The 72,089-nt window shown below is 31.7% G+C and overlaps 3 protein-coding genes, 2 long non-coding RNA genes and 1 other non-coding gene across 6 annotated transcripts; 3 read left to right on the plus strand and 3 right to left on the minus strand.

Moving 5' to 3' along the window:
* Positions 1-8,182: 8,182 nt before the first annotated feature.
* Positions 8,183-12,306, minus strand: LOC115719601 (26S proteasome regulatory subunit 6B homolog). The gene is made up of 6 exons (XM_030648699.2): positions 11,704-12,306; positions 10,618-10,848; positions 10,085-10,243; positions 9,740-9,892; positions 9,137-9,220; positions 8,183-8,638 (listed from the first exon to the last, which is right to left on the minus strand). The coding sequence occupies exons 1-6, from the start codon at positions 12,196-12,198 to the stop codon at positions 8,504-8,506; spliced, it is 1,257 nt and encodes a 418-aa protein (XP_030504559.1). The 5' UTR covers positions 12,199-12,306; the 3' UTR covers positions 8,183-8,503.
* A 12,877-nt stretch (positions 12,307-25,183) lies between these two features.
* On the minus strand, positions 25,184-26,461 carry LOC133032925 (uncharacterized). Its single transcript, XR_009685471.1, has 2 exons — positions 26,265-26,461; positions 25,184-25,682 (listed from the first exon to the last, which is right to left on the minus strand). It is a non-coding gene; the product is annotated as an uncharacterized LOC133032925 (long non-coding RNA).
* Positions 26,462-27,164: 703 nt separating this feature from the next.
* Positions 27,165-28,976, plus strand: LOC133032996 (sm-like protein LSM36B). The gene is made up of 4 exons (XM_061107491.1): positions 27,165-27,314; positions 28,015-28,157; positions 28,510-28,623; positions 28,731-28,976. The coding sequence occupies exons 2-4, from the start codon at positions 28,043-28,045 to the stop codon at positions 28,775-28,777; spliced, it is 276 nt and encodes a 91-aa protein (XP_060963474.1). The 5' UTR covers positions 27,165-27,314; positions 28,015-28,042; the 3' UTR covers positions 28,778-28,976.
* Positions 28,977-31,496: 2,520 nt separating this feature from the next.
* On the minus strand, positions 31,497-33,675 carry LOC133032908 (elongation factor 1-beta 2-like). The gene is made up of 6 exons (XM_061107376.1): positions 33,347-33,675; positions 33,123-33,239; positions 32,932-32,998; positions 32,234-32,354; positions 32,014-32,127; positions 31,497-31,845 (listed from the first exon to the last, which is right to left on the minus strand). The coding sequence occupies exons 1-6, from the start codon at positions 33,430-33,432 to the stop codon at positions 31,682-31,684; spliced, it is 669 nt and encodes a 222-aa protein (XP_060963359.1). The 5' UTR covers positions 33,433-33,675; the 3' UTR covers positions 31,497-31,681.
* Positions 33,676-47,797: 14,122 nt separating this feature from the next.
* On the plus strand, positions 47,798-47,904 carry LOC115721637 (small nucleolar RNA R71). The gene has a single exon (XR_004012644.1). It is a non-coding gene; the product is annotated as a small nucleolar RNA R71 (small nucleolar RNA).
* Positions 47,905-49,721: 1,817 nt separating this feature from the next.
* LOC133032935 (uncharacterized) lies at positions 49,722-52,736 on the plus strand. Its single transcript, XR_009685472.1, has 3 exons — positions 49,722-50,557; positions 51,439-51,480; positions 51,964-52,736. It is a non-coding gene; the product is annotated as an uncharacterized LOC133032935 (long non-coding RNA).
* The last annotated feature ends 19,353 nt before the right edge of the window (positions 52,737-72,089 follow it).

The raw sequence follows: 72,089 nt of genomic DNA on the forward strand, positions 1-72,089 counted from the left end.
AAAAATATAAGATCAAGTAACACATAATAGTTTAAGATTACTTACAATAAGGGTAGTGGAATAATATAAGCCCTTCCGTTCAGTAGTCTAGCCATTGCTCCTTTTTGTTGTAGAGTATCACCAAGTATTGAACTCGAATCTTCTTTTCCTTTAATTAGCAACATGTAACATTCTACACGATCTTCCACAAAGGTCTGAGTGCCATCTTGAATAGTGTGGGCTGACACTCAACTTACTTAGAAATCTAATTGGCTAAAATCAATGAGAAAAGAGAGAAGAAGAATTTGAAATCCAAGATGCATGAGGATTCTGAATCTAGATTTAAGGAATTCATTATGATTAGAATATTGATAATTATGTTTATGTTTGTAATCAACTCTCTATGTGTTTTTTATCTTGTAATTTTTCGTTTATTTCTAGAATGTGTAATTTTACTGCCCACAATGTGGCTAAAGGGCCTTCACCCAGAACATTACAAGTTTCGTAGAGCTATCCTCAATACCTAGAACTATCATTTGTAATGACCGCGAGGTCTAATCTTATTTATATATAACGCTTTGGTTTCAAAAAAAAAAAAATGGAAGAGAAGAGAAGAGAAAAATGAACCAATGTTATTATTCTATTTGTCTCTCTGCCTTTATATAGGCACACACTATGTTGAGATTAAAATGTTTATTTAACTAAAATAATAAGATAGGTTGTTTTAGGTGGCTAAAATTGAATCTCACTCAAAACCTAATTCAAATTACCTTAAATTTAATTACTTTCGTATCATATGTAATTAAATAAAAATCATTATGTTATTATTAATTAATAATATAATATAATTATATATATCAAAAACAATTCGTACATAATAACGAATTTATATTTATTATATTATAATTATATATAATCTTGATTAATTAATTTAAATAAATAAAAAATTAAACATATTATATATTACATTTAAATCTATATTTAATTTTTAATAATTATAAACAAATATAAATTAAAATTTTAAATATAGCAACTTATTAATTTGACATCAATTTCTCACAATCTATATATAAATATAAAGGAATGCACAAAGCATTCTAGGTGGCATCTTATATGAAGTTTCTTTCTAATTCTTTGTTATCTTCATTTTTCACTTTTATTTAATTTTTAAATTACTTTTGCATTCAATTACATCATAATAATTTATAAATTAGTAATAATAACAATAATAACTTAATTAAGTTTGTAAAAGAGAAATTATGTGTCCAATTAATATCAATAAGTATTATAAAAATCAAAGGTCATTCAAAATAATTTATACTAATAGAATGATAATTAAATACAACACCTATTATATTTATATTTGTATTAACCGAATAAGTAAAAATACAATTAATTACCAAAAATAAAAAAAAATAAGCTAACAATAATATAATAATCCTTTCAAAAAGTCAAAATAATAATAATAATTTTTCAGAAAAAATTCACTATATAGTTGTGATATTTTTTTAATTCTATTTTTTTATTTTATTAGTTATTTAAATTTATATCTATTTAAATATTTAAATAAAAAATATCCATATTTAAAATTTTGTAATTGATAAGAATTATGATGAATTTTAAAAAGAATTTAACAAAATAAGCTAACAATAATATAATAATCCTTTCAAAAAGTCAAAATAATAATAATAATTTTTCAGAAAAAATTCACTATATAGTTGTGATATTTTTTTAATTCTATTTTTTCATTTTATTAGTTATTTAAATTTATATCTATTTAAATATTTAAATAAAAAATATCCATATTTAAAATTTTGTAACTGATAAGAATTATGATGAATTTTAAAAAGAATTTAACAACATATTTTATTATTATATATTTATTACCTATTATTATTAATATATATATATATAATTGTAATAGTATACATAATTAAATATTCAATTACAAATCCTTTGAAAATAAAATATATATATTCAATTATAAAAGAAAATTATATAAGGATTCTAATACCACAAATTTATGTTTACGCATAATAATAATAGTAATATTAGTAATTATAATTATATATATATAAAAATTAAAAAACATTAACTAATCAATTATACACAATATATATCAAGTAGAGACTCTTCCACTTTACTTTGATTATTACAATTCCTCAAAGTCTTTTCATTTTCCTACCTACCTTTCAAGTTTTTTTTCTTTCTACATAACATCTCACACTCATGCAATAGTTTCTCTATAAATATAATTCATTCTCTACTTGATCTCCTCACACTCTTCTCTCTCTCTCCCTTTCAATCTTTTAAAACTTTTTTTTTTGTGTTTTCTATTTTCATTTTCAAAAACAATGGGAGGAAAAAATTAAAATGTCATGGCTATGGAGAAGAAATCATCATCAACATTATCATCTCAATCACAAAGACAATGTCTATGAAGAAGAAGTTTAACAATAGTAATAATAATCATAGCGAAGAAAAATATGTGTGTGTATCGAGTGTATTTATAGAAATTTAGTATTGATCATCATGTTTTTAGTTTATATTAGTCATGCCATTGTTTTAAGAAATCGACCTCTTACTTGTATGTATATATATTTAAACAAAATTTCATTCACAAATAAGGGAATCTTCAACAAAAAATTAGAAGAGTTTTCAAGCTAAATTGTTAGGCTATCATGTATGTGTGACTTTATTCTATGTGTAATTTTTATATTGTATAATTATGTTTTCTTCTTTTTCTTTTAAAGAAAAAAGTGTAATTGTATGTTAAGTTGGATGTTTAATTACTATTATTATAATTAAAATAATATATATGATGTATTACATTTTAAATTTAAAAAATATAATTAAAATTACATATTATTCTAAAAATCATCATATTCTTAATTATTTAATTATTGTACATTTTTTTATTATTTTTAAATTAAATTTCTTATAATAATCATAATTATGTAATAATAATGTAATTGATTTATTAATTCATATACATCTTTTCATCTACTTTTACATTTTTATATAATTCATAAATAACTTATAATATATATGATATATTGTTATATAAATAAATAGCATTTTTTTTACTTTTTCCCTAAGTAACTTATTTCAACATAATAAATGTATACATACCATTAACTTATTTCAACTTTCAAAACAACACAAATTTAAGCAAACTTATATCAACTATCTTTCATTTTGATTTAACAATTATATATAAATATATATTATTAAAATTAAAATAAAATAAAAATAATATATACCATCAAATCATTTCTTATTAATAAAATTAATAGTGTCTTTTTAACTTTTTATAACTTACACTATTATTATTATTATTATTATTATTATTATTATTATTATTATTATTATTATTATTATTTCTTTTAGTGAAATATAATAATAATAATAATAATAATCTCATAATTGATTCTTCATTATTTAGTCTTTTATAAACAAACTAATTATTTGTATTGTGTATAAAAAAAATCCTTTAAGTTTTTTAACAAATAAAAAATAGATTTTTTTATTTTAAATTATTAATTTTAATTCAATATATATAATATTATTACATATATAAAATAATAAAAAATTATTCTATTTTTCATTTAGAAATAATTGAATAATAGCAAAAGAATAATTTATAATATTTTATTTATTTAATAAAAATATTAACAATTACTTAATATATGAATTTTTAAAATAATAAAATAATCATAAATTAAATTTTATTTTTCAATAATTATAACAATCGCATGAGACAGAATATGTTTATAACTATCTCGCAAGTGCTCAACTAATTTCATACGATACTTATAAAATTTTAATTACTACAAAACAGTAAGACAAATAAATTATAGAAATAATTAGTCGCATGAATCATAATTTTCTTTTCATCATTACAATTTAAGGTAAAAATTTCACATCTACATAATTTATTAAAATAAATTCCCTTACAAAACATTTCATATAGAAAAATTCTATCACTAATATTTTTTATATAAAATCCTCATTTTTTAATTTTAGAAAATATATAATATTGTGATAGCCCATTTTACAGTTGTCATCCTACATTCAATTTTGTAGAAAAAGCATTTCACTGACACCACAAAATAAAATGTTAAAACTTTTATAAATAGTATGTTAAGAAAAACGTTTAAACAATAATTCAAAAATAACTACATCATCAGTCACAAGCTTGCATTATTAAATTCAAAGACTGTTTTCTTTTTCTTTTATTTTATTATAAAAATACATGTTATTTCTTTTGTTAATTCCACTATTTAATATTTATCACAAATTTGTTATATTTTCGTGTATTATAAAAATAACAATTTTTTATTTCAATAGTATTACTTTATTTATAACGTACACATAAAAATATTATATTTTAGATTATATCATTAAATAAATAAAAAAAATTATAAAATATTTACAAAAGTTGAACAATACCGCGCAAAGCGCGGCTTAGTTCTCTAGTTAACAATAAAGCATATATCTCTCATATATTTTCAATTTAGCTCAAATTAGTAAAAAAAATTTAAAATTTGACATAGTCAATTTTTAAATTCTAATTGATTTATTAAATCAATTAATTAAGTCTACAAGATGATATTATCCCACACAATATGAGATTATGAGGACCATGGGCCTATATAATCAAGCTCCCAATAAGTAGATCTGAAATTTACTTATTAATTCCTCCTGACTTCACTATAGATTTGAAATTGCACTCTTGATTACATAGAACGCTATGTATACCAAATATAAATACGTTATGATTATTTATTGTTACAATCTCAATAGTCATTGATCCTATATGGACGGTTCATATCTAGTAAGGACAAATTTACTATTTCACCCTCTAATATATTTTATCCTTAAAATAATTAGCTCTTTGTAAATGATATTTGGGAAAACTAATATAATTATCGAAACGAGTGTTCTATCATTTATCTCGTTTAGCCAAGCTCTAAGAAAATTATCGCTTCACTTCTAAATAGTTATAGAAGTTATAGATTCTATATCTATGATTAACGTTGTCACTCAATTGCATTACCGAATTTCCAAGATGTAAGTATGGGCTATTCCTACGAGTAAACTGGTAACGAACAAGTCAAAGAACCAGTATAGTACAATTAAGTTAGAACTTAACCATCTCAGGATTGCGATCAATTGACCTAAGATCAACTAAGTGATATTAACTTAGAATTAGATATAACAGTAAGTTTATAATATCTTTTCCATTTCTACGGTACAATATCAATCCAATCTGATGTATAGTTGATACATCCGATCCAAGTTTGCTTTGCTAATGCCCTAGAAAAGACATTCTACTTACCCAAGTATAAGCAAACTATATTGTTGATTATCTCATTAGTGTAAATCTAGTTTACTGAATAATCGTGGGACTAAATAGTTTGAAGTATATTATCATGATTATTTTCCACCGTGAAGACAATACTATAATCATGAATAATAATATGTTTTGGATTTAACTCAATTTATATACTAAACATGTAATCATGAATTTGACTTGTGAACCAATCAATATAAAATAATTCCTGATCTTTTATTAATAGTAAATTAGATTATATTGAAATGGGTTTTATTTAGGGCATAAAAACCCAACAGTTATAACATAGAGCTAAAAGAAATAGCGATGACCCATCATACTATGGTAGTTATAGCCGAGGCTAACAATGAAGAAGAGATTGAAGATCTAGACCCAAGGCTCATTGATGAACAATCACAACTTGGGCCAGTGGAGGAGTTAGAGGAGGTGGTATTAGATCCCATCAACCCTACCAAAAATAAAAAATGGTAAAGGGTTGGGGGAAGAATTAAAGTAGCAATTAATTTGTTTTTTAATGGAAATCCAGGATCAATTTGCCTGGAGCTATCCTAACCATGTCGGGATTGACTCGAATGTCATTTGCCACCACCTCAACATAGATCCTAACTATCCACCAAGACAACAAAAGAGACGTCTTCTTGATCCTGAGACACGGAATGCTCTAAAGGAAGAGGTCGACAAATTATTGACTAACAACTTCATTAGAGAGACATTTTATCTAGTCTGGATTTCAAATCTAGTTTTGGTCCCAAAACTGATTGGCACGTGGAGAACTTATATAGACTTCTCTGACCTAAATAAAGAATGTCCAAAGGATTATTTTCCTTTGCTCAGAATTGATCAGCTCGCTGATGCCACGGCAGGGCATGAACTATGTCATTTATGGACGAATATTTTGGATATAACTAGATAAAAATGTATGTCCCAAATCAAGAACACACGAGCTTTATGAATAACACGGGGCTTTATTGTTATAAAATCATGCCATTTGGACTAAAGAATGCAGGAGCTACATACTAGCGTCTCTACATGAAAACATAAAATTTATAGGGGTGTCAGACATTCCCACCCCAAAATATGATATAACATCTTCAAACATGCTAAATCCTATATGTATTAGGGACGAGCTGAAAAGGTGCGACTGTGAGGTAGTTACAAAAATCTTTGAAATATTTATTTAAGGGGAGGATGGCCCCAGCTCTAATGTGTTCGACACTTTAAGTGCATATTTTAGGGGAGGATGGCCCTAGCTCTGATCTAGGTTTTTCTTGCTAGCTTGATTTCATGAAGAGATAAGAGATCAATATGATTATTTAGTTTATGCCAATGACATCTGGAAGGCAGTGCATAATAAGTACAATGCCACTCATGACATATTGGCTTATGAGAGAAATGCTCATTCTAATAAGATGAACATTTTGACAAAGTTACGAAGCTGGAGAAGAAGGTAAAAATGATTTACTCACACCCCGTTGATAAACAATAGTGGATTGAATAGTTCTTGACCAATGACATTATTTTTCTCTTTCGTGTAGATTTGTGAATAGATGACAGTATGTATCTTCACGGACATGTCTATTTCACCGAGCCTCTCTTTGAGACAATGCCCAGATCGTTACGCCTTTCGTGTGGGACGAAACTTACCCGACAAGGAATTTCGCTACCTTAGGGTGGGTGTAGGGTGGACTATTTCAAAGTGGACTCCCCATTCATTAGATAGAGAAGATCACCAAGATTTCGTGATCCACTGTAACAAAAATGGAGAAAATATTTCCTTTTAATTGGCGACTATAAAAAAAAATCTAAAAATGTTATGAAATTTATATTAACTGCATTTAGTATAAGTTCAAGACACATAAGAGCTCTAACTAGCCATAGTCTTTTTTTAGCTTAGCCTGACACAATGCATACACCTCACAAGGGAATCCATTTAGGCTTAGGGAAGATTAGACTTTGCAGAAAAGGAATGTGCCTTGGATAATCCACATCTCAAGGTCAAGTGCTGATGAGCACATTGAACTATCCATGTGCTTAGAGCCCTCACAACCCAAGAACAACGTAATTATCAGGGGCGCGCTCTACCACTAAGCTAATAGCCCGTCGTGCGGGCCTCCCACTGGGGGCCCAGTATGCCAAAAGCGAGAGAAACCCCATCCCACTAAGATACCCCTAGAGAGGGATAGGGCTAGGCAGAGCGAAAAAGGTTTTCTATGAGATGGAAAATGAAAACTATTAGTCCACAGGAGGTTTGTGAATAAGTGATTGTCTGCTAAAGGAGTATCCATCTTTCTGCTAAAACGAAAGAATTAAAAAACGAAGAGAAAAAATAAGAAAAACGCATAAAAAGAGTTGAAGTCCGGGATAACATTGTAGTTGTTCAAATAATAAGAAGTCTTGTTTAGTAATCCTTTCATTCCAACTTAAAGTGTAATATTTATATATTAAACTAGGTATATATAAACTAAAAATATATGTTAGGAGAAGAAGAAGGGAAGGGGGCAAGGTGCATTTACAATTTAGGTTAAGTCTCTTTTTCTTTTTCATTTTTTTTTATTTTAATTTATTAACTATTTTAGGAAAATTAAATTAAAATTGTAAATACATGTACACCTTGTCACAACTAACAAAATATAGTATTAAAACAGAGAAATTTAAAATAACCACTTGAGGCTAGCTCAAGTGGCTATAGGAGGGTGTGTGTGTGTTGGAAGTCTTGGGTTCGAGTCCCAGATTATGCAATGTAATATATAAACGCCTAAATAAAAAAAAACAGAGAAATTTAAAACGCAATGTTTAGTATTTAATCCGTAAAAAAAATATAGTAGTTACTATTTAAGTATGCCCTTCTTTTAAGAAAAGGTTGGGTACAATTTAAATTGATTTAAAGAACATTTCAATCAAAATAATATGTAATATACTAATATTACATTAAATAAAGTGCAAACGTTTTCTCTAAAAAAAAATAAAGTGCAAACGTACAAATTGGTTAAAATCTCATCGACCAAACGAATAGAGCTGATCAAACAAACAAAAAGCACATTAAAAAGAAAAACAGCTAGAGAAGAGAATAAAAATCATTGATTTCTACAATTCCCATTTTCTAAGTTTTAACATTAAAAGGAAATAAAATACAAAAAAAAAAAAAAAGTAATAGTATTTCTCCTCTCCTCACTTGTAAAATTCAAAGTCAGTGTCAGGTTTCTTCACGTTGGTTCGATATCCCTTCTCAAAATCTTTAGGAAGAATCACATAACGATTTTTGCGAACTGCATGCATTCCTGCTTCTTGACATATAGCAGTAATCTGTACAAATCCATTGAAGAGTGTTACCAAATTGCAGTAATAAAATAATATACATTTAGGCAATGGATTTTGTCCCCTTTTATGTAAAGGGGACATTGCACAAACTTTGTTTTTATGTAAGTTTAACATGCTCCAGACTTTTTTTTTTTTTTTTTGATAAGTAACATGCTCCAGACTTAATATGATGTATTTTGGATTTTCTAATGATTAACAACCATCCAACCATTTATTAATGCATGGTGGACAAAATCTGCTCCCTATATACATTTAAAGTCATGTGATTTTCCTTGTTCACAGGTACCCAGAAAACTCCCCCAAAACATTCTTATTAGAAACTATAACAATAACATGGCTGTTGAGTTGAGTCAAAGTGAATGAATTATATGAAAATGATAAGTTGCTAAATGCACATAATTTGGTGAAATGTTATCTCTTTTTAGTAGAAAAATACAACAAATCCGCAGTAATAATAATAAAAAAGAAAGCATGTTGACTGACCTCAGCAGCACTAATTTTATCTGGCCGAGAGACATAGTCCTCTAGATCCACCTCATCACTCAAATTCATTTTAGCAGTGCAAACCTGGCACATTAAACAAATCAGAATGAAGACCTTTCAAATTTCAACATCCAATTGCTTGCACTAGGTCTCCCATAATCAGAACAGAGTAAAAAATTGGGTTAAACTTAAGTAAACAATAACCACACTATTATTTCAAACATTGGCCTGCAGATATTTATGCCCGAATTCAACATACAAAGATTTCAATCGATGGATATGGATTGAGAGAGAGAGGGAGAGCCAAAAAAAAACCATTATAGCAGGAATTATCAGCAGAAGTATTACCAATACTAAGCTAGAGACTTACGTTCCATGTAAAAAAGATCAAATATGACTTCTATTGTCAAACAAAAAGGTCAGGGAAAAATTAGCCAGACCACATAATGCAGAGTGTGAAGGTATAAGGATCAAGGTATGTTATGTAGAACAAGAATTTTAGAAGCCAAAGGTGAAGGTGAAATTAATTGTTTAACGATCAAGAAATAAACATCAAAATATTACATTTTCGTCATTTATTGTAGTCATATGCTCAAAACTCACCTGAAAAACAAGTCTCTTTTGCCTCCTATCAGGCAAAGGAAATTCAATCTTCCGGTCAAGTCGTCCAGGACGCAGAAGTGCAGGATCCAATGTATCAGCTCTGTTTGTAGCCATGATAACCTTCACATTCACTGTTTGATCAAATCCATCCATCTGAAAATAACTTAGTTGTTAATAAGAGTTGAGAGGCAGGGTTCGAAGTAAAAGAAGTTGTTTCAACTCCAAAATTAGATCCTAAAATACGAAAAAGTATAGCCTTGCCTTTGCACATTACAAGACTAGAGATGACAAATTTAGTGATCGAAATTAATACTTTTCAACAAATAGATATATCTTCCAGTCTACCTGATTGAGAAGCTCCATGAGTATACGCTGAACTTCTCTATCAGCTCCAGTTTGAGCATCAAACCTAGCAGTCGCTATAGCATCTACTTCATCAATAAAAATAATTGCTGGAGCATTCTCTTTGGCAAGACGGAAGACATCACGAACCATGCGAGGACCCTGAACAAAAAAAATACGGGAAAGTAGTACCTTTATTAGTACAGTATCTGTAATTTACGATGAAAAATATGAAGATAAAGCAGTAGTACCGTACTAGCAATCTAATCCTAGTGTATTATTATTCCCTAATCCTAATTTCTAAGTACCCAATCCTGCAACAACAAAAAGATTAAAAAACCTATAAAAATTCATGAGGTTTTATATTTAATACCCATATCCATTTCTAACACCACTGTCATAACTCAAACAATACGTATGACCAACACATTTATTTCTTTGAAAATAATGATAAAAACATGTTCTCGAACATTAAAAAGGTAATGAAGAGGCAACTCAAAAATGTTGAAAACAAGATCCAAGTATATACACCATACCTCACCCAAATACTTCTGGACAAACTCTGAACCAACAACTCTGATGAAGGCAGCAGTGGTGTGATTAGCAACAGCCTTGGCCAACATAGTTTTACCCGTACCAGGGGGGCCGTAGAGCAAAACACCACGGGGAGGATCTATACCAATTTGTTTGTAGAGCTCATGGTGAGTAAGCGGTAGTTCCACTGCTTCACGGATTTCTTGCTTCTGAATATCACATCCACCAATATCCTAGCGCACCCAACAAAAAAAAAACCTCAGCATCATTCAAACAGTAATGAGACCAAATGTCTTAAGGGAAGGTAGCAAAAGATAAATAAATGATACGTAGAAATAAAATGGCACTCATAAAATGAAAGTAAAATGCAATGGAGATATATCCTTCATCAATAACAAATTCAATTAGAAATAAACTCATCACTAATTCATGAATGTGCCTTTTCATAATCAATTATCATATAACAATCAGTTCACTGCATATCCCATCTGAGCAGAAATAATAGTAATAACATCATACAAGGTGCACAATCGAACAAAAAGAACATCCCAAGAAATGCCCGAAATAATGAATTTTGGTCTAGAAATCAAATTTTGGATTCCTAAAAACTAAGTGAGAATAAGAATCTTTGAACTAATTTAGAAATCCAAAATTCAGATCACCGCTAATTTCAACAAGCTAGGGGCTCACTAGGACATGACCTTTTTTCTTTCTAAATCCATATTACAACTAAATCATGAGGAGCTCGGGAGAAAGAGCTTGGTGATAAATATATATATACACATATATATATATATGCCTTGAAATCCATTGTAATAAAATGGAATTCAATTTCCCCCAACTTGGATTGCCACTAACATCAAAAATAAAATCTTTAAACTAATTGTACTTTAGAAATGATATTGTCGTTAAAACGCTTGAAACAAATGATAGCAAAATTATGGTACGGTGCACGAATTTGAAAACCCTAAATTTGAATATCTTTCAGATCAAAGATGTTAGGTAGATCGCTTGAAAGACAACCCCTAAATTCGATTTTCTGCAAAGCCTAGTAGAATCAATGTCAACAAAAAAGGAATCGGGCTTACAGAATAGGTGACATCGGGCTTCTCTGACTGGCTGAGAAGGGAAATACTGGAGTCGGCCTCAGGAGGAAGAACGTCGACAAGGGCATTCGAGTGGCGATGCAAAGCAACAGAGGCAGAGGGCTTGAGAAGCTCCCGATTGATGGTGCTGAGAATCCTGACGTAGTAATTGGAGCCGGTGGTTGAGCCCACTATCCCATTATTCTGATCAACCATTTCCATGAACTGACCAATGACGAGGGGAACCGACTGGATCCTCTTTACCTCTTCTTGGGCCCGAAGGAGTTCTCGCTTGAGATTCTTCTGTTCGTCCTTGACGTACTCCTCCTGGATGTCGATGAACTCGAGCTGGCGTTGCAGTGATTTCTGGCGACTGTAGAGATCGTCCTCGTCGGAGGACTGGTACTGTTCGGAGAGACGTGGGTCAGCTCTCGTCGACGGGAAAGATGCCGGTGGCTCCAAAGGCTTGGGGTCCATTAGTAGAGCAGAGGCCGCCATAGCCGAGAGCTTTGAATACTACTGCGTATAATATGAAGGGAGAAAGAATCACTTTTACACTACGTTCGAAATTTTGTTTGCTAAACAGAACAGAAGTGTAGTTATGAGATAAGAGAAAGGCATCACGTGCCTAACACCCTTATAAATGTAGGGAAATTTGATTTTATATACTTAAAAAATTAAAAAAATTTATTATTAAACCAAAAATCTAAACTCTAAAAAAACTACATCTTTTTTTTCAAAACCCCAAAAATAACCCCCTCACAATTCTCTCTCTGCATCATCTCTCTCTCTCTCTATCTCACATCCCAACCGCCCACCCTCACCACCACCTCCGACCTCCATCCTCCGACCTCCGACCCTCACCGCCGACCACCCGCACCAACACCCCGACCCAGCCCCACTCTCTCGGACCGCCCAAAAGTCGCACCCCGAAAGCCCACTTCCTCTCTCTGAAATCGAAGAAAAAAAAATTGGTCCCAGGTCCGATGGGGTCCGACCAATCGGACCCATGGTCCGACCATCGGACCTGGGACCAATTTTTTTTTTCTGCGATTTCAGAGAGAGGAAGTGGGCTTTCGGGGTGCAACTTTTGGGCGGTCCGAGAGAGTAGGGCTGGGTCGGGGTGTTGGTGCGGGTGGTCGGCGGTGAGGGTCGGAGGTCGGAGGATGGAGGTCGGAGGTGGTGGTGAGGGTGGGCGGTTGGGATGTGAGAGAGAGAGAGAGAGAGAGAGAGAGAGAGATGATGCAGAGAGAGAGAATTGTGAGGGGGTACTTTTGGGGTTTTGAAAAAAAAAATGTATAGTTTTTTTAGGGGTTTGGTTTTTGGTTTAATAATAAAAAATTTTAATTTTTTAAGTATATAAAATCAAAATTCCCTAAATGTATTATGTATAAGAGCATTTTTTTTTTAAATCATCTCTTTTTTGGGCATATTTATAGTTGTCAAAATGTACAATCATTTCTTATCAATTATTAACTTAAAATATTGGAGACGAGTATCCGCCCATCTTGTGCTTTGTGGCGGATACCTTTTTTTTTCTTTATTTTTTATGGTTTTTCTAGGTTTTCATCCCCACTAATTAACCTTTTACACGATCTCTATCCATTTTCCCATCTACTCTTTCTGGCCATGACCACCACGATCTACCTCTCCTCCATCACGATGTCTCTCTTACCGCTTCCCTATTTATTTAGGGTTCGATGTGCTCTGTTGCACCACTGCTCTAAATTTGGTACCATGGAAAATATGCTAAAGAATCTCTCCACCAAGTTTGTTCTCACTGACAAAGAAAGAGTGGTCCATGAAATTGGTGAATCAAGTATTGTTACTACATCTACTGCTCCTCATTTTGTTGTTTTTGCCTTTGTGTTAACCCATAGGAAGGTTAATGAAGATGGGTTTATTAATCAGATGTCGGGTTTGTGGGCATTTCGGTTCCCTGTGACCATAAATGCTCGTCGTGAAGATTACCTCCTTGTTCAATTTGGGTGCTCTGGAGATATGCAACGCATTCTGTATCGTCAACCATGGCATTTTAATAATCAGCCAATTGTTTTCTATTCAGCTCCTCCTCTATCTACTCCTGCTATGTAACGCCCTAATGCTAAGGCACTCCCAGATGTCCCGAGACCGAACACTCCAGGTCGCGCCGCTTGACATGTACAATCTCACCCGAGCTCAGGTTCACTCCTGTTCAGCCTTCGCCTTTCCTTTACCTACACATAGAAGCAGAAACTGTGAGTCAACAGACTCAGTAAGAAATGCATATAGCATACCATATAATTTCCGACCTGTAAATAGGCGCCCATACACCTATTTACAGAGCTTAACAGATGAGTATGAACGTTCAATACCAGGGTACAACCACTATACCACATACACATCGTACCTCACTGTACGAGTGTTGGTAGGGTTTACCCCGAACACTGAGTAACACTGAGTGATGTACCACACACCTTAGCATTTTCCCGTGCCTGTGTTGGTATCACTGTGTCGTACTCACAGCCACAATAATCACTATACCAATGCACTCTATAACTTATTCATACAAGTGTTGGTAGTGCTTAACATAATTCAAGCATGCATATATAAACACATATACACACATTCAGATAATCACATCATACATTATACACAGTTCTTACCTGTTTTCCGAATTCAAGTGTGCTGGCCGACCTGAACGGAATTCACGTGCTAGATGGATGCCCTAATCACAATAACAGTAATACAGATGAGTGACTCGCTAAATCACTTTTCGGGACTTAAACTTGAAACTAAAAGTTTCCCTATCGATATACCTCATGGCAATACCCTAAATATCTCAAAATTGGCCAAAACTAGGGTTCTGGAATTTCCCCCAACAGGCAGACCGGTTCCCAACCGGCAATCCGATTCTGGGTCACCAACCGGTCGACCGGTTGGTACTGGTCCCCCAGAACCGGAATTCCGGTTCTGAGCTGGGAACCCAAAAATCATTCCCCTTAACTCAAATCAAGCCCAAACCTTACCAAACTCTCCAGTACACCTATACAATGCATACACAATAGAATCCAAGCAGTATTTCACAGAACAAACCAATAAATCCAATTATGCCATTAAAGCTCAAAGCTTGAGTTTCAAAACTCAAGCTTGCTTAGAACCAATATCAAGCATCAAAACCAGAAGCTAGGGACTTAAATCAACTCAAAATAACTCTAGAATTCGAACCCTAAACATTTTAAAACCTAACAGCCACTTATTCTCAAAATCACAAGTTCAAACTAAGTAAGAAACTCAATAATACATAAACAAGAGTTCTAGGGCTTACCTTAGATGAAACCTCCTTGAATCCTAGCTTAATCCCAAAGAAAAGAGAAGAAAATTCTGGTTTTGGTCCTTGGTTTGTCCCAGCCGAAAACAAGAGAGGGAGAGAGTTCAAGAGGATTTGATTTTCTTTGTTTTTTCTCAAATAAAATGGTTTTTCCCTAATTAATTCTCTGCTGAAAAATAATGTGCTAGGTGTCACTAAAATAACCAGCCACCTAACCTCAAATAAACCAAATGACTAAATTGCCCTTTAGACTTAAAACTAGGGTATTTCCAAAGCTAGGGGTAAAATGGTCAAAATTCATAACCCCGCTCAATCCCGATAATTTGATTTCTCTAAAATATTTCCCACTATGAAATAAGGTTCTAAACTTACCCATGTGATCAATCTAGCCATCCATCGCATTTTCCGTTGTCGCCGAGCAAAAATTACAAAAATAGCATATTACACATATAGGCTAAATAATACCCCTAGAGTTTAATAAAATCTCCGGAATTGAGAAATTATAACTCTAATATTTATTTCTAAATATTGGGGTCCACAATTAAATTAATTCACAAATAATAATAAAATAATAAAAATTAGTGCTAATTGCCTTTACTAATCCACATTACTAGAGCGGTCATTACATGCTATCTCTGATTTCACCCACATCCCTTTCTGGGTTCAAGTTCATGGTTTGCCTTTTCTTAGCAAAACCGAGGTTATGGCGAATATCATTGGGTTGATTGTTGGGGAATTTTCAGAGGTTGATGACGACTCCTTGGAGGAAGGATGGGGGCCTTTCATGCGTGTTTGTGTCTCTATTGATGTCACTCAACCCCTTCTCTGCGACACTCTCTTGAAGATTACTAGTCTCGCTGATAATTTATGGGTGATCCTGAAATACGAGAAACGACCTGATATATGTCATAAGTGTGGTCACCTTGGCCATACTTACTTGAGTTGTATTCATTTTTTGGAGGCTGAAGATGTGGGTGGGGATACTTCTTTGCTTTATGGTCGTTGGATGAAAGGGGACCCCTTGCCTAGAAGGGGTACTGGCATGCCTGTTTCTTTTAACAACATTCGTAATGTTGCTTGACCACTTATGACTCGGTTGGTCCGTAATTTGCTTACCCAAGCCCTTCCTCTTACCCCAACCCTCCCACCTCGCTCACACAATATTCGTCCAACTGAACAAGCCACTATTTCCCTTCTTTGATTTCTTTGCTCTCGCTACTAGTCTTCTTGCTGCAAGTAATTTTCCTCTTACACCCTGGGGACAATCTACCAACAATCCAACACCACCACCTTCTCTTCAAAATATCATTAATCGTCTGTCCACACCCACTTCTGAAACTCCCATACAACACATATCATCCCTAATATATTGCCTATAGCCATTACTGCTTCATCTTCAGTCACTATTCCACCAATTATTGCCTCATCTACAAACACTACTTCACCAATTGTTACTCCACCAATGGTTGTTACTCATGATACCACCACAAATCGATCCTTCAAAAGGCAATCTGTCCAAGTTGGCTGCTCTCTTCGTAATATGCTTAAACGCTGCCGTCTCCAACCAACCACGGGCAACCCCAGTTCTAATCATATTACCACTACTGCAATTGATTTTGAAGCAGACCTTGCTGATGATGTGCAATCTACACATTCTGCGGAGGATGATGATGCTGTTTTGGTGGGTGTTGCTGAGCGACCTCGCCAGTCGCCATGAATGTTTTAAGTTGGAACGCTCGAGATTTGGGAAATGACCGAGCATTCTGTCAACTGTGCCTGCTTAATTCTCAGCATGCTCCTCATCTTTTATTCCTCATGGAGACAGTTAAAATCTAGTTCTGTTAATAGAATTTGTAATGCTTTAAATTTTCCTAATGAGATTGAGGTTCCTAGACAAGGTCTTGGGGTGGTCTTATGTTATTGTGGAAAGGAAATCTTGATGTAACCTTACTTTCTTTTTCAATGAATCATATTTCTTGTTATGTCGGTGTGATGATGGTTTCACTTGGCATTTTTCTGGGTTTTATGGTGCCCCTGCTACACATTTAAGAAAGCAAACTTAGAAAATTTTAAAAAGACTTGCTGATGTTGCTCCCCAGAATCCTTGGTTAGTGGTTAGGGACTTCAATGAAATTTTCTCTCATGATCTTAAAATCGGTGGGGTCTCTAGAGACAATGAACTTATTGACAATTTTCACTCTGCCATCAATTATGGACATTTGGTTCGACTTGACCACAATGATGATATTTATACTTGGACTAATAAATCCTCTGGTAATGCTCATATGAAGGAGTGTTTGGACTATTGCTTTGTCAATGCCTATTGGTAGCAAGTTTTCCCATACTATTCTCTTCATCACCTTGACTATACTCATCGGATCATAGGGCTCTCAAGGTAGTTGTTTCTCACCAGCCGAACAATATTCTTTCTACACCAAAGCAAAGATCTCGTTCCAAATATGAAGCCTTATGGTTAAATGATCCTGAATGTCAAGATCTCGTGGCTCGTCATTGGGGTTCATCTACTCATCAGAATTTGAGGCAAGTCGTGACCAACATCAAACAGTGTTCAACACATCTCCAAGCGTGGCATGTTAAGAAATATGGGAATATGAGAAAGAATATCTCTAAAGCTCAAGATCAAGTTGCCAGCCTCCACAATTCCAATGAGTCAAGTGTTGATTTCTTTTCAGAGCTTCATAAATCCAAACGTATTCTTGATGATCTTCTTAAACAAGAGGAGGTATATTGGCATCAACGGTCTAGGATCTCTTGGATTAAATCGGGGAATACTAACACTAAATACTTTCACTCAAGAGCATCTGGACAGAAAGCGAAAAACTATATTAAAAAACTTCAAACTCCTACTGGTTCGTTTGTCACCAATTTAGATGGAATTACTGGTCAAATTCAAGATTACTTTATCTCCATTTTTCACAGCTCAGGTATTGATCATAATGCTCTAGACCGTACTCTTGAGGTGATTCCTACAACCATAAACCAGACTATGAATGACTCCCTTCTACAATCTTTCTCCTTTGAGGAAGTTTATGCAGCACTTCGTAGTATGGGTTCCGATAAAAGTCTCGGTCCTGACGGTATGCTGCTATATTTTACACCCGTCATTGGCCTATTGCTGGCCCTTTGGTTACTGATGCTTCTTGATGTGTTAAATAAAAATGGAGACCCCTCTCTCATTAATAACACATTAATCACTCTCATTCCCAAAATTAAGTCCCCAACCATTGTGGCTCATTATAGACCCATTAGTCTTTGCAATGTACTCTATAAGCTGATCTCCAAAACTATTGTCTTGCGCATAAAGAATTATTTACCACTTGTGATCTCTAAAAATCAGAGTGCCTTCCTTTCCAACAAACTGATCACTGATTATGTTTTGGACATATAATCATGTTTATATTCCATTATGTTGACGACACTATAATCATGAATAAATATATATTTATATATGTTCTGGACTTAATAGAATTTATACATTAAGTATAATCATGAAATAAATCATGTGAACCATGCAATATAGAATGATTTCTGATCTTTTATTAATTAGTAAATCTGATTATATTGAAATGGGTTTTATTTAAGGCAGACAACCCAACATGTACAACCTAAAAACCCAAATTCATCTCGCATAAACACCGATGTTAGGGAAACGCGACCTGGGGGTCATGCTACACTTAGCATGATGCGAAGGGAGTAGGCAATAAGCCTGGATCAAGTCGACCACCGATACATTTGCAAAGACCAAACCAAAATGACAAAGATAGCGCGTATACCTATTTAAGTAGGGGATGTGTGTCAAATCTCTTTCAAAGAAGGAGGCCCGTGCGATAGGAGCATAAAAAAATAGGGTCAAGCACTGGTCCTAATGGGTCCAGATCAAAGGCTCATGATCAGAGCAGATCGACCAGGACCCATGCACGCAAGAGACAAACACATGGGTAAGATACACGTCGCCACCATCAAGATGAACAAGAAAACATGAGTAATTCTCAAAGTTACCAATCTAAAAGTTACTCTGCAACAAGATCAATTAGTAATTGCGACCAGAGGAATGAAAGGTGACGCGACCCTAATTTGCATGAACACTTGAACCGTAGGCAGCTTGACTTACACAAATATCTAAACCGAAATGTTCTAGATCTTTGAGATCAATTGAATCAGAGCACAGGTTGACAGCAGCAAGTCGAGCAGTCAGCCATGGATCCGTTTCAATCAAGAATGATATAATTAGAAGACAAGTTCAGGCGATACCAAGACAGTGAATATGGGAAATTATCAGGGTATGATTCAGATGAAGAAACTGAAACATTTCATTCTAATATATTAAATTCTGAATTCTCTTAAGGATTCAAAATCCCACATGTTGTACAACATGACATTACAACCGATCATGTCGCACATTTGAACAATTTTAACACTATAATGGGAGCAAGCAATGTTTCCAACAACTTGCATTGCATTCTATTTCCAACATCTCTGAGAAGAGATGCAAGCAACTGGTTTGATAAATTCACCAACCATCCCATTACATCCTGAGAACAACTATCTAAAGATTTCAAGATACAGTTTTAGGTTGTAAGAGACGGAAGGCTAAAGGTACACTCACTAACTAACATCAAGTAGCAGCCAGGAGAGTCTCTAAAGGCTTACCTGAGTCGTTTCAGCGCGGTAGCAGCCAAAGTGAGGAACTTGAACATTAATATTTAGTTGACAGCCCTTCAGGCTAGAATAACAACTGATATGTCAACAAGGAGAGGTGAATTGTTAGGGTCGGTAAAATGGATCAGACACGATAACACGACTCGAAACCCACACGAGAGTTAGTGGGTTTTGGTTTACCTTAAATGGGTTCGGGTTGACTCGTCTAACCCATTTAATAAATGGGTCGTGTTCGAGTTGACACAGCTAACACGAAATTGACTTGTTAATAATCTATTTAAAGTTATTTTGGTACTTTAACGTGTCATAAATAGGTTATAAACGTGTTAAATACTTCATAAACGTGTTATTGGTTGATATGTTTAAATAAAATATGCTTATAAACAGGTTACACGGGTCGTGTCGTGTCAACCCATTGTTAGGTTATTTTTAGTATTAATTTTAGATTAATTTTAGTATATTTTTAATTGAGTTTTAATCTTATTTAGAGCACTTTTACGCTTGTTATCTCTTATTTTTACAGATTTAAAATATAAGAAGATTTGAAAAATATCAGAGAAAAAGATGGGAAAAAAAGATAAAAATATCTCACAAAAAGATGATATTTAAAATAGAGAAAATTGTGCAAGAAAATAAAGCTAAAATTCAAGCCTGAATTCGACTATGTTCTGGTTAGATTTTGGAAAAAGTCAAAACATGAAAGTTCTAGATCTTTTTTTTATCTTTTCGGAACATCTTGAATTGTCCAATTCCAAGCAATATTGAAAGAGTTATGGGCAAAATACTATCAATCGACGTAGTAGAAAAAATATCTCGTCTGAGGTTTCCCAAAAATTTAAATCCGAATGGGAATTTAAACATGTGCGTTTTTTCCATCTTTTTAGGCCTTCAATGCCTATATAAAAGGAAGAAGGGAGTTGATTTCAGCAAGCAATTTCAGAGAGAAAAACAGAGAGAATACAGATGCAAAGTGGAGAGATCAACTGCAATATTGGAGGCATTCTTCAAAGGGTTTTTCGCATTCTTCTTTTCTCTATTTTCATCTCGTTTCTTAAAGTTAATATGTGTGATTGTGGTCTCATAAACATGAGTATCTAAACATTTAATTAGGGTTGGATGGATATTGTTTAACATTGTTTTATGGTTTTAATATGATTTATTTTCCCCCTAATTTCTATGTATTCTATTTCATTTGTGCTTGACTACTTTTAATTGCCTGATCACCAATTAACCGTCCATGATTTTGATGCGAGATCTGAGAAGTGAGTGTCAATTATGCTATAGTGAAATAGAACTGAATTTCGATATAGGACGAGAGTACCTATATGGTTTAGATAACTTATAGGGTTTATGTGTTTAATGCCTGCTGCATGTTAAATTTATCACGAGAGTAGAAAGTTTGCATGTAATTGAGGTTTATATATCTGAGAATACTATAAATTACCTTAGTAAACCTGCTATTGCATAGAAATTAACATTAGGAAAATAATCATATTAGGCCATAATCAATAGAAACAATTAAAATCGAAGCCCTAGTTTTTATTAACTGCCAATTTTCTTAAATAATTGCTTCTTACTAGTTTTCTTATTTTTAATTCTTTCTTAATTTTTATTTAACCAAATAGAAGTAAAAGTTTAATTTCATCATACTTAACTACAATCCCCGTGGGATCGACCTCACTCCTGGTGAGTTTACTACTTGTAACGATGCGTACACTTGCGTGTGTAAAATATCGCAACACCCATTTATAAACGGGTTTCATTTTTAGACACAATTATTAAACGGGTCATGTTCGGGTCGAGTATATACCTATTATACATGGGTCTCGACACGACACGAACACGACCTGCGAACACAAAACTTTAATGAATTTAATGAAATGCAAGGGTCGTCCAGTCATAAACATTAATGAATTTAATGAAAGAGCATTAGTCTTTGAGCGGAAGCAAGAGGCACGAAATGAGATGAAAATGCTCAAAACAGGCTCGAGAGACAAACCCAACTCAAGTACTGCAACTACGAGTACTGTGAGAACAAAAGTGGGAAATTCGAATCACAATGGGTCAAACAGAAAGAGGAAGGATGAATCAATAGATTCATCAAAAGATAAGAAAAAAAGCAGAAGGAAAATGAGAAGTATGTTCCAATATACTCAGTTTATACGAAGTTAAACGAGACTCTTACGTCATCATTGCCTTCAACATACCATCAGGGTCGGACCATCACCAAAACCATCATGAAAGGGCATTTGTGCTACAATGTCAGCTGTCGGCATCGTAGTGTTTAATTCAGGTAACACATCGACTGCCAACACCTCTAAATTCGTTTCAGGAACGAAACTCCTAACCTCGCTACGAGTATCCTTAACAGTACTTGGTGTAACTAGAACCGATACAAACATTCTGCTTCACCAAAGTCACAAACAAGGGAGTAAATTCATCTGGCTTCTTGCAAGAATAAACAAAAATAATCTTGGACGCTTACCATTTTAATAACTTCAGGGCAATACATTAATAAGTCTTTCATATACTTGTAATTTATTTCAAATTTTAAGTCATATTGCACTTTGTCAACATCGAGTTCTTCGTACAAAAGATCAACCAAACGTGAGTAGTTTACGTTTGTATCAATCTCGAATGTTAATTTTTTAGCTCGGTTATAAATCCAATCTCTACCCTCAAGCTCCCAAACACCATTATACATAACGAATGCAAAAACAGTTGAACATGTCATCCATAGACATTTAAACATAATTAAATTTAGAAAAAAAAAACTAACATAAAAGTGATTAAAAAATCCTCAAAAAGCCATAAATTTGTCAAGCATCAGACATGACATCGAATAAGGCATATAAAACAAAATTCTAAGTGACATCGGATAGACCATCGAGACACTAACACGGCATTAGACCTATCGAACTATCCCATCGGGCCTATGTAGACATCATCCCTAACCTTGAAATTGATTTAACCATCAGGCCACCATCGAACCTCTATCAAACACCATCAGGCCAGAAAAAAAACATAGAAAACTTGAAGAACAACTATTTCCACACAAAAATAACATAAAACAACAACAACTGATCAACCATCAAAACAACATTATAAACTAAATATAACAACCAACAACAAGATTAAATAAAAAAAATCATTACTCATTGAATTCATGTATGATGCTCCATCCAAAAAAAAAACCAACCACCAAAGCACTGAGCTTGTAGTGTAGTTTATCAAAAATTTGTGTTATTTGGTAATGAAATGAGTGAAGAGAATGAGATTTTTGAGTGAGTAAGATTGATAGAAGATAGAATAGAGAAGAGATGCGTGAAGAGAAGGGAAGAGAGATTTTTTTTTTTTTTTGGGTTGTAGAGGTATTATGGGGATTAGACTTAATATTGGCGTAATCTCTTAATATTGCACAATATGAATTTAGGGAAATAATTTTCCCCTAATGTACAAAGTCAAATTTCCCATTTAATAATACTTGAGTCATAATAATACATTAAATTGGAGGTGTTACCACTAGGTTAGTTATGTTTTATTTATTTATTTTTGTCGGGTATTAGTTGTAAGTCGATTATATTTTAATTATATTAAAAATTAGACCAAAATTAGACTAGTGTATTATTATGTACTATTTTAAAAAAAAAATATAAGATTTGAATTATCATTTAATAAAATAAAAAGCTTAATAATAAATATTTACTATATTAACTTGGGATAATTTCATAAATATCCAAAAAAAAAAAGTAAAATAAAATTACAAAAAATTTCATAATTATCATTTTTTTCCATCTCTCTCTTATCTATTTTTTTTTATCTTTATATATATATATATATATATATATATATATAAACTAGCAAAAAGTTACGTGCGAGACACGTATACTAAATTTTATGCTAATTTTTTTTCTACATTATTAAAAAGTATATAATTAAAAATTAAAAAAAATATATTATTAGTTATTAGGTTCAACATCATTACCCTGTGTTCATTTTTAAGGAAAAAAATATATTTATGAAATAATAATTTGTTGCAACGAGTGTAAAGGTAAAATGTGGAAAATATATTATTTATTAGTAGAGTATTGACAATTTCAACAGTAAATTATCATTTTTTTCCCATCTCTCTCTTATCTATTTTTTTTTTTATTTTTGTATATATATATATACAAATATATAATAAGTATACATTTTTATATCTCATTTTTTTAATACTCTTTTTCTTTCTAACAAAAAAAATTAAGAGCACTCTCTTATATTTTTCTATCTTTTACATGATTATTAAAAATAGTATATTTTTTTGGATGTTTTGTAGTTTATTCAAAATTAATTTATGAATGATTTGCATATTTTATAACAAGATTAATGTCTTGTTATTTTTCTGCTGATTAATAGTTGTCTTTTTATTATTTTATAGTTGTTTTTATGTTGTTGTTTAAGTGTTCAATAATCTTTTTATAGTTGTTTTTATGTATTTTTTTTTTGCACATTTGTTGTTTAGTTTATCTGCATTTTTTATCGTGTATATTTTCAGTTTATTCCAGATAATATTTTTGTTGTATATATGTGTATTTGTTTTGTTATTTTCATGTTATTTTTTAGTTATTTTTCAGATTATAGTTGTTTTTTAACTATCACTAACTCAAAAAGAAAAAGAAAAAAAAATTAAAAAAATAAAATTGTAACAATAAAATTCCATGAAAAAAAATAATGTAATATTACAAATATATAACATTGTTAAAACTAAGTAAAACAATATCGTAAATACAATAACATATTAACATATTATTTTACTTATTGCAATTGGGTTAATATTTTGTTATTTTTCTGTTGCTTTGTAATTATATTTTTGTTGTTATATAGTTATTTTAGTATTGCTTTTTAGTTATTTTTGAGTTTTTTTTTTTACTGAAACACTATTTTTATAATTTTGAAACTTTACACATTATTTTTGTAAAATTAGTACAGTAAAAATTTAAAAAATTCTGTATGACAATACTTTGTAAATTTTCCCTATTTTATAGTATTTTTATAAGTTTTCCTGTAAGTTAAAAATTACCTATATTTATTACACATTAACCAAATATAACTTTAAAATAATTTTAATCGATAAATACCCTCTTTTATAATTAAAATACCAAATATAATCTCACATGACTTATCATAATTAGAGTTTGTAATGCAATGGGAATATAATATAACTTATAAAAGTGGGTATAAATTAAGGGAAACTTACAAAAATACTGTTTTTTTACCAAATGTTTTCAAAAATACTGGGACACGACAAATTTTACATTTTTACTGTCCAAGCCCTTTTTTATTTCTTTTATACTGTCCATGCCCAATATATTTACTTTTATACTGTAAACAGTAACAAAACACAAACTGCACCTCTCCTTTGTGGTTGAGGATGGACAAATCAACACCAGAATCATAGAAACACCAGGAAAAAACTATAAAATCTGGCAAAGAGAAAAAAATACTAAATCAACAACAAATTACTGTTTTGTAGTGTTATTTTACTGTTGTTTTAATATCAAAAAAAGGTCACATAAATGAAATATTGTAAAAAATGACAGGACATGGAATCTATACCAGTTCTCATAAAGAGCAATGGACAATAGGAAAAAGAACATAATTATTTCAAGAGAATGTGACAATCCTATAAAAAAAAACATAAGAAAACACTACTAAAACAACACAAAAAAAAAAAACATAAAAAACAAGCATAAAAAAACTCTGGAATGGTAGTATTCCGATCGGGTGTACTTGGATTCCCAATCCTATAAAAAAACATAAGAAAACACTACTAAAACAAAACTAAAACAACACAAAAAAAAAAAAAAATAAATAAAGAACATAAAAAACAAGCATAAAAAAACATTAAAACTAAAATAATGAAATGACACACCTCGACAACCCTTTTCCTAATTATGTCTTCAAACAAATCAGTTGATTGAACAATCTTCACTTGGTGTTTACCCTTTCCCTAAGAGTTAACAAAATAAAACCAAAACAACAACAAGACACAGAGTCAAAAAAACAGAAAACTATAAAATAAGACTAACAAAAAAAAAAACATGCAAAATAAAAAAAAAGAAATAGGAAATATAATCAACTTGAAAAAACCCTTAAAACAACACAAGATCAATAGAAAAAAAAAACCTTATCAGATTTGAGAGACTTTGGAACTTTGGCTCAAACTCAAAATTAGAGTCGGAGTTCTCCAACACAGATTGAGGGTATTTTTGATTTAGTGTTCTTTGAAGTACCAGAACTTATATTTACAAGAACAGATCTATAAAATCAAATAAAAAAACCACTCTTTTATTTTCCTCCAAAAGTGTGACTAAAAATTAGAAAAATTAAAAAAATGAGAAGAAGATGAAGAAGAATAACTGAAGAAGAAATAAAATAAAAAATTTATATGTTAATGGAGAGAGTAAGAGAACTTAAGGAGGAGGATAGTGAGAAAAAATATGATAAGTGTATGGATTTTGAAAAAAAAAAAAAAAAAAAACAAAAGAAAGAGACCCATGAAGAAGAACAGAAGAAGAGCAATTACTATTACATGACACCTTATCTTCATGTTCATCATATGAGTCCACCCATCTTCTAAAAAGAACAGGTACTTCATGTTGTTCTTGTTCTGCAAATAGTTTATAAGGAAAGGTGTTTGATAAAATATTTGGTCTCAAAGTTTAATTTATTTGTGGTTGTGAATGTGATGAGTAGGGACGACATGGACCAGTGGCTCATATAATAACAGGTGTGATAGGAGTTGGTGTGTTGTCATTTCATGGAGTGTGACTCACTTTCATCAAAAAGTAAAATGAAACTCAATTAAAAGTGACAGCTTTTGTCACTATAAATTATAAAATATATATATAAATAAAGGTTTAAAAAAAAGCTGCCATATACTGTCAAAAAAAAAAAAAAGTAAAAGCATGCCGTATAAAATTTAAATAATATACACAGTAAAAATGTAAACATTACCGTCTCACAGTATATATGTAAAAAAATGGCAAAAATAAGTATATTATGTAAATTTCCCTAAATTAAAGAATAATAAAATAAAGGTAAAAATTAAAATAAAAAAAAAAGTTGGTATAAAGTGTAGTTTCCTCTCATTTTCCCGTACATTTTTTTTTGGAAATTTACATGATATACTAATTTTTGCTATTTTTTTACAAAAATACTGTCATGCGGTATTTTTTACATTTTTACTGTATTTTTTTATAAGTTTCATACTGCAGTATACTGTGTTAAGTTTTCACTGGTGTTCTACTGGTGTTTTTTAGTTGTTTTACTGGTGTTTTGAGTTGTTTTGTTTTGTGTTCTACCGGTGTTTTATAAAATACAGTATTTTTGTAAATTTTTTCATGTGACAGTATTTTTGTAAAAATTACCTCAAATTCCAGTATTTTTGTAAGTTTCCTTTTTTTTTTTGAGCCCAATCTAACGTAAGCCCGAATCAGCAGCCCAATAAGTTAAACTAGGGCTAAGCTTAATCTTTCAGATACGGCCAATCTCCCTCGAACTCTCTCTATTGCGCGCTCCATCACTTTGCTACGCTCTTTCCCTCTCTCTCTCTCTTTCCAAGGCACAATACTCACTCAAGGTATGCAGCTTTTCATCATGTTTCTTCTTCTTCTTCTTCTTCATATATGTATATATATGTACGAGATTGAAAGGTATATTTGATCTAGTTTATAGGAAAGTATTTTCTGTTATTTCATTTTCCCCACTGTTTTCGGAATGGTTGAGTTGAACACATATGGTATGTGAAATCTTATTCTTGATTTGATCTTGCGCTCTCTTAATTTCATTTCATTTAGACTCCTCCATCTTGAATTTCAATTTTTTTTTTTTGTTTGTGGTTAGTCAGTCTAAGACAGTTGATTTTTGCCTTTTTTTTTTTAGTTTAATTAGAGAACCCTAAATCTATTGCCCTCGATTTATAAGGGTTATTGGAGGTATGTATTGCCTTTGATGACATAACTTAATGACAATAGATTTTTTTTTTCAGGAATTGATGACAATAGAATTGTAATATATATACATATATTAATATATCTGTATGGGGATGCTTTTCTTGTGTTTATGGTACTATTTTGAGTGAAGTTGTTCAATTTACTTTGTAGAGGTAGAATTGTAACTTAATGAAAGTTAAGTAAAATTGTCTTTGATGACATATTTTGATGAAAGTAGAATTGTAATTTATATAGAGATATATATAATAATATATAATTTTGCATGGAGGATGTTTTTCTTGTGTTTATGGTATTATTTTTAGTGAAGTTGTTCAATTTACTTTGTAGGGGTAGATTGGTGTAATATAAAACGAAAATGAGTGGAGCAGGAGAGAAAGGGTCAACAGCCACAAAAACGCCAGCTGATTTTCTTAAATCAATTCGGGGACGACCTGTTGTCGTGAAACTCAATTCTGGAGTTGACTACAGAGGTGTGTGTTCTTTGTTATTATTGTTGTTGTTGTTGTATATAGATCCCAGAGATTATCCTGAAGGTTATTATTTTTTTTTTTTGTCTTCATTGTTTACATATATGTGGGTTGTGAGACTTTGTGTGTGATTTCTTGTTTTAAATTATCTGTAATGGCTCAGTAGTTTTATTCTCAAGAGACATGGAGTTGATTTGAGGGTAACTAATATCATTAGTTTCACGATCTCCTGTTAGTGACAAAGTGTCTATAGTAAATATTGTCAAGAAATCAAAGCATGACGCGACGAATGGTCATTTTCTCCATAAAATTTACACATTTTTATTTTTTAAACCTGGTTAATTTTCATGTGCAGGTATCCTAGCTTGTCTGGATGGGTATATGAATATTGCAATGGAACAAACAGAGGAGTATGTCAATGGTCAACTGAAAAACAAATATGGTGATGCATTTATTCGTGGAAACAACGGTAATTTTCAAAGGATTATTTTTTCTAAATACTAGTGTTCAATTTTTACTTAATACTAGTGTTAAATTTGCTTAGTAATTATAAAATTTTATTTATCTTTGGTGCAGTTCTTTACATCAGTACATCAAAGAGGACTTTAGCTGATGGGGCTTAGTATTGCCATGTTATCAAGTGGTGAATATAATCTTGTCTCGAGCTTCTCACAATTGTATTATTATGCTTTTGGATTTTGGTTAAGAATGAACTGAAACTATCCCAACCTGGACTGAATAGTTAGGGTTTTGTTATCAATGCACCATCATATAAGGTCAGCTATCATATACATCATTACCAAAGAGCCATGTTTTATGCTATCATGACGAATGAGAGTATCAAAAGTCTAGGATGATTATATATATATTTTGTTAGATCATTGATGAGGATGAATATTGTACATTAAACTTCCATTTCACTAAATTTCTTCCCTTAAAACATTTCAAGGGTGAAAAAACTTACTTAAAAAATTTCGGTGTGAAATGAATGATTTAACAGTGATCTAGAATAGTTGCACTTTCTCCCCTTACTTATTGAACTTGCTTTAAAAAGTAGAAAACAGAATTACATTGCAGTTTACGTTTATTGCTGAATTTTTAATTAATGACAGGACTTGCTTTGTTTTTGCATCTTCACATTTATAATTAGGGTGTTTAGGAGGATAGTATGTATGCATTCAACTGAGTCCAAGTCTAGTATTATATTGCTCTAGTTTTTCAGTGTGTAGATTCTATGATAGGATGGAGAAGTGGTGGATTAGGGGTAGGATAGTTCAAATCTCTTGTAAGAAAATTTTGGGGGAAAAGGACAAGAATATGGACTTCAAATCTTTTGTTCGACCTGATATTATACAACTAAAATTGGATGAACTTTTCGTTTCTTTTCTACCAAACATTGAGTCCATTTCCTCCACCTTCATTTCTTTGGCTATGTAGTTATGACATTAAAAATTGTAGCTTGCTCTCTTTAGGTGGACTGTTACTTTCATGAATCCCGGAAGATTGATTCCTCAGCTTCAGATTTGAAGTTCTTTTTCTAGTTGGTCGTACCTAGCATCATCTATTTTCCCTTTTCTGTTTTGACATTGCATGTTGTGTTTTAGGCCAAAAATAAAGCTTGTTGCTTAGCTTAATTGGGAATATTGTTTGCAAGAACAGAAATGCCTACAACTGAGGCCAAAATTGTACGATATAAAATTCTATTGGCATGAAAGAGGAAAAAACTATACCCAATCATGTCGAAGATGGTTCGTTTTGATTGTTGGTCTAATTTGTATTGACTATTTTCTTTATCTTCTTTAAATAAGTGATATTTATCTTTATAAACTTATGATTTGATCGAGTCTACTATGGTTCAAGTTCAACATGGCTTTAATCTTGAAAAACAATCATGAATGTAGTATTCGAAGGTTTGATCCTAATTAAGATTCGCATAGTTTAACGATATCATTCAGCAACGATTTTATTTCATGTGAACTTGGACTAATTTTCAATGCAATACAAGTGCTTATAAAAGTGTCAACAGTTTCTCTAATCCGTCTTCTCTCGTGCTCATTAAGTCATTCATTATGAAGCTGATAATAATATTAATAAAAAGAAAAAAATAACAAAACAAAAAGAACTAGGTTAATTTGAACTCCTACTGTTACTACAACACTAGCTAGCTTTAAACTAAATCCATTCAGAGTATGTTTCTAAAATTGGAACAAAAAGAAAGACACGAGTTCAATATTTTTACGAAAAAAAAACAATTTGAACTATTATGTGGCTTTTTAAATCACAAGTTTTATATTCAAGCTTTGAGTAGTAAGTAGTAATGAACTTTTATTAAATTTAATGATACTAAATAAAAATTAAATAAAAAACGCTATTTTGGTTGTAAGGAAAGGCAAGTTATTTTAGGGCTGTTCTGTTCATCTGATCAAATTTGCACTTTTTTGGTCAAATAACATCCAATCTGCACTAAGTGCGGATTTAATTTTTTGGATCCAATCCAATTCGCACAATAGCTCAAATCTAATTCAATTTAATCCGCAAAAGTGCGGATTGGATCGGTTACTTTGGATTGGTTATTTTTTAATATTAAATTATTTAATATTTATGAAAAAAAATATTTTTTTTTCACATAACTAGCAACAAAATAAAATAAATATAGTTATTTTATGTCTCCAACAACACATTAAATAAATAAAATAACAAATAACAAATTCAAATGAAGAAAAAAATTGTATATATAAAAAAAATATTTAAATTTATTTTAAATTGTATATAGAAAAAAAAATATATAAGAATAGAATATACATTTTATCTATTAAGTTTTGCAATATAATTGTGTTATATGTATTAGACTTTTAAATTACTATTTTTTTTACATTAAAATGTTATTTGTATATAATTTTTTTTAGTTTTGTTATAAATATGTGTGGATTGAATTGAATCGGTTACTTTACATGTCAATCAATATTTCAATCTGTACAAATGCAGATATCCGCACTTTGCAGATTAGATTGGTTCGACTATTTTATGAACACCTCTAAATTATTTCAATGAGTTGTTTGCTGATAAGTTAATATTCGGGAATATTGGCAAAACTCTCAAATTAACTCTGAAACTCTTTCAAAATCCCTTATTATTTTGGTCTATATAATAAAAAATAGTTTTCAAATAAAATAAATACATATTTTTTAAAAAATAACATAATAAATAATGTAAAATAAAAAAAACACAAATTTAATTCCTTTCTTTTTTGGTTTCTTTCTCTTACCATTTCTTTCATGTTCAGACCAGTAGCATTGTCAATTTTTTTTAAAAAATAAAGATTGACGATGTAACAACACAAGGTTAAAATACTACTAATTAGTAGAACATAAAGATTTAACTTTCCTCCTCTTATCGTAACAAGAAAAAATAAACAGTACCGATACAAAATCACAAGGCCAAAAAAGAAAAACATTTTAAATGCATGACACAATGTGAAAAATTAGACAACTAAATAGCCCCATAAATAACTAACACAAAAAAAGTATTTAAATCTTGTTGAAGGCAACGATATCACAGCTCTGGATGTATTCATTAGCAGGCTCGGCAGTAAGATAGTCCTCGATGATGTTGTCGGGAGACACGAGATCATCGACAATTGTAAGCATAATCTGAAGCTTCTTTATACCATAACCAACGGGAACCAATTTCGCTGTTACAAATCAAATTAAAAACCAAAGATTAGAATACAATAACTATTAGGAAAAAAAAAACCTCAAAGAAAAGATGACAATCGATGATATTTTGGATTTCATTATATTTAGCATAGAGCTAGACAAATAAAGTAGGCACAATGAGTTGAGGGTAAGGCAAACCATACATGCTCCCCACAATAGACCAGGCATCTCAACACTCCTAACAGCTTCTTCTAGCTTTTTCATGTCTGTCTCATCATCCCAAGGCTTCACATCCATCAGAATAGAAGATTTTCCACCTAAAGAAAATAAATCAGTAAGTGTAAGGACAATTTTCACATATAAATTTCTAATTGATGGAAACTTCTGGCAGTTCTCCAAAACATGCATTCACATTATACATACTCTCTTTCTTCTTAGAAGAAGCCTTTTTAGCAGCCTCCCTCTCCTCAGCGGCCTTCTTGTCCTCCTCTGTCTCATCACCAAAGAGGTCAAGGTCATCGTCATCCTCTTCAACAGGAGCATCCTAAGAAATTGAATAGATACAAGAGAGCATGTCAATCCAAATATCCTATTGGTCATAAAGTTGTATTCTTAAGAAAGAAAAAACGTGCATGATAAATTGCATAATATATCTCTATTCAATTGCAAACAATTAAAGTAACAAAATATGAATTAATTCAGAAGAAAAGAAACTTGTAGGGCATCTCAAACATCTAAAGAATGTGAGTAGAAGTATGATTTTGGTTCTTTTTCCTTTATTCAAAGAAAGATAAGATGGCACAGTATCAGCAGATATATCAATCTAATTAAAAAGAAAACAAACAAAAATTTCCAAATACCATTCTTATCATCGATCATTTGTTACCTATATGTAGAGTTAAACAAGAATCATTGTCCCTACCATTCACCAGTATGACATTAAAGCAAAATTCCTAAAGGGTCGAACAAAGAAACTAAGAAAAGAAAAAAAAAACTTTACTAATCTAAAACTACAATTCAGATCCGGAACCATTTCCACAGGACAGGGCAAAAATCAAACTAATTTGATTTACTAAAGACAAATTAAAATACCACTGAATACACAAACAAGCAAAACATACCTTCTTAGGTTCTTCTACAGGAGCACCTTTGCCACCGATTCCAACACCAACAGCTTTGCCCGGAAAGCTAACGAATCAAATAAAGAAGGCCTCAAAATTGTGAATTTGGATTTATATATTACTATTATACCTCAAAACAATAAAATTCAACACATACTGATACTAATATAGAGAAAATCTGGTGAACCAACCTGGAAGCAAGCTGTGAAGAAACGCTTTCGTACCACCTGCAAGCATTAGGATAAGAATCCCCGGGCTTTGCAGCCACGGCTGCGTACACCTTAATGTCGTCCTTTGTCAATGCATCTCTAAGAACACAATTTACATCACCAATCAAACTCGAGCCTAAATATGAATTGAAAATAACTAAGAAACTAAAATAAAATGAAATTCACGATTTGATCAAAATACATACCCAGAGATGTAGGTTTTGCTGGAGAGATATTGATCAAGGGATTTGAGTCCCTCTTCGGTGTGGAGATCTGTGAAGGTGACAGCCATGGCGATTGAAGATATTAGTGGAGGCGGAGAGTGAAGTTGGTTTAGTTTCACTAAAAAAAGCACCACTCGTCAAAGGAAGTTGCTCAGCACACAGAGTTGGAGTATTTATATTCTCTTCGATAATGAAACCCTAGTCTCTGGTATATTCCTTTCTCTCGTTCCAAATCCTTTCAGGGGTATTTTCATTTTCACCCCTTACTTTGAGTAATATTCAACTTCGGCCCCAAATAATCGAAGAGTTTTACAACTCGGAATTGGAGAAATGAAAGACAATAAAATATTAAGAGTTAATTGCACCGAAATCTTTAATACTTTCAGTTCACTAGCAATTAACTTTTAAAATTTAAATTTTGACGATAAAATTTTTAATATTCGTGTTCTGTTAGCATTTATGGTGAACTCCCAATATTTTTGGCATTGAACTCTACATTGGTTGTCCATGTATATATTGTCCACGTGAACACACTGTATACATGGTTGATTGTACAATATTATTGATCCACCTAAATAAATATTTAAAAATAAAATGAATCATTGAAAAAATAAAAAATATATCATTAAAAAAATAAAAAGTAAACAAACAAAATTTTCTCAGCTAACAAATCATTTCTTTTTTTCCCCTTTTTGTTTTTCCTTCTTCTTTATTCTTCATAGCATCACCATTACCTAACATATTCTCTTTCTGAGTTTGAGTAAACTCCTTTTTCTTTGCACTACGGACTGCCTCACTATAGTACTTTGCATTAGACAACTCTTGAAATTATTCTCAGGTAATTGTAGTTACATCCCAAGTAAGAGCTACCATATCCCACCAAACTAAGGTATCTTCCTAAAACTGGAAGGTAGCGTAGGTCACTCTGTCATTTCTAGTGACTCCCATGAAATTTAAAATTCGGTTGATAACAGGTAGCCACTGCTCGGCTTTCATAACATCCAGACCTCTCCGAAAGACTGGAGGTGCCTGTTTACGGAACCTTTTATATAGTGGTTCCATTCAATTCACAACGACAACTGGCCCAACCTGCACAGAAGGGGTAGGAGCCACTTGCACCTCAGGAGCAAGTATTGTAGGAGCACCCTACTGCCTCAATCGCCTATTTTTTCGTCTTGCTCATTAATTCTGGCTTGCATTGCTGCAAATCTATTCTCCCAATCTTGGGCAACCTGTGGTGGGTTAACATCACCCCAACTGCATGCCCTATCTCTTGGGCCTCTGCCTAGGGGTGACAAAAAAAATCCAAAAAACCGACTAAACCGAATACACCGACCGTCCGAACACCGAAAAAACCAACACCGAAAAAATCGAAAAACCAAAAAAACTGTCTTAACATGGTCGGTTTTTGTGTTAATGGCAAATCGACCGATTAAACCGAGAACCGACCGAACTTATATATTATATATAATATATATTATTTTGTACATATTTAATATATAATTTTATTAAACTAGTTTTACTTATATCTTTTTTATTTAAAGTCTCGATTATTCATTGCTTTATTTTATTGTAGTTTGATGCATTTACATATTATATATACACATTCATAAAATAATACAATTTTTTTAATATAACTCATTACCATATTAGTAGCACAAATAATTTGAACAAATTTAAAAAAATTTATTTTACATTATTTATTTAACTAAGAAAGTTTTATTCTTAAATTATATGATATTTGATACAATACTCTAAATTTTTTAGTTTTCAAATAATTATAACAAATTTAAAAGCTTATTTTTTTTTTTAAAAAAATGAAGTTCAGTTTGGTCGGTTGTGAATTAAAACGGTCAGTTTTTTTTTTACATTTGTATAATGGTCGGTCAGTTTTCAGATTATAACCATGAAAATCGAAAATTGAATTTCAGATTTTTTTTGTGTAAAAAACTAACCAAACCGAATGTTGCTCACCCCTACCTCTGCCTCGACCACGAATATTCAAGGGAAACTGAACTCCCTAACCACCACTAGATCCGACCGAGTTACCCTGGCTTATCATGTTTCACCTGGCATCCATTCTAATATAACATCATGCGAAACAGTGAGCTAGCCTAGTCAGATTGCGATCAGGAATAAATTGATAATTGCCGCTTACTTGAGAAAATGAAACATGCGCCTATTCAACTATCAGGCTACTAACATGCTTGCTTCCTAACAAGCTTTTTCTATAATATACTAATAAAATAAACTACTGAAGCAATAAAGACTTACTGAACCGTGAGTCGAGCTTATCTTTGATGATGATTGTACATATTGTGACAATCTTTGAAAGACAACTTGACAGCTCAGATACTAAATTGTAACACCCTACTAGCTTAGGCGTGTTATCGTGATAAATCCGTTGTTAATCAGCGAGTTTATTAAAAAACGTGTTTAAAACTTTACTCAATTAACCTTTACTTAAAATAGAATAGACTTTACATAAACAGGGATCCCGTATTTTAAAAGTTATAACTATTTACAAAACATTAATTACAAAAATTTGTCACCTAGCGACTATTCAAAATAAAGCCTATTGCCCTGAAGATCGAACACTCCAGTTCTAACTGTCCCGATATGTACAATCTTCACCTGCTCGCACTCATTGCTGCTCAGTCTTAGCTTTGACTTTACCTACACATGTAAATAATAACTGTAAGTCGACATACTCAGTAAGAAAAGCATAATCATAACATAACTTAAACCATATTATAACTAGGTATCCATACACCCAATCATAACCCTATCTTGCATCCCATGCATATTGAGTCCAGAACGTTCGTACAACAGTATGTTGGGTTTTGTGCCCTAAATAAAACCCATTTCAATATAATCAGATTTACTAATTAATAAAGATCAGAAACTACATTTTATGTTACATGGTTGACATGATTTATTTCATGATTGTTTAATGTATAAATTCTATTAAGTTCAGAACATATGTATTTATTCATGATTATAGTGTTATCACCACAGTGGAATATAGTCATGATTATATATTCAAAAATTTAATTTCCTGATTTATCAGTTCACTAGATTTAGACTGGCATGATAATCAGCGATAGGTATGCTTACACCTTGGATAAGTATTATGTTCTTTCTAGGGCATTGGCAAAGTTTACCAGTATCGGATGTATGGAGTATACATTGTAAGGGACCGATATTGATCTTAGATAAGATATCCTGAACTTACTGTATATCTTTCTAAGTCAATATCAATGGTTGATCTTAGGTCTATGGATCTTAATCCTAACATGGTTAGGTTCGGTCTCAAGAGTGTTATTTGTGTTCTTTGATTTGTTAGTTAAGCCTACTTTTTGGTCTGGGTGGTATGTACATTTTTGGAACATGATAGTACAATTGAGTGGGAGCGCTAATCATAGATATGGAATCTATAGCTTCTATAAGTATTTAGAAGTGAAACGATGATCTCCTTCAAGCTTGGATGAATAGAGATAAATGATTGAGGCCTCATTTTAGTAATTATATTAGTTTACTGAAGTATCATTTATTGGTAGCTAAGTGTTTTAAGGATAAAATACATTGAATGGTAGAACGGTAAATTTATCCCTATTCAGTGTAGATCATCAATAGAGGATCCTTGACTATTAGGATTATAACAATGGATAATCATAACGCATCTATATCATGGTACATATGGAGCATTCTATATAACTGAGATTGTATTCAATTCTAAATCTATAGTGGAGCAAGGCAGAATTAATAATTTGAGAATTTACTTGGTGAATTCTAGATCTACTTATTGAAAGCTCGGTTATATAGGTCCATGGTCCCCTCACTAGTTGAGATAATATTGCTTGCAAACTCAGTTAATTGATTTTAATTAATCAATTATAATTCTAAAATTAGACTATGTCTTATTTATGAATTTTCACTAAGCAATGACTTAATTGTGAAGAATAGAGGTTTTAGGGTCAATTTGTTAATTAAGAGACTTTGTATGGTCTAATTAATAAATTACATAAATGACAATTTTATTTAGTAATTAATTATAATTATTAAATAAATAGTTTCAGTATTTATAAGGTTCAATTGGAAAAATATGGTATTATTGAAAAGAAGAATAAGTGGTTGAAAAAAGTGGCAAAATTGTAACTAGAGATGAGTCCCTTTGAAGTGTACGGCCACATATGTTTTTTGCCCAATATTTTATTCTTTTTTAATCCATATAATTCAACCCTAAGCCCTAGTTGAAACACTATAAAAGGAACATGATACTCTCACTCATCCAATTAATGTCAACTTGACTATTCAACCAAACCTAGATGAGAGAGTTCCTTCCTTAGTATTTTCTCACCTCCTTCATTGTTCTTCACCATTCGAACCTTGAGTGATGAGTGCCATGCCCACACATAGCAAGTCAAGTACTCAGTCATAGTGAGTAAGACGGTGGTAACCAAACCCGGAGGAGAGAAAGAGATCTAGGTTCACATCTTGATAATGCTCTGCTACAGAAAGGAATCAAGGGCTAGAGATCTAGAATGGAAGGAGTCATTATATTCTGTTGCAATCAATGTAAGGTTTTCTTAAACCCTTATGTGCTTATTTCATTGTTTTAGAGAATTCATATTTAGGATGTTAATGAAACATACTTGTTAGTAAATCTAGATCCTGGTAAAATATTCCCAACACAGTACTATTGACCATAATATTAGTCTATACTCGGTACTCTAGTCGTACTGATGTGATAATGTCAATCAATACTTATGCCAAATATACACTCATCAGTATCTAATATAACTCTACGTATACTGATATCACTATTTCAATGTAATCTAACAGGCATTTCATAAACATGCACGCTAAATATGTAATCACATACAAATATCATTATACTAATCTTACCTTGATTCCGAATTCAGGTGTTCCGGTCAACCTAAGTAGAACTAATGCTCGACGGTTCACAGGCCCCTAAGTCACAACATACGCAAAACTGATAAGTTATACGCTAAATCACTTTTCGAGGACTTAAACTTGAAACTAAAAGTTTCCCTATCGATAAATAGCATGGCAAAGCCCTACGTATCGAAGAAACACGAGAAAAACAACGAAACGGGGAAACTACTGTTACGATTTTTATGTTTATTACGCAAGTGTACGGAATCAAGTAGTATCTCACGCAAGTGAGGTCGAACCACAGAGAATTGGATTAAATACTACTAAATTATACTTATGATTCTATTTGGTAAAATAATAAGTTTGCAATTTGAAAGTAAATAACTCAGAAAATTAAAGAGAAAATAAACGAAGATTAATCAAGATGAGAGATTAGGGAGGTGAATCCTGTTGATAAGCTACCAAAGTTAATACCTAATTGCTATCCTTATCTCAATGTGAATGACAGATTATAAATTAACCTAACTCTTTTCAGATCTTTTAGGTTCTAAATGATGTATTCTCTAATTAACTTCTTAATTAAATCAACACAAAATCAACATTAAGCAATAATCTATTAGTCACTGAGGCTATGTAAATACTTTCGCTTTACATCAAAACCTAGACTATCCAAATTTTAGCATTCTCAATTCTCACTTTTCAGATTTCGAATCGAGATCATTGAACATGTAAAAGGTGATCAAGCTTGCACATGGAATTAAACACAAATAAAGATAGTATTCACACATAAGATGAAGGAATGACAATTATTTATTAACTAGGCATAAACTTAAACAACATTCATCATCCTCCCTTATTGGGAAATTTAGTTCATAATAACTCTAGAAACATCCATGATTAATTCGGAAAAAAAAACAAACATAAAGAAGAATTTAAGGGTAAAAGAAAGAAACTAGAAGGTGATATCGCTCCGGGTCTTCAAGATAGCTTTCTCTCCACTTGCCTCCACTATTTAGGTCTATTTTCGCTTAATTCTGACCTTCAGTGTCGTATTCCTTATATAGGGATGAGTAGTGTGCCTCCAATTGAGAGAAAAATCAAAATTAGGTCAAAACAACGACGTCCGTACCAAGTCGCGACTAGCCCTTAAGCTGGTCGCGACTACAGGCAAACCTCAAAAATCGAAGGTTCTACCAAACCTCGAAGTCGCGACCAGGAAAAAGGGTCGTGACCTGGCTCTCATGAAGTCGCGACTACTGTAGCTTCTGGAACCGAATTTTCTAACTTTTTTTTTTTTAGTTTATCCCGCTTTTCGCCATTTGACTGAATTTGAACTTTAACACTCCGAGACCCTGAAATAATAAAAATCAAGCGTAAAACTGCTCCAAAAGATATCAATAGACGAGATAATGCTAACTTTAAAGACCCGAAACATAGGCTAATTATAACCTAACAAAATCCCCTAAACTAGATTCTTACTCGCCCCCGAGTAAGATAAAAAAAAAAAAACTAACTACGCTATCAGATAATTACTATGCTGCTGACTCATGCTCTGTTTTCTTCCTTGCATAAACTAGAATTTTGACCCTACTAACTCTAACAATTAACTCGGATACTCAATTAATAACACTATGTACAACTGCAACAATTTATTCAAATGTGAAACATTGTTATAAAAATTTTACTCTTTCCAACAGTTCCACAATCCGATAACTCATAAGCTTGCATGCTTACCTTTCTCCACTAATGTTGACAGTATTCTTTGGAATCATTAGGTCTTTTAAAGGCTTAAGTATAATTGCTCAGATATTCAGGGATAGACAAAAGATAATTTTTGGCTCAACATATCATAAGCACACAAATAGAACCCACAAGCTTCTTACTTTTCTTTTTCAATACCCATAATGTTCCCAAGTTTACCAAGATTGAGAGAAGACATCTCTATTATTTCCCAACATCACTGAAATCATTTTTTTTTTTGAACACATATTTTTTTTACTTTTTCATTGTGTTGTTTTTTTCTCTTTTTTTAGTGACATGGAATTACACAATTTTTTTCTTCTCAATCTTACAAGTTTTTCTACCTCTCACTATTTCCTCACACTAAATGTTTCTCCTCCCCCAAACTAATCATGTAGCTTATGATATCATAGATAACATGGTGAAGAAAAATTAATAGTGTGGTTGCAAAATTTTCAAATCAATGGGTGAAAAACATAACAGGTTAGGCTCAAAAGGTTAACTAGGGATACACCTTATTATGGTAGGCTTGAAATGCTCAAACTATCAAACAAATGCCTAGGTCATATTTCAGTTGAACACTATCAAGGATTTCGCCTCAAAAGAATAAACATGCAAGTTCTAAGCTATCCTATCAATCTTACCACAAACCATAGTAAAACAATTATAATAATTTTCACAGATTGAATATTTGCAGAAAAACATAGGTTTCAAAACATCCGTACTAATCCAAAGAGTTAACAAAATCAAGCACACAGTTATTTTACAGTTTCAGATCACATCGCACTAATCAGCAGTATACAACTATCATCAAGCTTATTGCCATTCCTTGACTAAAACAAAAAAACTAAAACAGAAAATTAAAATGCAGAAATTAAAGTGCAGAATTTAAAATTTTTGAAGTCTCTCCCCCCAAACTAAATATGACATTGTCCCCAATGTGTACAGTAATATGCAGAGAAAAGAAACTTACCTGAGACCCTCTCAGAAAGGGTTGGGTGGTGGCGGCTGGTCATAAGGATAGAACCGAGGAGGTTATGCCAAATAGTTCGGGTCATCAATCCCAATGTTCATTCTGTTGATAAGAGAGTTAAGTTGCTGAACTTGTCCCTCATCATAGACACTCCTCTGCACCATGTATTGTTGCAAGTGGTTGTTCTGCTGAATTATATAACTCAGCTGTGCATGAGTGTATTGTGTTGTAGGATCGATAGGCCCGTGCAATTGTAGGGGCTGCTCCTCTTCTTCTTCAACACTAGGCTCGCGTTCCTCTTTCAGCCTGTTGACAAAGGCAATGTCCATCTTGCGAAGTGGCAACATCGTGTTGTCATACTCTAATTGGGGAACTTCATATGCCCCGCAGAGTTCTGTGATCACTCCCGCCAAACCAAGACCACCTCACGTGGCTCCTTACACGAGCTGCTCAATGCTTTGCCTTATGACTTGTCCAATGTTAATGTTGTACCCCTTCATTATGGCGTACACATATTTCAGGCGATCCATTTGGACATTGGAAAAGTGCTTATTTGGCACTAACCGAGCACTTACAAAGTACAGCCATGTTTTTGCCACCGGGTTCAGCTCACACCGGTATAGGATATTGGGGGACCCTTCTGTGCCATCATTGTCATGAAACCTCAACCCCGGAAATCCCACTGTCTCCGCCACATCCACCATATCAAACTGCTCTTCCTCCTCAATAATTCGGAGGCGTTGTTCTTCCCTAGTGTAATCTTGGACAGAGAACATCACATTAAATGCATCAGCAGTAGCAGGAACTTTTTTCCCACGCACTTTCACTTCCCCATTCCGGCGGTCGGGCCAATTTGCAAGAAATTCACAAGCCATAGTAACATTAGCCCGACTCCGAGCATCCACAAAACTTCCCCACTTCATTCTTTCTATTTGAGCTTTGATTGTTTCAAATCGAGGTTGACGCCTCAAAGGATTCTCGGGGAATTCAATACCCCGATCATCAATATAAGCCCTATTCTTTAGCCTCATGAAGCGATTTTGGGCCTCAATGTTTCCAAAGCGGGTCCTATCAAAACCCGTTGGTGGTGGGTTTGAAGACGAACCCTCCTCTACATTCCTAGTCCTCTTAGGTGCCATATTTTTTTTTTCGAAAACTTTTTTCCTTTTTTTTTTCCTTTTTTTTCTTTTTTTTTTCTCTGTTTTTTTTTTCTTTCAAAAAAATTGGGCAGCACCTCCCCTTAATTTTTTTCTCTATCCCAAAAAATAGAAAATCACTCAAACAATAATCTCAAATACTCAATACAATAATGACAACCCAATATCAACAATATTTTGCACAATACACAATTAGACCACCCAAAATCTAAAAAAAAAATTAATCAAATTCTTAAAAGATCGAAGAAAGTGATACTTACAAACCCGAAAAAGCTTTACTCCACCTCCATTGTTGAATGTTCTTGAAAGCTTGAGGTGGAAGATAAAGACAATGATGATTTTCAGAATTGGGGTGTTAGGGTGATTTTTGGTATGGGTTTTGATGATATGTGTAGATTATTGAGTGAAATTGGGTTTTTGAATGGATTGGGTTTAAGAAATTTGAGAAAAGATAAAGATTGAAGATTGGAGATGAAAAATTGAAATTTTGAGATGGAAAGGGGTAGGGTTCGGCTGAGAGGATTTGAAATTTGAAATTTTTGGTGTAGGGTTGAATGAGGGGGAAAAATTTGAATTTATAGAAAATACGTGAGCAAGTCGCGACTTGGCCAAAGGCTAGTCGCGACTAGCTTACGATCAAATTATGTGCTTCTCTGGAAAATTGGGAAGTCGCGATTGGGGTCGCGACTTGGCCAAAGGCAGGTCGCGGCCACTGGAGCAAAAAAAATTCACGAGTTTCTGTAAAAGTCCAGGTCGCGACCATGGTCGCGACTTGAAAAATAGGTCGCGACCTAGGAAACCTCAGGTCGCGACCACTGGGCTCCAAGTCGATTTTTTTTTCACGCTTTTCACGATTCAATTAAAAAGAAATAATGTCTGGTACTAATCTAAAAATTGAAAATACTAAAAATACTAAAGCATACTAAAAACATAATCAAAAAGTCTGAAAGATTAAAGAAAACACTTGGGTTGCCTCCCAAGAGCGCTGTCTTTATCGTCATATAGCCGGACGCTGAGCCTTGTGCTTCAAAGTGGCGCCAGAATCATGGCGGACTTGGCTTGGTCAAATTGACCTCCTAAGTAAAGCTTTAAACACTGTCCATTAACTTTGAAAGTTGCTGGACCAACACCTTTTAACTCCACCGCTCCATAAGGAAACACCTTGACCACTGTGAATGGTCCTGACCACCTTGACTTCAGCTTCCCAGGAAACAGTTTCAACCTTGAATTAAAGAGTAACACTTGCTGCCCTGGTTGAAACTCCTTCCGTACTAGACCTTGATCGTGCCACTTCTTAGTTCTCTCCTTGTATATTTTTGCGTTTTCATAGGCTTCGTTTCGAAACTCCTCTAACTCATTCAGCTGTAACAATCTTTTCTCCCCTGCAGCTTTTAGTTCCATGTTAAGAGTCTTCATGGCCCAAAAAGCTTTATGCTCTAACTCCACCGGTAGATGACAAGCCTTTCCAAACACCAACCGATATGGGGACATGCCAATCGGTGTTTTGAAAGCAGTTTTATATGCCCACAATGCATCATCTAATTTTCTTGACCAATCTTTCCTTGATCTTTGCACTGTTTTCTCTAGAATCATTTTGATCTCCCGATTAGAAATTTCGGCTTGGCCATTACTTTGGGGATGGTATGGTAAAGCAGTTCGATGTAGGACACCATATCTTGAAAGAAGTGCTTCAATCTGCTTGTTGCAGAAGTGACTCCCTTCATCGCTTACTATTGCTCGAGGAGTACCAAACCGAGTAAAGATGTTCTTTTGTAGGAAGCGAAGAACTGTCTTACCATCATTCTGGGGTGTAGCTGCAGCTTCGACCCATTTAGACACATAATCGATGGCCAAAAGAATGTACTAATTGCTAAAGGATGAAGGAAAAGGACCCATGACGTCTATTCCCCACACATCAAACAATTCAACTTCTAAAATTCCTGTTAAAGGCATCTTGTTTCTTCTTGAGATATTATCTGTTCGTTGACAACGATCACATGCCTTTACAAAGGTAGTAGCATCCTTGAATAGCGTTGGCCAAAAGAATCCACTTTGCAACACCTTCGCAGCCGTTCTGTTTCCACTAAAATGTCCTCCACATGGTAAAGCATGACAATGATTTAGGATAGAATACATCTCCTCTTCAGGCACACATCTCCTAATTATCTGATCGGCGCAGTGCTTGTAGAGGATTGACTCTTCCCAATAATAATGTTTCACCTCAGAAAAGAACTTCTTCAATTGTTGACGTGAAAGCTCGGGAGGGGTTATTTTTGCAGCCAAGAAATTAACATAGTCAGCATACCATGGTACCATCAGGTTTTCCCTCACACTAAAGAGTTGTTCATCAGGAAATTGCTCATTTATTTGTACCTCCTTTGTATTCTGACTCTCTTCCAGCTCTAATCTTGACAAGTGGTCTGCTACCAGGTTTTCGGTGCCCTTCTTATCTTTTATCTCTAAGTCAAACTCTTGAAGTAGAAGTACCCACCGAATCGAGTCTCGGCTTTGCATCCTTCTTGGTCATAAGGTATTTGATTGCTGAATGATCTGTGTAAACAATTACCTTATTTCCAATCAGGTAGGATCAGAATTTGTCACAAGCAAACACTATTGCCAGCATTTCTTTCTCTGTAGTGGCGTAATTTAATTGAGCATCATTCAGAGTTCTACTAGCATAGTAGATTGTGTGGAATACTCTGTCAACTCTTTGACCCAAGACCGCTCCAATGGCATAGTCACTTGCGTCGCACATCAACTCAAACGACAACTCCCAATTTGGTGAAGTTACTATCGGTGCTGTAATCAATCTCTCCTTTAGAACCTTGAAAGCTTTTAAACAATCATCTCCAAACTCAAATGGAACACCATTGACAAGTAAGCTAGACAAAGGTTTTGAGATCTTGGAGAAGTCCTTGATAAATCTGCGGTAGAAGCCAGCATATCCAAGGAAACTCCTCACTCCTTTTACAGAAATTGGAGGTGGCAAATTCTCTATTGTTGAGACTTTGGCCTTATCCACCTCAATTCCTGCCTTTGAAATTTTGTGCCCAAGAACAATTCCTTCTGTTACCATAAAGTGGCACTTCTCCCAGTTTAACACCAAGTTAGACTTCTCGCACCTAGTTAGCACTTTTTCCAAATTTTCCAAACAATGATCGAAGGAAGAACCAAAAACCGAGAAATCATCCATAAAGATTTCAATACAAGATTCAATCAAGTCTGAAAAGATAGCCATCATACACCTTTGAAAAGTAGCAGGGGCGTTGCACAAGCCAAATGGCATTCTTCTGAAAGCAAAGGTACCGTAGGGACATGTGAATGTAGTCTTCTCCTGATCTTCAGGTGCTATAGCTATCTGGTGGTAGCCAGAATATCCATCAAGAAAGCAAGAATATTCTTGCCCCGCCAATCATGTCTAGCATTTGATCAATGGAGGGCAAAGGGAAGTGATCTTTTCGTGTTGCTTTGTTGAGTTTCCCGTAATCGATGCGAGATCCTCCAACCAAAGGATCGTTCTTGTAGGAATCAATTCATTCTTTTTATTCTTGATCACGGTCATTCCACCTTTCTTTGGAACCACTTGCACCGGCTAACCCACTTACTATCTGAAATAGGATAAGCAACTCCAGCATCCAACCACTTAACTACTTCTTTTCTGACAACTTCTTTCACGGGTGGATTGAGTCTTCGTTGAGCGCCAATTGTCGGTTTGGCATTGTCTTCCATGAGAATTCGATGCATCACTGTTGAAGGACTGATTCCTTTGACATCACCTAGTGTCCAAGCGATGGCCTTATTATGAGCTCGGAGTACCCTCGAAGTCTATCGGTTTCCACATCGGAGAGAAGTTTAAACACCATCGGGTGACTTTTTATCTTGACCCAAAAACTCATACCACAAGTGACTGGGAAGCACCTTCAATTCAAGTTCTGGAGGCTTTTCAGTAGATGGCTTTAGCTCTTTTGGAACTGCTCCCAATTCCTCAAAATATCTTCTGTTCAAGGGCCCATAGGAATCAAGCCACTTCACGTAACCCATGACCTCTTATCCCTCTTGCTCCGTCAATTCATCTTCGGTTAAACTTAGTTCAAGAGGATCATCTAGCAGATTTTTCTCACCCACAATTTCATCAATCAAGTCAATGAAGAAACAGTTATCACTTGCCTTTGGGTACGTCATAGCCTTTAGCACATTAAAGACCACTTCTTCTCCTTGGACTCTCAACTTTAATTCACCCTTCTGAACATCGATCAAGGCTTGGCCAGTTGCCAAGAATGGTCTCCCAGGAATGATTGGGACATTGCTATCTTCTTCCATATCCAAAATGATGAAATCAGCTGGAAAGATGAACTTGTCAACTTTAACTAACACATCCTCAATGACTCCTCTAGGATGGGCTAGTGATCGGTCCGCCAATTGGAGAGTTACTGTTGTTGGCTTTGCTTCACCCAGCTGCAATCTTTTAAACACTGATAGAGGCATCAAGTTAATGCTGGCTCCCAAGTCACAAAGTGCATTTATTCCTTCAATTCTCCTGATAGTACAAGGAATAGTGAAACTCCCTGGATCTCTGAGTTTGGGAGGGAGTTTCTTCTGTAGAATGGCGCTGCACTCTTCAGTTAGAGCCACTGTCTCATAATCCTCCATCTTTCTCTTCTTTGACAGAATTTCCTTCATAAACTTCACATAACTTGGCATCTGCTCTAAAGCTTCAGCAAAGGGAATGTTAATGTGAAGTCTTTTGAAGACTTCTAAGAATTTGGTGAACTGCTTGTCTAGGCTTGAATTTCTAAGCCTTTGAGGGTAGGGTATTTTCACATGGTGATCACTATTAATTGGTGGAGACTGTTGTGGTTGTGTTGGGCTGTCAGTAGCCTTCTCTGATGTGGGTGTTGGTGTTGGCATTGGTTGAGCTTCGTTCTCCTTTTCTCCATTCGCTAGTTGTGGCATTTCAGGACCATCATAATTTTTACCGCTTCTCAGGGTAATTGCTTTGCAGTTTTCTTTGGGGTTTACTTCAGTTGTGCTAGGCAGATTCCCTTGAGGACGGGTTGCTACTTGAGTTGCTAGTTAGCCCATCTGTGTCTGCAGGTCTTTGATTGAAGATCAGTTTCATTCATGAATTGAAGCAATAAATCTGTTTGCAAACTAGAATTTCCACCAGAGGTTTGTTGCTGATTAAACTATTGGTTCTGATTCTGGTTCTGATTTCGTTGCTGATAGAACCCACTGTTTCTTCGGTTATTACCCTAGTTAAACCCATCATTATTGTTGTTATTCTGTGAATAATTTCCAATGGCTTTAGCTTCATCCATTGGCAAATCATCCACATCTGCTTGACACTCTGAAAAGTGATGACTTCCTCCACATAACTCACAAACAACTTGGGCTTGTTTAGCTTGCCCTGCAATTAGCTTTGTCAATGCCTCAACCTGAGCTGTCAACTTTGTGATGGCATCAACCTCTAACACACCAGCTACCTTCTTTGATTGACTCCTTTCAGTTGGCCACTGCTGATTGTTTAGAGCCATCTCCTCCAATAGATCATAAGCCTCATTAGCACTCTTTCTCATAAAGGCTCCACCAGCTGCTGCATCTATTAGAGTTCTAGTGTTTCCTACCAACCCATTGTAGAAGTTGTGGACCAACATCCACTTCTCTATACCATGATGAGGGCACTTTCTGATCAGATCTTTAAACCTCTCCCAAGCCTCATGGAGAGATTCATTATCTTGTTGGCAGAAGTTGTTAATTTCTCCTCTCAGCTTTGCAGACTTGGCTGGAGGAAAGAACTTTGACAAGAATTTCGTTGCCAGATCATTCCAGGTGGCAATAGAGTTGGGTGGCAAGGAGTTTAGCCAACTCTTGGCTCGTTCTCTAAGAGAGAATGGGAACAGTCTTAGTCGAATAGCATCATCACTAACTCCACTAACTTTAAAAGTTTCACAAAGTTCCATGAAGTTAGAGAGATGCAGGTTAGGATCTTCGAAGGGAGGCCACCAAACGGGCGAAGACTGCACCATTTGAAGTATGGCAGGTTTGATCTCAAAGTTGTTCGCATCCACTGCCGGTGGCCTGATACATGACTGCACTCCCGTCAGAGTAGGGAGAATATAATCTCTCAAGCTGCGGCCATTAGCTTGATCTTCCACGGCGCCACCATTATTACCGTTATTACCTCCGTTGTTTGCAGCATTAGCATTCACATTAGCAGCCATGATTTCTGAAGTTTCAGCAGTTGCTGAAACTCCTTCTTGCCTCTTGTTCTTTCGGTTTCTCCTACAAGTTTTCTCGATTTCAGGATCAACTGGTAATATGACAGCGTGTCCTTGACGACGCATACACTTAGGATTCCTGAAATGGATCACGAAAATATTGCAAGAAAAAGGTTAGAAAAATCAGCAAGAGAAAAATATACCAAAGTAGAAGTTAGTATAATTTTGTGTAATATTAATCTTTAAACAATTCCCCGGCAACGGCGCCAAAAACTTGTTACGATTTTTATGTTTATTACGCAAGTGTACGCAATCAAGTAGTATCTCACGCAAGTGAGGTCGAACCACAAAGAATTGGATTAAATACTACTAAATTATACTTATGATTCTATTTGGTAAAATAATAAGTTTGCAATTTGAAAGTAAATAACTCAGAAAATTAAAGAGAAAATAAACAAAGATTAATCAAGATGAGAGATTAGGGAGGTGAATCCTGTTGATAAGCTACCAAAGTTAATACCTAATTGCTATCCTTATCTCAATGTGAATGACAGATTATAAATTAACCTAACTCTTTTCAGATCTTTTAGGTTCTAAATGATGTATTCTCTAATTAACTTCTTAATTAAATCAACACAAAATCAGCATTAAGCAATAATCTATCACTGAGGCTATGTAAATACTTTCGTTTCACATCAAAACCTAGACTATTTAAATTTTAGCATTCTCAATTCTCACTTTTCAGATTTCGAATTGAGATCATTGAACATGTAAAAGGTGATCAAGCTTGCACATGGAATTAAACACAAATAAAGATAGTATTCACACATAAGATGAATGAATGGTAATTATTTATTAACTAGGCATAAACTTAAACAACATTCATCATCCTCCCTTATTGGGAAATTTAGTTCATAATAACTCTAAAAACATCCATGATTAATTTAGAAACAAAAACAAACATAAAGAAGAATTTAAGGGTAAAAGAAAGAAACTAGAAGGTGATATCGCTCCGGGTCTTCAAGATAGCTTTCTCTCCACTTGCCTCCACTATTTAGGTCTATTTCCGCTTAATTCTGACCTTCAGTGTCGTATTCCTTATATAGGGATGAGTAGTGTGCCTCCAATTGAGAGAAAAATCAAAATTAGGTCAAAACCACGACGTCCGTACCAAGTCGCGACTAGCCCTTAAGCTGGTCGCGACTACAGGCAAACCTCAAAAATCGAAGGTTCTGCCAAACCTCGAAGTTGCGACCAGGGTCGCGACCTGGCTCTCATGAAGTCGCGACTACTGTAGCTTCTGGAACCGAATTTTCCAACTTTTTTTTCAGTTTATCCTAGTTTTTCGCCATTTGACTGAATTTGAACTTTAACACTCCGGGACCCTAAAATAATGAAAATCAAGCGTAAAACTACTCCAAAAGACACCAATAGACGAGATAATGCTAACTTTAAATACCCGACACATAGGCTAATTATATGTAATATCCAGTACAAGTATATTATTTTTGGTATATTATTGTGTGTTTTGATATGTTATTGTTGCATTAAATAAAATATGAATATTATTGGTATTTGCTAAGTACAATTATATAGTTAATTAGATTAAGTATTTATTTAATATTAATTATATTAGAGAATAAGTTATTAGTAAATAGTTGTATGATTAAGTGATAAGATTTGTTATACATGTAATAAGAATATAGATAAAAATTAGTATACTATTTTATACGTATAGGTTTATTAAATAAATAAGACTAGTGGTATTTATAATAGGAATATATATATTTTGTATAAGCTTGATAATAAAATATATATATATATATTTGTAAAGGTTATAGTAATAGATGAATAGAGAGAGGGACACGTGAGAGTGAGAGAAGAATGGGGAAGTTAGTTTAAGATATTTGACTTAGTTGAATTTAAATTTAAATTATGAGGAATTTTATATTAGTAATTAATCAATATTTTATTCCTTAAAAAAAAAAAAGGTATAGCTGAGTTTAAATTTTAAATTCCTAGATTTTATCTAATCAGTTGAATATATACGATATGGTTTTACCATTCAATGAAACGATGAACACAAATTTCATTCTCTACTTCTTTCTCTCCACTTAGATAATTCCTAAATCTCTCATAGCCTCTATCACACCAAATTACAGCATAGCATAAATTGAAGCCTCTATCACAATATTCAATTTCTAAGGTAAAAACTTTTACTGTCTCTTAATGTTGGGGTTGGATGTAGGTTTTTCGTAAGTATGTTTTATTTTCGTTTTCAGAGAAATAGGTTTTCATAAAACTACCATATCTCTCTCCTCGTATGTCTGTTTTCAGTGATCTAGGTACCGTTTTAAAGATAATTTAATGTTCTACATTTTTCATGAAGAAACTCTTTCCTAATTCTGATTATTTCGATGTCAAAAAATTCATGTTTTACACTGACTGTCGAATTATAGTTTTTTAAATTTCTTTTTGATATTGTCATAGTAAAAGTGTGATGTCTCTCTCGATATCTATTATTTTCAAGCGATTCTTATACTGTTAGATAGATAATTCAATAATCCATATTTTCTTTGAAGAAACCTTTCCCTAATTCGGAGTTCTTACCAGTCAAAAGTTAGTATCTTTACTCGGTTATGATATTTCGTTTTAAGTTTTAATTCAGAAAAAGTGTCTTCAGTAAAAATTCAATATCTCTCTCACTTTTAATCCATTTTAAAAGATCTTTATCTCGTTTTAAAGCTTAGAAAAATAGCTACATTTTTTATGAAGAAAGTATTGTCTAGATCGGGGTGTAACTATTTTTAAAACTTTTATTTTTGGGCTATATTCAGAAATCGGCATGATCCAGGATTTTAAAGAAACTGTTTTGAGAAAACATGCATAACTCCTAGGTTATAGCTCCGATTTTGATGATCTTTATACCGTTAGAAAGGTCTTTCAATTAACTAAAAACTTTGTGAACAGTAGGACTTCTAATTCAAACGTTTTATAAGTCAAATTCTAGGCTAAAGTTGCTGTACAGTAAGAGTAATAAATATATTGAGTTTATCGGTGGACTAAGGGTTTCATTAAATGTTATAGGGCCTAGAAGGTATCGTAGGAGTTAATTACAGCGGAGTTGAGGTAAGGAAAATAATTATACTTTATACTTGCTTTTATATGGCTTGAGTACCTAGTATGACTGCTTGAATAAATTGTATTGAAATTGTGAAATGTGATAGTTTCGGTGAAATATTAGTGTTTTGTCGATGGATTGTATATGGCTGTTTAATCATGTTACAGTAATTCGGAAGTGGTTGGAAACCACACATGTATGGTGATGTGGTAAGTGAGGCAGTGTACGTAAGGGTGCAATCTGGTTATTGGTACTGCGTTACGGTTAAGAACGTAAGACACTCCCGATTTGTATGGAAGCTGGAGTGTGATTGTGAGTCTGAGTGTGTGGTATTTCAGTATTTGTGTGGCTGCCTCTATTTATACTTATGATTAGGTTGTTGTATGTTTGATGTATATGTTTGTGCTATGATGTGTGAATGCTGGTACATAGTATTTTATTTTTCCTTACTGGGCTTTGCAGCTCACCCCTTATTTACCTCCTATGTGCAGATAAGTAAGCCTGTAAGCTTTCGGTGACAAGTTGAGTCTGGGCAGCATGGGGTGTATCTCGTGTGATCATGTAACTGCGTGTGGTCTTGGCCATCTTCCGCTGAAAGTTTTTTTTTTTTAATTTATTAAACTTATCGAGGATGTTGTCGTTTAAATTTTCTATTACTTTTCCCTAAGTGGTAATACTTTATTTTCAACTGGGTACCCATGTTTTGAAAATTGTTTTTTTTTAATAAAGGCAACATTAGTATCTTAACGCCAGTTTATTTATGGCATCTTATTTTATATAAGTAAGGGCGTTACATTATAACCTAACAACTACCTAAAAAAGGACATGCCGTTTTTCTGTGTCTTGCACCAGTAAAAACGGTAGGCTGTTTCTACAGAAATGGCCTGCCGTTTTTCACTGCAGAAAAACATAGGTACCCTAAAACGATCTAAATCTACCCCAAAACATACCACAAGCTCCAGAACACCTAATTGAGGATCAATAAACATATACCAACTGAAAATTTTATAATCAAGCTACTAAAATTAAAATCACCATTAAAGGGTCATTTTTGAGCTTAAAAGCTCCATACTAGCTTAAACACTACCATAGCCACAAAAACCAGCTTGAACCAACTTGAATAATCAAAAATCAATAAAAGGAAGTACTCTAAAACAAACTCGTACCGCACAGATAGAAAACCCTAGAAATCATATATGCTTGAAACCTTACTTTAACTAAGGAAAACAAAGGAAAAAGACTTGCGTTGATTAACACTTGTGAGTCCTACACAATCCTTGCTAAATCACCAAGAAAAGAAGAGACAAGAATCGGGTTTCTTCATTGGTTCTAAGGGAGGTCGAATGAGAGGCTTGGAGAAAGAGTATACTTGATTTTTTTTTTCTAATTTATCTTTCTTTAATTTCACTAACTAAGATAATTCAACAAATAACTAAAACTAATTAAAATAATGGCCAGCTGCCAACAATAGGAAAAGCCACATATACATGCCATGAAAATGACCAAAATGTCTCCACTAAAACTTTAGAAAGGAAAAATGGCTTACAGGTAAAATAGTCCAAAACTTTAATCCCGCCTACTCCTGACATTCTAAACGTCTATCTAGCTCATCCTGCTATTCTAAAAATACTAAACCATGATAAAGTGACTCTATAGGCCATACGCCGTATTCCACTGTTACCGGACATAAAAAATATGAAAACGTAAAATTCATATATAATATAAATAGCTTATCTAGAATTCAAATATATCTCCATATTTATGAAATAATAATTAAAAGTCTACTTTTAAAATTAGACCCTAATTATCTACTAATTCTCACAATAAAACTAAGCGGTCACTACATAATGTCAGCAAAACAACATCCTCAACTCATTGAATTACTTCTTCTCCTTATCAATAGTTGTTATCTGTGATTTTGGATAGATGATGCGTGGGCCCTTACAAAGGCCCATTACCTAGCCAAAGTGGACAAAGTACCCAACCCGTCTACCAAGAACAGACAAAATCAGACAGCTAGTCTAGTCCACGCATTGCTCCTTAGTGATGAATCCGGATGTGAGGTCTTGGATAATGATTTTACACTTAATATGATAACAACATGAATTTAAGGAGGATACCCTCAGAAGTCATCCGAGAATAGAATATGAAAGGGCGTTTGGGACCACTTGCCGTCTCGGAGGTTGCCTACATGGCACTCCTCTAACACGATCTACAAAAATTTAACGACTTGTCTCACCTATCAGACATTGGAAAGTAACACAAAGAAAAAGGAAATCACCTTTTTGGGCGGACACCCACTATTTTGACATCCTTTTCTCCCAACAACGCATCACGCCTCACCTGTCACTGTCAATAGTACGACCGTATACAAAAGGCAACTCAATTTAACTGAGGCCTCACCTACCCAATCCAATAGGTCAAATTATACAAATAAATAAATGTATTTTACCCCATAAGTGGATCTTGTTGCATAAATCACTTTAATGGACCCGAATCCGTCTTACCCATCAAGAATATGTGCATATAAATATGGCATTATTGCTCAATACAAAGGGTTTGATTCTCTTGGTTCATGACTAAAAAATACATTATAAACTCTATAATCAAGAGATTAATAACAGTGACTCATGAACTAAGGCTGTAACGCCCTACTAGCTAAGGCACGTTACAGTGTTTAACTAATTTCTTGTGCCAACCTTCGCTAATTAAAAGGTTTTAACATAAATGTAGGTTAACAAAACTTTTGTAATAAATAAAACTATAATAAACATAAAATACTCTTACAAAATATTTATAATCCAGGATCCCAAAATCTATTTATAAAACATACATAATAGATACAAATAACCAAAAGCTATCGTCTAGCGATATAATCAAAATATCACGTCAGCAATGTCCCGAGATCGTAACTCTCTAAGCTTAAACGACTGGATATGTACAATCTTCATCAAGCTCATGTCTAGTATCAAAATGAATTAAATAAAATCTTTGTAATTATAGTAGAAATTACAGAATAAAGATTATAATTTCCACTAAAAATATATTATTTAAGCGGTCACTTTTTAATTTAATAAATAATAAGTATTAAATTATATTTCTCAATAAAAAATACTAAATCCATCACGATTATATTTTCATCAATATATGTTTTTTCAAACATTAAAAGATAATCTCAATTGAAAAATAAGTATATAATCGTACTACATATATATGCAAATTGTATAATTTTAGATGCATACACTACATATATTACACATTTCATGGGGACATGGCCAAACCACCATCCTAAAGTACCTATGCCCCTACTTCTATACAACATAACAACACTAAATTTGCCCCGATGACTCGTACTTTTTATATCTTATTGAGAGACGGTGTCTCGAATATGGTACAACTTACGCCAATACCAGCTAGCATCAACTTTAACTTAATACCTCTAAAAGTCTTGTCCCTTCAAATAAATATTGTTGATGGTATGGCCACACCACCTCTTAAAGTACCTCCACCCTTGCTTCTATACAACATACCCACACTAAATTTGCCCCGATGACTCGTACTTTCTATATTTTATTGAGAGAAGGTATCTCTAATGCATCACAACTTACACTAATACCAACTTGCATCAACTTTAACTTAATAACTCTAGAAGTCTTGTCTTTTCAAATAAGTATTGTTGATCCACTTGATCCAAAGAGGGTCTTGTTTTTGACTAATAGCCTAAACATATTTGGCTATTATAACTTTGTTCTATTTTGCTCATTCACCATAGCCCAAACCCCCATAAGCTTTGGGTAAGCAAACTTTATCACACAAAGTAAGGTGCAACTTACTCCTCAAGCCGTCGTGTTCCCAAAGGAAACACACACAAATTTTATCCACCTATTTGACAATACTTTGAGGAAGCAAAAATAGACTTATCCAATAATTTTTAAGTCTTAACAAACCTGAGTTGATGGGTTGAGATTTACCTGCATAATAGAGGTGAAGACTTTCCCAAGTGTGAAGTCTTAGCTTGATCTATTTTTAGAATGATGCAACAATCATCTGCTTTCCACTTAGTTGGTCTCAAAGAAACCCCAAGGTAATTGAGAGGAAACAACCCCTTTTCAAAATGAAGAATCTGTAGTAAGCTTTGTTTTTCCCACTGAGAAACGCCTCTAAAGTAAACTTGGAATTTACTTTTATTTGCCAGTAGGCTAGTGTTGATGTAGAATCCTCAAATATATCCTTGATACATTGCACCGAGCCCTTTTGAGCTTTACAGAAGGTGATTAAATCATCCACAAAGCACAAAATTAATAATTTTCAAACTCTTGCACATTGGATGATACCTGAAGTTCTTGTCTCTTGCTCTGAATTGTAACAACTGGGCGAGATACTCCATAATAATGACAAATTAAAGGACAGATATAAGGTCACCTTGTCTTAACCCTTTTGCACCTTGAAGCCTTGTTGAAATCTTCCATTCATCATGCATCAAAGTATAAGAAGTACCTTTGAGACAAACCATAATCTACTGTATGAATCGAGTTGGGAATCGAAGACAGTTCAACAACCTTTCTAAAGAAAACCAATAAACTGTATCATATGCTTTGCTAAGATCGATCTTCATAACACATCTTGAAGAGAAATTTTTCCTATTGTAGTTCTTGATTAGGTCTTGGAAGATGAGAATGTTATGGGAAAGTGACACATTCTTAACAAAGACTCCTTGATTCTGATTAATAAGATTAGGCAGAACTTCTGCAAGCCTGCTGGCAATTTTCAAAGCTTGTTACATAGCTTAGCTGCAAGGGAAATGTTGGGACCATATCTATCTGTATCACTCGGACTGCACTATCAGTCTCCTAGATTTCTTTCCGTTTGACTCATCAGAACATAGCAAATTAGCATCCTTTTTTCTATTGCTAGTTTTGTGAAATCCTTTCGTGCTTATAATTTCAAGTTTGTAGCTAGTGATTCGTGTTGGTCTAAGTATGTTGGTGAATTCACTAATATAACACTGTTCCTAGTTGAATAATATTCGCCACGTACCCCTGTAACGTATATAATATAAATAATAATAAATACCAAGTTCTTTTTAGATCAATTGAGTAGTTGACTTATATAGAGATATATACAATGGCAAAACAAATTGAATAACACTATAAACGATTCTTGATTGATTATTCTAAATCATTGTTTTTACGAACAGAAAAAACTGCTAGGTAAAATTAAGGATGTTAATTGCACACATTTAATGTTTTTAGGTCTAGTATGTAATGGATCTGATTGAATCCATCAAATCAAGAAAAAAGAGTAAAGTTTTTATGTTATTTTATTCTATATAAAGTGTGGTTATATAACCGAATTCTTGGTTTATGAGAAATTATTGGGTGATTTTTTTTTTTTTAAAAAAAAAAATTTATTCAAAAATAATAATTTTTTTTAGCTGAGGTTAAATTCAAAAAATACCATTGACCATTGACCGACTCTAATGTTTTTATTCTGATTTACCCTCTAATATTTTTAAATAATTAATTATATATAAAAACGAAAAGAAATAATTAAATTCGAAGCTATCCTTCCATTCGTTCCTCGACTGAAGGGTTTTAAGATCTGGTTTATATACGAATGTTGTCTCTTTTTCGTTCCGCTACTAATAACTGAGGGGCTATCATCATTGCTTTCACTGCTGTGTGTCTGGTTTGGTTTGTCCATTGTTTTAGAGAGATTTGTTAGTGCATAGTAAGTGCTTGATAAAAGTAGTCAGAAAAATTAGTGGGAAAAAAGAAGGGAAATGCAAAGGTGGTCAAGGTTTAATATGCAATTCTCATGCATTATTATCTTAAATTAGGATTTTATGAGTGCTTCAAGAAAATATATTCGTCTCCATAGGCTATAAGTAAATAATTTGTCCTGGTAATGCTTAAACACACAAGTAGTACACATACAACATACACAAAATTCACTATCATTTTATTGGAAAAATATGTCCACTATTATTGTTTTTTGTTTTATTATAATTCTTCTTTTTAGTATGAAATTTCTTGAAAAGTATTCAAAAGATTGCCCTGATTTAAATATATTTATGATAACAGTTGTCCCCGACAACAGGGCCGGCCCTGAAATGTAGTGGGCTATAGGGTAAAAATTATTTTTTGGGCCCTCATTTAGAAAAAAAATGGTATTTTTCAAAATCAGCAAAAAAAATTGTGTAATTTTAAAAGGGCAAAATTTTTATTTTGGGCCCCTGGATTAGGTGGGCCCTAGGCACAAGCCTAGCCCGCCTATGCCCAGGGCCGGCCCTGCCCGACAACATCACATTTTGAGGCTTAATTGTCAATTTGTAGTAGAGGACCATAAAGCACAGTTGTACTTACAGATTGTTTAATGACGTGAAGGTTTAGCCTCCAATACACTTGACTGAGATAGCAATTTTATGTATTTTTTTTTGTAAATTTAATTGTCTAATATGCTGATTTCTCTTTCATTTTGTTAGATCCTTGGTATAAAACTATTCTCTCTCTCTCTTGTATGGTTGCATAAAGATTTATTTTGTTGTAATATATTTACTAATTTCATTTTCCACCATAACATACACAAAGTAATTAGGATGATTAAAACTATAGATATTAAAACTATAGATTCATGTGTTAGACATTTATATATATAAACTGAAATGTATATGTTTAAGTATTAAGTGCGGAATTAATCAAACATATATACACTATGAATAAGGATCGAAATACCTCCAGCCATTGAATCTTGAGCTTCAAACCCACATAAGCTTTGATCTGCAAAGGAAATTGACTACCATGGGTAATCGGGCTTCCTCGCTCTCTCAACTCTCTTTAGATGGAATTTCTTTGTTATGAACGGTAATGAGTGAGGAGCTCGGGGACCGAGACCCTATATTTATAGGTGAGATACTCCATCAGTATCTATGCCACATTAATTGTCAGAATATTATGACAATTAATTCAGGAAATCAAATCAGGTAATGAATATAGAAATCTGACCATATATAGAATATTACGTAATTGATTCTGTCCAGATTCAATGAATATAAAATATTCATTTATCAGAATCAATAATATTATTTTATTTCCTTAATTAGAAATATTCTAATATTCTCCCACTTGGTCAGCATTTAAACTAAAACATTCAAACCCAAACGTTCCTCATTATATAATAAACATACGAATCATAGCGACATGTCCTCATTATAAGTCGAGTATTATCTTCCATGTATTACGATATATTTATTATATAACAATGTACTTTATGTGGCAATGTACTTAAGTGAATAAACCCTAACCCTTATGTTTATTCAGGTCCTCTTACGATAATTTTCTCAGATGAAATTAAGGTACACATAAATATGAGAAAATATCGAAATTAGAGTTTCATTAAATAATTTTTGGTTGTACAAATAAAAAAACCGCATATGGGTTAACCGAATCCCATATTTACTTTATGATCCTTGAATTTGTGTTGCGGCATGCCTTTAGTCAAGGATCTATGCGATCACCCAATTCAGTTTGCGTGATTAATGACCACTTATCACGCCTTTTTATGGCTAAATACTTAATGTCGATATGCTAGCTTCGACCAGTACTCTTAGAGTTATTAGCCATAAATATTGTAGCTGAATTTATCGCAAAATTTTCTTAATGGCCTAATGAAACTGTAATTCTGAACTCTAGGCCTACTATGAAACTCTATAATACATCATACGAGATGTATCCTCAAAACAATAAATGAATCGACTTCTATAGGAAATAACAATCAAGATTCTCTACAATATAACTTACTGGTAATCTTAAGGACGTAATAAAATATTGATTTACGTTAATAAATACAACCAGTGAAGTATGTTAGAATCTAATTGGTTAACTATATTTCCATATGGTCAATTCATCTTAAAATATGTATGAATATAATTTTTAGTATCTTAAAGATACCTCATCACTTTGTATGAAAAATAAAGTGGTCTTAACTTTAGTTATTCGATACTACTTAACGATCCCGAAACAAATGTAATGCAAAGTCTTATTCGTACTCTTAGGCATACATTAGGCTTCTAAAATAGAAGCAAATGAATGTTCTTAATTTATTCTCACTCCAGATCATTTTTCAGATGCTGGTTCGAGTTGAATTTATCACACTTAAAGATAAAAGTTATATCACATGAATAATACATAATTTTATTTAATCAGAGATGCTGTGGCTACTCTCTAATTAATTAAAAATATATATATTATTTATATTCCTTATCTCAAAATAATAATTTGAGATATGAATTATTTCAACTTATATAGAAAACTTTTATCATCATTTGCAAGTAACATATTGTCTACGTATAAAACAAATATTACTCCCGCTAACCTTCTGGTATATAATTATTTCCATAATTCTCTTTTCAAACCTAAAGGAAAAGATGATATAATACCAATTTGTGAGATGTTTGTTTTAATCTATAGGTAGACATCTTAAGCTTGCATATGTTCACCACTATTAGAGAAAAATCTTTATGGCAAATCGTATACCTTCTTCTCTAGTTCACTGTTTGGAATTGATTAATGAATTGAAACAAGCAACAAATGCCAAGGTCTATAATAGAATCTTTTATAAAAACAAGTGAGAATGTAAATCTCATTTGTTATTGATTCTTAGTTCAAAATGAACTTCTTAGCAATGAATATTCTTTTATATCTTTATGTTTCTCAATGTTGCCTAATGAATATTATTGGTGAAAAAACCTATGCTTAATTAATGTTCTCCACCCCATTAGACAACTTTACTAAAGATAAACTTTATTGCTATTTAAGATATTCATTTCTTCATTCATGGCATATTGTACTACAACTTCAATTCTTTATCATTCTATAATTTAATTTGTGTCTCAAATTAATATTGTAGTTGAACTCTTATTGTACAAAATGTAATCACTAGAAAACATTGATCTTACTGTTCTAATAAGTCATCTTAAGGATGGACCAACAAACTCTTAAAAGAGCAAATGGTTCAATAACATGTTATTTTAGAAATTGTAAGCAATTACTAAATAACATAACTTATTAGAATTTTACCAATGACTTGTATATTATTAATGATTAGTTATGAATTCTCAATAACCCTTAATCTTAAGGGATGTTGTGAATCATAATTAATCTAACACTTGAGGTGGAAGTTTGAGAAAATATGAATGATCTTTCTCGGAAACTAGGTTCCTAGATTGATCACTCCCACTGATCAAGTCAATTCTTAATTCCACAATTCTAGTGTTGTGAGATGGATAATAAAATATGTAACCCTTAAACCTTATAGCTTTTCAAATGAAATATGCTCATTTATGGTTTAGGGCCCAGATCTTTTCTTTGACAATTGTACTCTAACTATATATGGGTATTTATAAAATGTGTACATGTCATCAAGTCGGTTTTCAACCTTATCACAACTCAAAATATGTTTGAGAAACAACTTTGGTTAGAACACGATTCGATATGTACACCCCATTGTTGAGTATCAATAGACAAAGATTTAGGAAAGATTGGAGTTTGCTATGTAGGCTCCACCCCATGTCCAAAAATGGTTAGTTTCTTGTTACACACTATAATTTGGGTGTACCAAGCATATGTATCGGGCAATGAACCCATGCTTTTAAAGAAACTTTACAAATACACTGGGAGTTTATCCATACTCACGAATTTTGATGTAGTATTCTCCATTTTATATTTGATCTCACTATCTTAATATGCAAAATGCACCATTTCTCTACTTAAGATTTAAATGTCTTTGAAACATATAAATCCATACTTTTGTAGAAAAATTATTTATGTGAGTAATCGTTAAAAAAGAGATGCAAAATTTGAGTCCATGTCTTCAAAATTAATTGACTTGTATGATTTCTAATATGATAGAATTCTAGTATGCACCGATTTTGACTTGTTGGAATACATATTCTTAATGAAATTCACACAAGTTCTAAATAAAGTTAGTAAAATCAAGTGTAATGAAGATCCCCACCATTTACTAACATTTATTCTATTTATGGAGATATGTTCCATAATTTTTGGTGCTATAATGTAGAAGAATTCTTATTAATAACACATTTCTTATTGTCAGATTGAACTTGCATATCTTTATGAGTGACATCATTTGTAGTAAAGACCTCTAAATGTGTCTAAATCAAGTTTCAATAGAATCTTGGAACATAAAGATCTTTGCCAATTTTAAAACAAAGCCACTACTATATTGCTTGTTCCTTAAACTTCTAAATGTGAGAAGTTATCTTGTCTGTGGATAAGATTTGCTCACAGTTACTGACTTTCTTAGGTTTATTTGTAAACCTTGCAAGAAATTATGAATGTGGAATAACAATCTAAAATAATCCACTATGTGTTAATAATCACATTAACTATATTAGAATGAATTCATACACAATAAATTAAAATTTATTGGTGATAATAAAGTGTGATTTATTTTTCTTAATTATACAGTAAAAACTGTATATGCTAGATGAAATTATCAGAATAAATTTTGAAAATTTCTACTGTTATGGAAGAAATTTTCTACTAGTATGGAAGAAATTTATGAATAGTGATGTAATAAAATTACATATATAGTTTTGAGGTTTAAATGAATCATGTTTTTACCAATGAATAAACATGCTTAAATATGAAATCTTATTAAACAAAAATTGCCTGTGGGCTAAATTTTTAATTTAATAAGATTAGATTTAGATGTAGATTATGATAGATTTACACAATTTATGAAAAACTTAAAGTTTAATATTTCTATCTTAATGAAAGGTATGAAACACTTAATTATTTATAAATGTTTCAAAATTTTATACTTTATGATAAAATTATTAAATTAAATCTGCATAATTTCCTGTGGGATAAATTAAGAGAATTTAATTTAACATATTAATCATGTGAATATAATAAAATCCCTGTAGGGTAAGATTATTATGTTTACATAATTCATGTTCATTATGTGATCTTAATCCACTTAATATATATAATTTTATATAATTAAGGATGCTGTGGCTACTCCCTAATTATTTAAAATTATGTGGTTCACTAGACACCAAAGTATAAACTGAAGATTAAAATTTTACTAAATCCAAAATTGCCTGTGGGCTAAATTTTAAATTTAATAAAATTAGATGAACTTTATGATAGATTTAATTAAACAATTAGTTTTGGAAAATGAAGGTTTATTATCTATCTTTAATTAAATTTGTGATAACACTATTAAATTAAATCCCCATAACTCCCTGTGGGGTAAATTAAGAGAATTTAATTTAACATATTATCCTAATTAATTATACAAATATAATAAAATCCCTGTGGGGTAAAATTATTATACCTATATAATTAATTACAAGTTATGTCCATTAAGGTGAATTTTAATTAATATGTAATTTTATACAAATAAGGATGCTGTGGCTACTCCCTAATTATATAAAATTATATTTTCACTTTGACATTAGGTATTGGGCTCTACCTAAAAGTAATTTCTTTATTAACATAGTAGACAATCACTGAGATTAATGCTCCTAGTGTGGTCGTCCGAAGATCATTAAAAACCGTTCTAGATATGAGCATTTGTCCCAAATTCATGTTTTCTTATGTCAAACCACAAAATTACTTACATTTTATTCATATTTTATTCATTTTAGGAAGTTTTATGAATATTTTATGAAGTTTTATGAAACTTAATGGAATATTTTATGAATATTTTACGTTTGCTCTGATACCAACTGTTAGACATTTATATATATAAACTGAAATGTATATGTTTAAGTATTAAGTGCGGAATTAATCAAACATATATACACTATGAATAAGGATCGAAATACCTCCAGCCATTGAATCTTGAGCTTCAAACCCACATAAGCTTTGATCTGCAAAGGAAATTGACTACCATGGGTAATCGGGCTTCCTCGCTCTCTCAACTCTCTTTAGATGGAATTTGCTGTTATGAACAGAATGAGTGAGGAGCTCGGAGACCGAGACCCTATATTTATAGGTGAGATACTCCATCAGTATCTATGCCACATTAATTGTCAGAATATTATGACAATTAATTCAGGAAATCAAATCAGGTAATGAATATAGAAATCTGACCATATATAGAATATTACGTAATTGATTCTGTCCAGATTCAATGAATATAAAATATTCATTTATCAGAATCAATAATATTAATTTATTTCCTTAATTAGAAATATTCTAATATCATGTTCTAAGAATGTTTTCGAAAACAATTTTGGGATGTCCCTATTTAGTGAGGTTTTCTTGGGTGTTGGTTTTCTTTAATTTTTAATTATATCACTTTCAAATAACATAAAAAAAACTAGCATAAAATGTAGTATACGTGCATCGCGCGTAGCTTTTTGCTAGTATATATATATATGCAACACTTCCTAATGGGTATTACCCATGAATGGTTACTAAACAAATTTAATTATAAATATTAATTTTAAAAATATCAAACCTGATCTAATAACGAATAATGAAATCACAAATTTGAATTTCTATGCTTAAATTAACTACTTAATTAAAAAAAATATCAAAAAATATCTCTTTTTACACTATATCAAAAATATATTCATACAAAAATATTTAACTCAAACTCAACTTTTTCTTTTCTTATTTTTTTTGCTAAAAAACTTTTTTTTTTAATTTTTTTTTTACCAATGGAACAATCTTAGCCCATATGATATAAAAATGAGAGATTTTTTTTAATTAGATAGAAAAATTAAGCACCCATTAAGAGTGCACCTATATATATATTTTACGTATAACAATATATGAAAATACTAATTAGTTCAATTGCACGTTATATTTATTGGATTTTTGGACACCCTATCGAACATCCGATTCGATCTAATTTGATATTTAAAAATAACATTCGATCAAATGGGATATTTAAAAATAACATTCAATTTAATCCGATCACAATTAGATATCAAATATTTAACAATCAGTCGTAATTAGATCAATGGATTGTCATTAGATTTAATAATTTATGCATGAGAGAGAGTCCAAGAAGACGGTCTTTAAGGATTTTTTTTTTGTTCTTTAGTCCCAAAGTTTTACATTCTTATTTTTGTTACTGATTTATGATACAATATTAATTAGTACTAATCACAAAAATATACTCTTCCATCGTCCAACTCCAAAGTAAGCTTTGATTGAATCAAAATTAATAAATATATTAACCATTAAGATTAAGAACAATAATTAAATTATGAAGAAATAATATGTTTGGTTGGACATGCACATTCATCGCCTAGGTATTATATGTATAATTTACCTTAAAGTTTTAGTTCTATTTATATTATATATATCTTGACTTTTTCTGTTTGAATATTCGAATATGCTTCTAAAATTTCCAAAATTTTCTCATTTTTATCACAAAAACATTCTCTTTTTAAGGGCTTTATTCGTCAACAACATCACATACATCTATATAATAATAAAATATGCGTCAAGAGTATAATTAAGTTATAAGAAGAACTGGTAACTTACATTACAGAATATAGTACGACTAGTTATGAAAATAAATTTGCTGATAATTTTTAATTAAAAGTGCCTAATAAGAAATTGAAAATTGAAAATTAATAAATACATTCACACACCACACACATATATGGATCAAGTACAAGAGGTGGTGGTCATCCAGGATTCATTGAGAGAAGTTTGTGTGAAGTTTTTGAAGTGGGCAGTGCAAGGCTTAAAATTAAAAGCTGGGGACAGACTCACCTTGGTCTCAGTTCTACATCAAGTCAATACTCCTTGTAGGTATTATTATATAATATTAGCTCATTTGTAATATATAGTTGGTTCTTAAAAATATTATTAATTAATATGAGATTAATGAATATCTTCTCTTACATATATATTAATTTATTTTTTTGGGGGGTAAATTATTATTTATATTTTGTGTGTGTAGTGGGATACAAAAAAGTTGAATCATGTTCTATGTTTGGAGCAAACCCTACAATGGTAGAGTTAGAAGCACAAAAAATTCAAGAGAAGTACGAAAAGGATGAAGGACTTATTGAGATTTCTCACCTTTTTGAGACACAAAAGGTAATATATGGGTATTTTTGATTTTATAAAAAAAAAATATTCTCTAAGAGCACTCCCAATCACTTTTTTACTCTATTCTTTAAAATACTTTACTTAAATTCTATTTTCTTTATTTTACCTCACACATATTTACCCTCTTCATTATTTATGAGCTAAATGTAGAGAATTTATTTTTTGGAGTTTGGGATAAGGTATAATAATGCGTTTGATTGGGAGGAATGAAAATATATAAATAGGAATGAGAATGGAAATAGAAATAAGAATGGAATGGAATAAAATTTAAAATGCATAAAAAAGTTGATAAAAAAATCATTAATTTTTTCTCTGGTTACATTGGAATGATCTTTCCTTCTTTTTTATAATGTAACAGTCATTCTACCAAAATGGTGGAAAGAACATTCCATTAGAATATCATTCCAATATACTTTAAAATGCAACCAAACAAAAGAATGGAATGAAAATTATTTCATTTCCATTTAATTACCTCCAACCAAACGTCAGCTAAGAGTTTAAAGCATTTGTGGGAGCTCAATTTTAAGCTTGAAATTCTGTGTATTTTAATATTCCTAGTTTAATTATTTAATTAAATGCGGAATACTGAAACTGGTACTGAAAACAGTTTTTCCGTAGTTACAGAATACAACTCTGTAACTCTAGAAGAAACCAGAAAAACAAACAGTGCATAAAATTAAAAACACACAAGGTTTTTGTACGTGGTTTCAACAATCCTTTCAGATTATTACTAGTCCACCGGGCCACGCCCAGAGATAAGATTCATTAGATCGGTATCAAAAATACAAAGTAATTGACTTATGCATAAATAGACTCCCTCTTATTGTATGCTGCAAGCTTGATGTACTCCACCTACTAACCGAATCTTGATAAAACTCCAAGAGCTCAAAATCCCTTCGATCACCTTGAAGAGTGCTTGAATCCTCCCGATTCAAGACTCAAAAAGCAATCTCCCGAAAGCTTTGTAAACCTTCTCCCGAAGGTTGAATGCTTGAATCCTCCCAATGCAAGACTTGAAAAGTAATCTCCCGAAAGCTTTGTAAACCTTCTCCTGAAGGTTGAATGCTTGAATCCTCCTGATACAAGACTTGAAAAGCAATCTCCCGAAAGCTTTGTAAAAATCTTCTCTCGAAGGTTGAATGCTTGAATCCTCTCGATACAAGACTTGAAAAGCAATCTCCCGAAAGCTTTGAAAAACCTTCTCCCAAAGGTTGCACTGATGTTCTTCTTCGTTGTAGACTTGAATACAAACTCAAGACAATACAAACTACAAATAAACAGAGTAAGAGTTGAACAACTCTTCTCTACAAACCAAAGACTCTCTTTTCTAAAGATATGAGTGAAATACAAGAGAGGTACTAAACAAAGACACACTTTCCTTAAGATATGAATACAATTCTAAGTGTGTGAAAGAGATACAAAACCTAGCTGCTATAAGGTGTATTTATAATCAATATACACCTTATTGACAGCTTACACGCGGTCTGAACAAGACCCCAGCCCACTATAAACTTCCCTAAAATAATTCTTCAATCAGCCCAGGAATTTCCATTTCTGTACCTACAGAATCGTGGGCAGTAAGTATAACTTTCTTTTTATAGAAAAGGAAAGTTCAGCTCTGGTTTTCTCTTCAAGAAATCTGATCTAAGAAAATGGAAAACTCACACAAGATCAGAATATACAGCTAGTTAGATAAGAACTAATTGTGTAATCAAACTTACCATTTTTACCTCAATTTCCATAAATAGGAAAGCTAGACAACTTTCCTTCCAACTTTGGATACACAAAATAAGGAAACCAAATTAAACATACCAGCCGAAAATAATAATAAATAATAAAATATTTTTGTCAATTAAATATGTTAAAAATAGAATTAACAAAGCTTTTGACTATTAGCTATTATAACTTATTTGTTGTGAGTGCTCTATTTACTTTAGTTAGCTAATTACATTTAAAATCATCAATAGATAAGAGGGAAATAACTAATAATAATCTAATTCACTAATTATTTTAAAAGATAGTGTGTTTGGATGTGAGGTGATTATAATTACTTGTGAATTTATACTATTTACTAGGTTGATTACGTGCAATGCACGTATAATTAGTTTTTTTTTTTTAATTAGATTTAATTAAGTAATATTAAGTGCAATACATTTATGTTCAATTTTTATAATTAGGTAATGTATTTTTATTTTTTAATTTTTAAAATAGGGTTTGAGATTTTCATCTTTGAAAATATTTTTTTAGCATGCGGCTACATTGATGTGCTTTTTAGATGTGATTATATATACATATTTTATATATACAATAAAAGAATAAATTTCATTGTTATACATATTTTATATTGATCTCTCTTTATATATAAGGATTATGTATTAAAAAATATTTTGACAAAATTTGAGTTTGATTAGAGAATTAATTAGTTTTAATATTTATTTTATATATTATGCCCAAACATATATTTTTTAAAAAAATAATGATAGTAATATTCTTAAGATTTAAATATATATATATATTATAAATAGATATTTATTTTTAAATAAATATAATTAAATTAAATTTATTTTTTATATGATATCTACATAATCTTTTATTTTTAAATATATATAGAAATATTTTGAATATTTTGTTAAGTTAACCTAAAAACTAAAAAAAACCCCATTAAACTAAGAATTATGTTACATAGTTACATTTTATATAAAATAGAAATAGATATAATATACTAAGTATTAGTAATATGTAATGTTTGATTAGAATTGTGTTAGGATTGCTATTACTTAATTATTAATTTAAATAATAATAATAAAAATTAAATTTGATACAATTTAATTATATTTTTTTAAAATATATAAAATATTAATCTAATTTATTTATAAGAAAATATATCTAACTAATTTTATTAGACAACAAAATAAGTAAATAAGTTTAGAATTTTAAACAATGTAACTATTAAATTTGTTATAGAGTACGTTTAATTAATTGAATTAACGTCTAATTTAAATTTAAATTAAGATTTATATAAAAATAATTATCTAATTTTGTTGATACTTTTAAATAATTATCTAGGTTATATTTTAATAAATAAATTAAATTTAGATACTTAAAACAAATACTTTTTTTTTCAAACAAATAATTATTAATTGATTGATTTAACAGTGTTAGATTTAACTGTTAACTTTAACAGAAAAATAAAATAATTATTAAATCAACAATATATATATATTAAGTAATGTCACGTGGTGCAATGTACTTATACTTAATTATATTCTTAGTTTTTATTTAATTATGTATGTATGTTTTTTTTTACATAGTGATTAGAATTACTCATTATTAAGTGTATGTTTAGTTGTTTTTTTTTTTAGAAAATCTAGGGAGATTTTTCTTGGTAACTACAATAGCTATAAATAATGAAGTCACATATCATAAACACTTTCTCTAGCTAGTTTATTATTTTAAAAAAATATTAATAAAAATATATTTTTTATATATGTACGCAGAAATGTTATTTAATAATTTTTGGGATTTTTTCTATTTTGGGTTAATATTACTTTAAATAAACATTTATACTACTACAAGCAAAAATAAACATTTATACTATTTAATATTTACAAAAATACTAATTCTAAAGTTTATTATTTACAAAAATACTTTTAAAATACAAAATTGGACAAAAATAGAACCAGCCATCAATGTGAAAGATACGCGCGAGTGGAGAATCATATTCCCTGAGGTCAGTTATATAATTTCCCACATGAAAAGCAACACCAACTGTAATTATGAATTTTTTAAGTTTTTTTCTTGTAAGATTTTGATCCAACATATTATATCAACAAAAATAAAGTAAAATTGTCAGATATTTTAACCAAAATAACTAAATTAATAAATATATATATATAATACAATTTAGTATTTTATTTAGGTAGTCTCAGGTGCAAAACGTATGAGAGGAATTTTTGCCAAATAAATTTTATATTATAAAATATAAAAAATAATATTGTATTCTAGTTTTGGTTTTTTTTTTAAAAAATAATTGTGAATTAGATAGCTATTTATGTATTTTATTACTACTAGTATATTGTTACGTGCGATGCACGTATGCTATGTTTTATATTAAGTATTATATTATGAGTTCGGGAGGAAATAAATGAATTAAAAATAAATAATATTTAATTTAGAGAGATTTGAATAATAAATTTAAATTAAACTTTTATTATTTAAAAAATTTCAAAAATTGTAGTTTGTTAGAGAGATATGTAAGTTAATCGTAAATATTATTTAATTTTTTGGTTTAATTATTGGGTTTATTTTTTGAAATTTGAATTTAGCCGTGTAAAAAAATTTCAAAAATGGTTGTTAGAGAGATATGTGGGTAAGATATTTTTTTAATTTAAAAAAAGATTGTTTAATTTTTTTGGTTTAATTATTGGGTTTATTTATTTGTTAACGTTTAACGTTAACAGTCTGTTAAGTTAATCGTGTAAGGCTAAATAAAAAAAAGAATCGTTAAACCAAGAATCGTTAAACCAAGAATTACCGTTACATAGGCACTTTTAATATATAAAGATTATTGTCGATGTGCTTATGTAGAATGGTGGAATTGGAAATAATTAAATCAAAATTTTAAAAATTAAAATAAAAAAAATCATTACACAATCATATATATATACAATTTATACAATTCACAAAAATCTCAATGAGTTATCTAGACTTCAATTAAAAAATAACTAAAATAATAATCAATTAGAAAATATAATACACTTTCTTTATAATAAAAAAATAAAATAAAATATATAGGTACCCATAAAAAACTAAATATATATTTATTTTATTTTTCTAAATTAAACAATTAAACAACAACCCAATTATAAAATAAAAATAAGATATCAACATATTACATCAACTCAAAATAATTTGAAAAACAGCACACAAAAATATATGTACCCATAAACAAATAATTATTACTCATTTTTGTATTAGTCAAATAACTTAATAACAACTAAAAAATAATTGTATAACAACACTATACTTATATATGTAAATCAATTGGACATCAATAAATAATGTAAAGAATTTGAAAGAAACAAACAAGCAATATCAATTAAACAAGTGAATAAAATCACCAATATAACATGAAAAACTACACGGTTATATAATAATATATATATAACAACAATTTTGATATATAACTTTATTCTTTTCATTAAAAAAAAAAAAACAATCTTGATATATGTAACATAAAAAACTAAATATGTATACATATAATTTTATTTTTTTTCTTAATTAAACAATTAAATAACAACCAACAAAAAATTTCATAACAACTTCACTATAATATGAAAATTAAATAGGAATAATCAAAACAACTCCACAAGTTGCATAAACTCTAAAAAAATATATATATATATATATATATATGTACACTGAAAATATATTTAGCAATAAAAAAACAAAACATATATTCATTTTCTCTTAACTGAACAACTAAATAACAACTAATAAATAACTCAATAACAACCTACTTCAAACTAAAAATTAATTAAGCATCAACACATAGCGTCAACTTTAAAAATAAATAAAAATAACTCACAAATAAAAAAACATGTATATAGTATATTCTTTTTTTGTTGGTTAAATAACTTAATAAAAACAAATAAACAACTGTATAACAACTTTTATTCTAATATGCAAATTACATAGGCATGAAAATAAACTCGAAGAAAAAAAAAATACCAATAATCTTTAAAATAAATTTAAAAACAACTACAAAATACTTGTACACCAACTTAAAAATATATGTACCAAAAATAAAAAAAAATAAACATATACTTATTTTCTCTCGGTTAAACAACTTAATAACAACGAATAAACAACTAAATATATATAATGTTATTTTTTTTCTTAGTTAAACAACTAAATAACAACCAACAAACAACTTCACTATAATATGAAAATTAAATAGGAATCAAAATAACTCCACAAGTTGCATAAACTCTAGAAAATAATAAAAAAAAAATCTATGTACACCGACTTAAAAATATATTTACCAGTAAAAAATAAACATATACACATTTTCTCTTAGCTGAACAACTAAATAACAACGAATAAACAACTCAATAACAACCCATTTTAAACTAAAAATTAATTAGACATCAACACATAGAGTCAACTTTAAAAATAAATAAAAATATTACTCAAATAAAGAAACATGTATATAGTATATTCTGTTTTCTTGGTTAAATAACTTAATAACAACAATAAACAATTATATAACAACTTTACTCTAATATGCAAATTACATAGACATGAAAACAAACTCCAAGAAAGAAAAAATATCAATAATCTATAAAATAAATTTAAAAACAACTACAAAACACTTGTACACCAACTTAAAAATATATGTACACATAAAAAATTAACTAAACATATACTTTTTTTTTCTCTTGGTTAAATAACTTAATAACAACGAATAAACAACACGATAACAATCTCATTTTAATATATATAAAAATTAA

This window comes from Cannabis sativa, unplaced genomic scaffold, assembly GCF_029168945.1.
Source record: "Cannabis sativa cultivar Pink pepper isolate KNU-18-1 unplaced genomic scaffold, ASM2916894v1 Contig1, whole genome shotgun sequence".
Classification (NCBI taxonomy): domain Eukaryota; kingdom Viridiplantae; phylum Streptophyta; class Magnoliopsida; order Rosales; family Cannabaceae; genus Cannabis; species Cannabis sativa.

Excerpts from the sequence above, each read along its gene's own strand:
- LOC115719601 (XM_030648699.2), bottom strand. The coding sequence starts at position 12,198 with ATGGCGGCCTCTGCTCTACTAATGGACCCCAAGCCTTTGGAGCCACCG. Across the intron at positions 10,849-11,703 it reads AGCCCGATGTCACCTATTCT|GATATTGGTGGATGTGATAT; the intron begins GTAAGCCCGATT and ends TGGGTGCGCTAG. Across the intron at positions 9,221-9,739 it reads AAAAGAGACTTGTTTTTCAG|GTTTGCACTGCTAAAATGAA; the intron begins GTGAGTTTTGAG and ends TTAATGTGCCAG.
- LOC133032996 (XM_061107491.1), top strand. The coding sequence starts at position 28,043 with ATGAGTGGAGCAGGAGAGAAAGGGTCAACAGCCACAAAAACGCCAGCT. Across the intron at positions 28,158-28,509 it reads TTCTGGAGTTGACTACAGAG|GTATCCTAGCTTGTCTGGAT; the intron begins GTGTGTGTTCTT and ends TTTCATGTGCAG. Across the intron at positions 28,624-28,730 it reads ATTTATTCGTGGAAACAACG|TTCTTTACATCAGTACATCA; the intron begins GTAATTTTCAAA and ends TCTTTGGTGCAG.
- LOC133032908 (XM_061107376.1), bottom strand. The coding sequence starts at position 33,432 with ATGGCTGTCACCTTCACAGATCTCCACACCGAAGAGGGACTCAAATCC. Across the intron at positions 32,128-32,233 it reads TTCTTCTAAGAAGAAAGAGA|GTGGAAAATCTTCTATTCTG; the intron begins GTATGTATAATG and ends TATTTTCTTTAG. Across the intron at positions 31,846-32,013 it reads TGGTCTATTGTGGGGAGCAT|CGAAATTGGTTCCCGTTGGT; the intron begins GTATGGTTTGCC and ends GATTTGTAACAG.